This window comes from Ptychodera flava, chromosome 13 (genome assembly GCF_041260155.1).
Source record: "Ptychodera flava strain L36383 chromosome 13, AS_Pfla_20210202, whole genome shotgun sequence".
Lineage (NCBI taxonomy): Eukaryota > Metazoa > Hemichordata > Enteropneusta > Ptychoderidae > Ptychodera > Ptychodera flava.
In genome coordinates this window covers 9,163,361-9,216,967 of record NC_091940.1, presented here as the reverse complement: position 1 = coordinate 9,216,967, position 53,607 = coordinate 9,163,361, and the positions used below count along the sequence as shown (strand labels likewise).

At 36.5% G+C, this 53,607-nt stretch overlaps 1 long non-coding RNA gene across 1 annotated transcript; it reads left to right on the top strand.

Annotated features, from left to right (window-relative positions):
• The first annotated feature begins 25,559 nt into the window (after window positions 1-25,559).
• LOC139147341 (uncharacterized) lies at window positions 25,560-49,599 on the top strand. Its single transcript, XR_011555710.1, has 6 exons — window positions 25,560-25,851; window positions 36,875-36,989; window positions 38,040-38,105; window positions 38,726-38,849; window positions 44,876-45,019; window positions 45,547-49,599. It is a non-coding gene; the product is annotated as an uncharacterized lncRNA (long non-coding RNA).
• Window positions 49,600-53,607: the final 4,008 nt, after the last annotated feature.

Here is a 53,607-nt window from a genome sequence, read left to right as displayed (position 1 = left end):
AAATGGTACTCGAATTCCAGTTAAACACTTTTTTGTTCCGTTTACTAGTCGTAATCACTGAAAGTATACCTGTCATGTGTCCGCCAAAACACATTCACACTGTCATAACAGTATGCTCAGAGCAGGGAAAAGTCATTGCCACGGCTATAAATTATGATCGTTACTTGCATTATTACACATGTCCAAAGACCATGGATCCCAGCTGACACCAAATGTCTTCAAATGATTGATTTCAAGTGCATAAAAGTTTTCAAAAAGTAATATATACTCTCCAATTTCTCGAGAAACTGACATTTCAGATAAATGAGAGCATCGAGGTCACAGGTCACACAGATAATTATGTATTCAAACTTCAACCTTACAAGATCACATGTCGTGAAAAGAGACATCTGATTGGCTAATTTTGCCAACACCAGCATTTGAACTCCAGTACCACTAAGGAAGTCATGCATTGCTTCTGCAGTCAAATTTACAACGTTTTTACCCGCCGTTTTGGGGAGAAATTGTAGATTATTTCTATCATCGGACGATTAAGGGAACAAAGAAGAGATTTGGGAGTACAATTGTTGTTTTAAATTGGAGGACATTGCCTGCATTCGACACCGAGAGTTCATGTAAGTTAAACACATTCAGTAGATCATGGATGTCCGTTATACACTCAAATGGCCTTGGACAATTCCGCGGGATTTCAGTTAAGTTGCAAGCCAGAGTTCGCTGCTTTGACACTTTCCATGCCACAGAGGACTATTTCAAACCAACCACTGTTCTTTGAGAACATCATGATGACAAGAAGTGAGACTGTCCGTATCGATCATTGCATTGGGACTTATGATAGGATCCACTGCATGCATGCTGTGCATTGGACAAATCGGACATGGCAGAGTTACTTTCGTCACAGTTGTCGGTATCTTATGGTGGAAGAAATATGTTTGGACTCGGCGGAACTAATCTATCATCCAAGTGATGTGGAATTTGGTTGTGTTTAGTTGTTTGCTTTTTGAAGTTGGACTGTAAGTGTCTGTTCAAATATCGCTGTTAAGTCAAGGTCATCATATACTCCATGGAAGTTTTTATTTTTTTTGTAGTTATGGACATTGTTTTTCCATGATTTTGCGTTTTGATTTGAACATGTAAATAATACAATATTGATTTAAAACTCATGTTTTCCATGTACATTCCATCGGAAAGGTATTTTGAAATGTTTAAAGTGAATTTTATTCGTCAACAAAAGTATATGTCACAAAAATTACAAAATGTTTTGAACAGGTTTTTCATAGTTAACTATCTATGAGACTTTAACATAATATTTTTTCACTATTCAGTTTCTATTTGGTACACATTGAAAAAAATTGTGATCTGTTCGATCTTCTTTAAAGAGACAGAATTTACCATTTTTCAATGTAAATTCCATTGTCAGGGAATATTTTGAATTATAGTGTACTGTACATATATGCCAAAAAGAATATATTTTACAGCTCATTTTATGTATCAAGTACAAAGATTGTATGTTTATTACAGTAGAGATACTGTATTCTACAGTAATATATTGTGTTTTTTAGTTAACAATTTATTGTCTGAGAGTTTTACAGTGCAGTATAGTTGAATGTGTCATAGGGTGAGTGCGTGTTGGATGTAGTAATATCCTCTCAACTTTTTCATAGATGTTCAAACCTAGCATCTGGATACATGACTTGAAGGTGAATTTTAGAATGTGCTGCTCACAAGGTAAACATATCTAAAGAGTGTACATTTATAAGCCAGTTTAGAAAGAATCATTTGTATACAATACAATGGGGAGTAGCAGCACAATGATGTCATGTACCACATGTTATGTGAGCATTACTTTGAAAAAGACGCTGTCAGGAATTACAATCATCTAAATCCCCTGAAATGTTACCAGGGCAACAGTAGGTCTGCTGTTGCTAAGGCAACAGATACCATGCCCCAGATATTGAATTCCCCCCCCCCCCCCCGCATCTCCAAGCTTGGTGCACACTCAATACAAACAAAAACAAAATGACCTCTACATTCTCTGTACAAACTTGGTGCAATGTTCATCACACTCTCCACACATACTTGCTGCAAACTTAGCCAATGTTTGAATCAAAGTGTATATAACTGACTAGCAAGATTGGTGCTTGTTTGGATGTCAGAATTTGTATCAAGTTTGTAACAAGTAAGGAATGCAAACCTGTGGCAAATTTTGATCTTTCGTAAGGGTGACTACACCATTTGTAACTCAAGTATAATTCAACATCTAACTTTTTCTCGAATTAGAGGTGTTGCCATCGAGTTGGAAGAAAAAAAGATTGTTTCAAAGGCATTCGGCGATTTACACAGTTTCATCATCATATTCAAAGATACATCTTGGGAATATTGCAAGCGGAATGTGTTGAGTCAAGCCAGACTGTACGAAATAACCGAGTCTGCCTATAAGAATGGGAAGAGATACATGATAAGTTCCGATCCACTTTTTTAGAAATTTGTAAAGACTACAGACTTTCATGTTTCGTAATTAGTCAGCCACTTACGTCTACCCTTCTTAAGAATATACTTAATGCAATAATTGATACCGAGACAGTTGGGCTGGTAGATTTTCCACGGGCTTTTGATTTTGGAATTGCATGGAGCGGTGGCAGCCAGGGATTTTTGATAGATGATGTTGAAGAGGAGGAACTTGAAAAAGCTTACTATCCACCTGGTCAAGAACAACTAGAACAACTAGAACAACCTAGCTCAAGAACCTCCACAAACTTCTTCATGCTTGTGAATCTGTGTGTGCTTATAATGCTCCGTTTGACTTACAGGCACTTGATATGATGAAGAGGCAAGACTTTGGAGTTACTTGTCTATGGCTCATGTCAGTTATGTACATTATACTTCAACCAGAACTTATCGATGAAGCTGAACAAGTAAGACTCGAAAGAACGGACCATGGCAACATGAGAAGTCACTTTGAAGATCTTGCAAACTTAATATATACCTCCGGAGGATCCGGAGTACCGCCTCATCCACTTACATCCCGCAAGGATGCAATAAGTGAACAACAACTCAGGACCGTAAAGTGCATAAAATGCCCGCCAATCGTTGTCCTCTGTTACGTCGACGGTTTCATTTTGATACTTCCGTGTACAGTGTTGTTGTAATTCTCGAGAAGTTGCGGTAGAATAGAGAGCCATTCACGTGTCTGTTTATACGTGAAGTATTTCCACATTATGGTCTTCAATATATGATTAAATTGTTCCACAACACTAGCTTTTTTATCACTAAACGTGTGAAACTAGTGAATGCCGGACTCCTCCAACCACTTCTGCATTTTTTGGTTTGTAAATTCCCGCCCCTCATTTGTCTGAAGTTTGTCAGGTTGCCTCCCACTTTTCTTAATTACGTCTTGTAGCGCCTTCAGAGTATCATCTGCCGCCTTTGACTGTAAGGGCCTGGCCCATGCATATTTACTGAGCACATCGATTACTGTCAGCATGTATGGAATGCCCTTATTCTCTTTTGTGAACGAGACGGACATCTCTACAAGATCCGTCTCCCACTGGACGTCTATCGATGATACAAAGACGCGCCTCCCACCCGTAGCACCGCGAGTACGAGGTACCGGTTTATGAAGATTATAAGTTAGCTGAGTTTGCAACCAGTCCTGCACCTCTTTCTTGGTAACTTTCAGTCCGCTGGCGCGTGCTGCCTCATATAATTTTTGTACACCTCCAAGACCAGTTCTCGGGTTGTAATATAGTTCTCTTAGAGTACCTTCGGGCGAAGCCATGATTATACATTATACTAAAATTGTATATCATACGGGTAACGTAATGAAATACTAGTTTACTGAATGGTGTATTTTTCAATCGTTTGACTAGGTCCAACACCTCCCGTTCTGACACCTCCATTCCATATTCTTTTGTAATAGTCTTGTTGTCTGTCTTGCTTGGTGTGTAAAAAAGTACTAACATCTGTATGTTTTCCCTGAATGGTTTACTGATACTGGTATATTGTTGGGTCATAACCCAGACAGATAATCCGTCGAGTCTTGCGCTGAAACCAAGTTTGACTAAAACGTCACTGCGCTTCTTCATATCTTTGGACGAGGCGCAGTCATCGAAGGTTATTAGAGTGTTAGCGCCAGCCCATTCTTTATGTACGAAGGCTAGTGTATCATCCACAGCATTGAGTCCGACTGGAAACACAAATACATTATAGTCCGTGAAAATGAATTTTTTATTATACGTTTTATTGTTCATGAATGTTGGACAAATGAATACTACGTATTCAAATTTTCCTAGGTACGGACCAGTGAGGAGATTCATTACATACTCCGTTTTGCCAGAATTTGTCGGCCCAGTTACAATCATGTTGAATGGTGGGGTCGCGTACATTTCCTTCGGATCTATATACTGTACATAAATGTAATGAATATGGCTAAAGATAACAAACCAATTTTGCTGAATTTGTGTATGGGATCCGCGCCAGTGTCTGCGACAGTAGTGACTGTATCTGCTGCCTTCTGTTCCGATAGGGCCTTCGGGAACCGAACCGTGTCGTAAGGAGGCGGCCCTCTTCGGGACGCTCTGGGATGGTCACCCTTCCACTTCACAGCATCCTCATCCCCATCCATATCATGTTTAGCACTTTCTTTAATTTCCATGTTTACATCTCCATTTACCCCGAAGATCATAGATTCTGTTGCGTATTGCAATTCATTATTATAACCTGTGATTGCCGGGCCTGAAAGAATGACCATTTTAGACGGCAAGAGAAGTAAATTGGGCGAGATGGCCATATCAAGTTTTACACCAGTATTCGTTATTGTGTCTTGGTATAGCCGATAACTGATTACTTTGTCAGTATTACAAACTTCATCTTCGAGGAGAACGCCAAATTCTTTAATGACTTGCTCTGCGCTGCCAGTATGGCCAACTATGGTACTACGAATATTCGCTTGTACGCCAAGTATGCAATATACGTAGGCTTCAAGGTTTTTATTGAGGCGGGCGAGACCGGCCTTTGTTAGTCCCATGTCTCCCTTCAGAGGAATGAAACTATTGTTACAGTATTGCCCCTCCGATCCATCATTTCGGAAGAAATAATAGTGGTCGGTCTTTGTCGGGCAGTACATGTTTTTTCTTTCAAAAAATTGTATGTTTGTAATAAACGCCTCCGTCGGCGGAGAGGAAAAAGTCGTGACCATTTTATACAGCTGCAGGCTGTAGAACGGGCCCACAATTAGTGTAATATTCATAGCCATAGCCTAGACCTGAGTTTTGGCCTTGGCGATATCGAAAGTCGGACTTCGTGGGACTTATATTTCCAAATTCTGTACAGAGAAGTTCATATTTCACCAGATTGTACGGATTGTTGCAGGCTTTGAAGACACCTCTAGTATCGTCTGGAAGTGCAACCTCCATTTCATGAAGAATCCGACGTACTGTAAAATATACATGAAAACGACAGAATGAACGTATTTGTGGCGGAAATTAGTTATCCAAGAGATGGGCGAATGATATACCATAACCAGTAGTGCTGCACCATACGGCAAAATTTAATTGCTGGTCCCAGTATTTCATGTGCGGGCCGCCAAACCAGACATTACCTTCTTTCGCTGATCGATGAGTGATTACGTTATCCCAACGGTTCCGAAGGGACACCGACCGTAGCTGCGTCGGACGCCCGATCCATAATAGAGACGAAGCGTGAAAAATACTCTGTGTCATTGCAGGTGGTCAAAGTTATTTTTTGGCAAGGAGATTTCAGTTGGAGACGTGGAAAGGTGGAATGATGATACGGTAATTAAAGCCTTCAAAATGTATATGAAGCGAAATACGGTTCTCTTATAAGTGATACCATCACTCAAAGTTTCATAGATCTAGGAGCCCGCGCAACAAGTCAGGTAGTTCCGATCGATGACCGAGGAATCTATGCCACTGATCTTAAAAAGGATTCCATTCTAAACAGTGAAATAGAACAATTATCAGGAAGGATAGCCTACACATGGGGGCCCATACTTGCTCTAGTTTCTACCGGTTTAATTACGGGTAAACATGTAGATTTTTTAATAAATCGGGTTTAATATAATACCCGAAATAAATGGATTCAACTTCGCAAGCACGCCAGACGGTTCCAACACCGGCTCAGCAAATCGGAGAAACGACTCCAATGACTACGCCACAGCGCAACATAGAGAAAATTACGTTACCGACAAAGCATCCAGGGAGAGTTGCTGCAGGGAAGAAATTAGCAGAATGGAAAAGCGTCAAGCTATAGTGCAGCGTCAATCGATAGGAGTGACTAATGACAGTATGACTGAGGCAGACTGTGGCAGCTTACCAACTACGACGCCACAACAGTGTGACAGATGGTATAATAAATGTTATCTTGTTTTAGGTGTTATAGGGGTTTCATTGACTGCATTAGGGCTATATTGGGGACGTGCTTGGCATATTTGTCCTCTTACGCGACCGAGTCCCCTTCGGTACACGCCTATGCGTGAGCCGCTTCAGAAAGCGAAGCGTACAGAGCCCGTAGCGGAAAGGAAGTTTTCCCAACCAGGTCCCTCTACATTGTATGAGATGGATTAATAGGACTTTCAGAGCCGTTCCGATAGGGAAATTATTTTATTTTTCTATTTTATATACGTGACAGCAATCATTGATACTAAAAGAGTTGTAAACACAATGTATGATGGTATTGTAATCGCTGGACTTACGATGGGATATCTAATGATCTCCAGCAAATTTCTGAAAATGGATATGGGCGATCCAAGCCGTCCAAATCTCACTCGATGGTCAAAATTAGGTGGAGCGACTGCTGCTGCGGTTACCACAAAATATTTCCTTGAACAGGAAAATATTATTCCTGCAGAACCTTATACTTTGTAATGTATAGAGACAGACAGTCGAAAAATAATAATAATATTCCTACCGAAGATTATACTTAGTAGTATATACAGTTAGCTATGGCTGCAGCAATAAGTTGCGAGATTTTCGTCATTGGCTTACGCCTAAGAATCCATACACCATATTACTCAGTTTACCATTTCATTGCAAGATTAGTCCTAATACTGTAATTATGAAGTCTAGTACACTGCAAATGTGGAACAATTCTGGTGAAATTTTTTGCTCATATTCTGCTAGCGGGGGTTCAGTAAGACTATTTTGAGACACAACTTTGCGGAAACTTGGTCTGAAGAGTGACAGAGATGAGTCAGTTGTATTAACTTTACAGTCCAATCAAAAAAACACATGTCAGACAATATGAAAATACTTCAGCATGGTACAATCCTCATTAGATGTATAACGTTAGCTACAGGAGACGAGTTTGATGATTTAGTTGGATTTTATGCTATGAAAACAGATAACAGAACATCTTGTGATATTATTATAAATATCGATAAAGACCGTAATGATATAAATATCGAGTGTATTGTTGGCGGGAATAGGGTAGAGAATGACTCTGGAACTACATTTGTACGTAAAGATAAAAGTGTGAACACTTTAGATATCAGTGTTATTCATCTGAAACGTCTCATTTTCTTTGAACTTATGGTCTTCCGGCACATTTTAAGTTCAGAGGAAATTTCTAAAATTTTATCTATCTCGTGAGAAAGTTAACTCCCGACTTCAGAAAAAAATTCGTAGAAATTTTTCAGACCTCCGTCATGACATCACAGACTCCGTAGGGGCTGCTAAGCAACACTTGAAGGTATTGCGAAAGCCCTACTGGAACGGTATTGCACAACAGACTCCATAGGGGAATATACTAACGCTAACGACGATTCCGTAGCGTTCCGAGGGGGACTCCGTACGGATAAAAATTCACATCTATATACTTACATCACAGCCAGAAGACGTTCCCTGTCGCCTTCGGAACGGAAGGCCAGAATTTTATACTTACATCGCAGCCAGCCGTAACTCTGTACGAGAAAATGAGGACAAATGGTCCCGATAGAGAACGCTGTAACATTGTAATGTGAAATCTTCGGTGTTGCAATACCTGATAGGGAATTCCCCCACTGAGTTCATAAATAGGTCATCCACATTCCGAAGGGGACTTGCTATGACTCGCCACTGCTCATGCTTGCTTGCGCAATCCATTTTAGTTACAGGGAGGGGGATTTTCCCCCTCTGTAGCTAAAATGGATAAAATGTGTAAAAATTCTTATCTTATCCTGGAAAGGAATAAAATCCTACGACTATAATACGATGCGAAAAGGGTTCGTATATGCTTACATTCAGAAGTATGTTTTTTAATTAGACGTACTTTATGTTATTTCATCAAATATTTTAACTGCAAGTATTGAAATAAATGCATGATCTTTGTCTTCCTATGTATATTATATAGGAAAAATCTGCGGGTTTCAAGTGCTGTCCGGAAGTATTCTTGTACAAAGAAAATGTCTATCATGCAACTGATAACGAAAAATGTCTTTCTTTTCATATATGAAATCGCAAATTCTATTTATTGTATCTGCAATATTTTAATTTGCTTTTGCCCGTTCTTTAATGTTGACAAAGTGTATTCTTCCACAAACATGATATGCTGCATAACCTCATAATCATTGGGTGCTATGGCAATGCTAATGGCGACGGAGTGCAAGTGCGTTGTTTTCGAGGTGTTTGCGCACAGATATAGACGATATCGCTTCGACAAACAAGCATAGTTAATCGTAATTGTCTGTTAAAGTTATCGTCTGTGAAATCTTCGATGCAAAACCTTCTTGCTAAGTCGCATTGCTTACAGACATTAATGTTTGGTTTGCTTAAATTTAAAAGTAGTTCTGGTTAAAACGTGCTCATAAACTTAAAGTTACGGCATCATTTGTCGTTGTTTGCATAGCAATGCAAATATACCATTGATACACGCGAGTGCTTATGTAAGTGAACTTAGGGTTGGGGATGGGCATGGGTAATATTTAAAAAACCATGACATAATCCCATTCATAACAACTCTGTTGAAAACTGTCGTGGCTCATTGCACACATTACTGACCTGCTATGCAGTTCATAAGAGATCTGCTGCCTTCCTACGTGTAGTATTCTACTCGACGATCCATCGAAAATGTCCAGATTGTATCGTTTGCTTTAAACGTGTAGTGGCAGGAAAGATAGAACATTTTGTCGTAGATCGTCTCAGTGCTATTGATGTTATCCAAATCTCTTTTAAAGCTGCAATGAAATACATGCACATTGTATTATTGCGAAAGTGTACATGTATTCCTCTGCTAAATTGCACTATGGTTTATTTAGTTATAAGACTAAAGAATTTGTCTGCATTTATTCTCGACTACTCTTACATCAGTACGTAACATTTGGCGATATGACCCTTTTAAAAAAATAATACTGTAGCACTGAATGAGGTAGCACTGTGGTGGTGACATTTTGTTGTTCTTTTCACTTCTTCCGCATTTTCGAAGGGACATCTCAGAGTGAATGAGTGTGTGTAAGAGAGAGAGAGAGAGAGAGAGAGAGAGAGAGAGAGAGAGAGAGAGAGAGAGAGAGTCCGTCAGAGTTACTCAGTCCGTCCGTCAAGTTTTTGTGTCTGTCTCAACTTAAAAACTGTTTCCCTAAAGGAAGTATAATTTTGTATTTAACATAATCATTGCTAGAGTTACGTCTGATTAGATTTCACTAATGTTATTTTGTATAATTGACGATGATTTGCATAATTAATAAATTTGTGCATTGGGCTTTATCACAAGAATTATTGAACCAAGTTTAATGCAACCGTCAATGCACTCCAACTGTTTTATGGTCTTGCTATATTAAAATATTGGTAATTGTTGATTACAAATTAGAAGCTCAACTGCCCATTTAAGGTATTATGCACCTCGAAAGTGAAAGACTTAAACTTTTGCTCTAACTTTCCTTAATGAATATTTCAACCATTCTCTTTCAAAATCAAGAATAAAAATAAGGGGTCACCGTGCAAATTTTGGTACTAGAGAAACAAATTACCCAAGATTTACCCATATTAGAAATTCAAAATGGCCGCCATCCCTGTGGTAACTCTATGGAGAATAATAAAAAATTTCGAATTTCGAAAAACTAAGCCGGTGAAAAGTTTTCTTTCACCAAGAGCTTTAAAATGAACCCCCATATGTGGTATATCAGAAGAGAATTTTAAAAGTTTGAGAGTCCGAATGTCTGTCCCCAGGTGCGTTCGACCTTAATGAAGTATGGTACGGTAGGCTATTAAATTCAAGGAATGCAAGGAATTTTGTGAGACCTGTAATGTACGTTAGCACTTAAGTGGCTTATATGCTGAGATGTGGATTTATTAATCTTGATATTAAAAGTTTACATTTCATCAGGCTTTTTCATGAACTTATTTACATACACGGTATACCAAATTTCAACAATTTGATGTTTTCTATCTAATAACAATTTTATTTATCTCATTATATTTCATGAAAATCTATTTTTATTGTTATGTTGTACTTTAACATGGGAAGCGAGAAGTAAAAAGACAAATAAATGTATGTTAAAATGATATAAACATAATAAAAGTCATAATTTTCATCAACCATAAAGAGTCAACGACAATCGTCTTTCCTCTTAGGGCAATCATTTGTGCTCGAACTTTTATTAAAGCTCCTATGTATTTTATGTATTGATAGCACTATAGCATTCATAATAATTGTTGCTTTGAATCTCAAAATTGTGATTTTGAACCTATGAAGATTTCGTACGGTTGCCAAGGAAGTATCTTTAAGCTTATCGAGTATCAATGATAAAAAAGTATGCATATTTAAGATCAATAAATATACATCTATGTCGGCGAGTCACAGATAAATTTGGCCTTGTACTACTAACTTGATTTCCATTCTCTTTACATATAATTGCCAAGTTCCCCTGAAGATCACCTATTATCGTTCGAATGGCTTTGTGTGTAAAGTGATGTAAGGCAGTTATGTATAATAGGTAAAGCAATTGACATGAATTAGACCGTTATAAAAGTACAGGCGAAGCCATTTCGGTAAATATTATCTTGCTCACCTCGATTAACAGTTCTCGTCGTAACTGTTTTAATCAATACTTCATTTAAAGTTGCAGCAGACACAAGCATCGATATAGGAGCGCTTGTTGGATACCCCTCAACTAATAATTCCCCAATACAATCAGAGCGTACCGCCGAATTCTGGGAGAAGTGCCCGGGAAACGTGTTCTGGATTAAAATGAACATGAGTGAGCGATACATTTTATTATTTTTGAACACTTCCGGCGACGATGATAAGAAGAGTAACTTTAACTTGTTTGTTATTTGCTTTGACGTATGCACCATTCTCCCTTGACATGTTACGTGTATGGTTCTATTACAAGATACGGGCTCTGAAAAGGGCTGAATGGACACTGAAAAAAGTCAGAATAATGTCAGCGATCTCAGGTGTCATCTTTTGAATCAATAGCCTTATTTTTAGTATATATAAATAGATTTAACTCTAGTATTTTTATTCACAAATATATGATTGTTATAGTCATTATAATTACCTTAATTAGACCCACGTACCTATTTATTATATAGATTTTCTAAATAATATCTCATTAATACTTTTAATATGTAAGAGTTCTACATAGAACGAAACTTACTTTTGGTCATGCAAAGAATATTTTTTCCATAAAATAGACTGAAAATATCGTAAGATCAACATGATAAAAAGGCACTTTTGATGTTGCGAAATCAACTCAAAATGTTACATACCCTTCCGTTGTAAAACTTCATTTTAGGCTTCGGAATTTTTGGTCCGCCTAGTTGGATGAATGTGCAAGGTAAACCGCAAAGGAATGTGAAGGGGTCAAATAAATCCAAGAAGAAGTCAATGCCACCTACACAATGAAAAAGATATGCGAAAAGGCTTATTTGTAAAGAAACATTACAACTTTGGGCAATCGAGGTTGCGGAAGTGATATCATCAAAAGGGAATTTTTGAAGGCTGATTTACAGCGAGATAGCAACTGCAAAAGGTTTACGGAGGAAATGCATTTTCTTACTCTACTGTCTCTGAAATCACAAGCAATGCAATCTCAAATGCGAAAAATTCCATTAATAAACACAGCCACCGGTAAATTTGAATATTTTCATTAACGACATTGTTGGAGAGCAAATTTTATGCTCGGGTAAAAATTTCATGTCCCGCAATACAGAGGCCACTTTTATCAATGATGATTACACCTTAATTTACCCTCTGAATTCAATAGAACAAACGAGACCATTTATGTTTCATGTCCTGTTGGCAATGGTGGCTAGGAACATAGTTCGATTGATATTTTGTTGTCTCAGCAGCATAAAATATTCAAAGAATTAAAAAACGAAATCCCCAAAAGTCTCTAATTTTTATTATTGATGTAAGATTGATGTCAATGATATATGTATTCGAAATTTTATTTAAGAGTAACTTACACCGGCCATTGTCAGTGTCTGCTTCAAGGATAATCGCTGGAAATTTATAATCCGATGCAGCCATTGTGTGATTGCCAATAATTATATCGAATAAGAGATCATTGTGCTGCAAAAATATATTGAAAGCCAAAATAAATTACATTTTTTACCACAGTTCCTCCTGGTTCATGTCATATTTCTTTCGAGTATAAGAATTAATCAACCGTATGTTAAGTATGTTAAAACCTTCTACACGTTTGTCATTTTTGAGTTCAATGTTTATTGACCATAAGAAATAGCTTAAACACAGAGCTTGCATGCACAGCATTTACACTATTTGACACTGCTGAAATTCAATGTACTCTAGGAAACATGGGTAAACTGTGTTTCATGGATGATTGAGTAAATGTATCTTTGTATAATTGGAACGCAGTTTTGTGTAAGAAAGTAATGTAATTCATCTCTTTGGTTACAGACACGTATTTCAAAATATCCACTTACCCTGTAAAAGTATCGGTCCTTGTAAACTGGAGTTTCACACGTTAAGTTGTAAAAGGGTGGCCAATCGTTTTCATCTTGTACAGTCACTGTCAAAATCGCCTCGTATTCCAGTAAACGTTCCTGTTACAGACATTGCCAAAATGATAAGATTAGATGAGGAATTTTTTTATTATACCTTTTGGTACTTGGTGTCCTGTCATTGGGAACGTTACACGTTAATAAATCACGTTGGGGTGAAACATTAAATCAAAGTGCGTGTATAAGGGCCTATATTAGGAGAACAATATGACTCTGCTTAAATAGTTGGTTAAAGTAGCAGCTCAGGTTCATTGGCGCTTGTTTTCAATTAACACTACCACGTATTGATTCTCACATCCAATACGTGTTTCAATTTTCATTCGCTGTGTCATTGAAGAAATCAAACACCCTTTTTGGCTCAAAACGTGCGCATACTTTTGTTCTATTCAAAAATTAGTATTCTTAGTTTTTCACTGAAACGAAAGCGTACAAAATAATGACACATTGCGTAGCTACTTTTCATTCTTATGAATCGTTCTGGCATTTACCACAACTATATGACCAAATACTTTTCCCCTAAAGAAAGACGTTTCAGGGAATCAAAATTTGGAAAAAATGCTAAAATGGAACCATAAACCTGAGTCTTTGCGTTTTATACGTGTGCGTACACTAAAAATATGTGTTCGTGTATCCACTAACCTACGCACTCACACACATATATGCACAGCGAAGTGCATAGACTACTCATACATTGATGGAACGAGCACACACGTGTGCGTCTGGAGCTTGCAAACTGCAAGCGAGGTATTTGGAAGCAAGTGCAAACGTCTATGGGTAAATTTGGATATTTTTCGAGAAATTAATAACGATTGAAGCGAATTTCTTATTTGAAAAACAAATACGCTTATTTTCTCAGAGAGGTTGTGTATAAACCAATGAATATCAAAGCGTAGCGTTCAGTGCAATTATGTGTATGCGTCGAATCTGCGGCGGTTTAGTGTAATTCTGTGCATGCGTCAAATCTGCGGCATATGAATATTCCATGGTACGCTAAGTCATCACTACATTGTAATTGCAATGATGGTGGCAACCAGTAATTTCCTTCGACGAAAGAAGTTACTCCCAAAGAAAATTGTTTTGACATTTAACCTTTGATAGATCATGTTCGCTACCTGTCGTGATGCTTATTTGTCTTGAGCTTGGACTGAAACATGTTTTTTGCAAAATCAGTTTCTGGTTGATTGAAAATGCACATTGGCTAGAAAAATGTTTGAAGCAATATAATTCTAACCCTAGCCTAAGTCAACATGACCACTTAAATCATTGCAAATGGGCATTATTTTCTGCAAATTCTACTTTTTGGCGTCATTGTCATCACTAACTCTTATTTTCATTGACCCGCCCACACGTCATTTCATAGGCATTCAGACTGTCGATGATCTAACACCTGCAAAGAGGATTTGTGCCAATAAATACTTTAAAGCGGGTAAATTCATCATAGATCCTTATCCGACGCACATATCATCGCCATATTGTTATATAAATTATGCCTTAATGTTATAACGTGCCCGGCCAAGACTTTGGTGGCATTTTAGTTCTTTGCATACTAATTTCTGCCGACGTATCGTAGGATAGCATTTTAACTTGATCAAGAAGTATCTATACCTGCCCCGAGATGAAAACACGCAACATTTGGTGAAGCAACCATTATGATTTGAGTCATGGATTACCGTTCTTATGCAAAGTACCCTGCAGTCATGTTAAAGATATGCTGCTCTCAATACAATTATAAAGAAGTGCTATTATATCCAAGTTATAAAAAGGTATACCATAATGGATCATGAAACAATGACATCGAAATTTTAATTCTGATACCCGTTTAAATCTCGGACATTATTTATTAGAACCAGTTAGCGAAAGCGTATACAAGGATCTATATTTATAATTCCTTACCGAACACGATAAAAAGAAACTGCTTGCAGGTACCGGTTCGCAAACGTTTTGAGAGACCACATTTTACAAGAGCAGCTTACTCATTCGTAATCCTATAAGTTAATTTTATGCTTTGATAATCAAAACATTTACAATCAGGGGCAATTTCGTGACTAGTACAAGTATTACGTTGATACTTTACTCTTCTCAATTCTCAAATTTCGCTCATGAGGTTTGCAAATTTATAGCGCATACTTTGTTGATCCAAACAAATGAAATATATCAAAGGGATTGGGCTCGATCTACCGACTGGCATAAAATATTTTACTTCTTCATGGCACAAATTTGCGGGTACAAGTACACCAAGGAGGTTATACAGTGTGATTTGAGAAATAGCGGCGCCAATGGTTTCTGCAAACACTACATGCAAGATAGTCGTTCCATACAAATCAAAGATTGTTCATACCTTCATGCTTATGTGTGTCTCTCCGTAGGTGCAAAAAGTGCATCAGCTAGCATATTATTCAGCTACTTACCGTGAATGAAATGTGCAGCTTGTAATAAGCGTCGATATCATAATCCAAAAAGCCACGCGTGACCAGAATGCCATCGTACGTTATATTGAACCTGTTATCCTAAGAAAAGACATTATCGCACATTAAGGTTGTTAGATTAAAAGATGTTGTACAAAATTTGAATGATTTCTGAAAACCATAGCGCTGATCGCAAAAGGACGGACGTAACTTTGTCTCTCATTAATAAATAAATATTTGTCAGCATTTTCAGCATAAATGACGAAAATAAAATCTGCTAGTGTTACAATGGCTACAAAAAGTCAAACTAATTCGTATTAATTTATGGTTTAGAATTCAAGATGCAACAACAGCCGCGCATACAACAACGAAATTTGTCCAAATTTCAGTCAACTTTGTCGGAAGTCGCACGCGCGTGCATCTATATTTAATAACAAACCTTAAATCGCGATCAACGCTATTGCATTAGAGGGCATACTATTGGGCAATAGTGTTTTAGCCGAGCTGATACTTATAAAACCATAAAGAAGCTTGTCATAAAGCCAACCTGCAGTGGAATGTTCGTAAACCTGTTTTACAAGCATGAATGTTCATCTTTGACAGTTTCGTTACTCTTCATTTCATTCGATAGCCCAAAAGAACGGCAACCCAGCCAATTATACCTTAGGAGACTCAAGCTCCTTCTTCGTTCGTTTGTTTGTGCGTGTTTGTTTATTTGTTACGTGTGATTATTTCCATATAGGATTACAATAAACGACCCAATAAAGAATTGTATTTGTGGTCATATTTGTCAATAAGGAGCGGTGTTTGTTTGCTTGTTTGTTCGTTTGTTTGTTTGTTTGTTTACAAATATAGTCAATAAATGATACTTTAAAAAGGTTACTAATACAATCCCACATGTGAAATAATCTGTATCCCGCCTTTGCCATGAAGAGTAAGTACTCGTGTGTGGCCACTACTCTCTGAATACTGACACTTTCTAAGAATTTCCAAGTATGTTTATGTATATCATTGAAACATTCATATTAATTGCCAACGTTTGTTTTGTTGATTAATCTGTCTGAAATGTACGTTCCTGATACGGCATAATTTTATAATTACTTAACAGAAGCTAGACTCAAATTTCCTCGGTAAAATGTGGTCCTTTAAAACTTTGACTAATTCTAGCGGCCTGCGGCCAACAAAAAACAAAACAAAAAACAAAACAAGAAAAACAATATGTTTTTCCTGGAGCCGTGCAGCTTTTACTGGTCTTCCACACTTCATTTTTTTAAATTTCATACCAAAATTTTGAACTCTTTTAGAGTGCACGACCTAACTTACTTGTGCTTCACTTATTCTTTAAGTCTGTCCACATATACTAAAACATGTTATGTTCCTGATTCCGTACATCTGTCATGAGAACTCTGGTGTCAACATTGGCGACATTCAAAACGTCTTACGCATTGCCCAGAAACTAATTTATTTTCGTATGCTTACCTTGTTCCCTGACAAAATCTGGAACGAATGTACGTTGCTTCCCAAAGTCTCTTGAAAAATGAATACTTCCGCGTCACGCCTTGAGTTCTGTAAGAAAGACGGAGACCGTCTGTAACTCATCGCTCATTCAATTATCTGCCTATTGTGTACAATTTTTATCCTTGCCACTTGATAACTGGTACAAATTTAATTTTAAAAGTTAGCTGTGATGCCAAAATTGCAACAATGACTTCTTCATATTTGAACAATTTACGGTATAGTAATATGAAAATGATCTATACTATAATGTGTATTAGCGTTTGAGAGAAACCGAGTACTATATAACCTTACTGACTTTCGTGTCAAATGAAGGAAGTAATATTTCAAAGGCGATGATTAAATATCACAACAACACTAACTTATACATATATGGTTGTAATATCTTACATCACCTGAAAATCTTCATGTCACACACACATTTATTTGAATGCTAATAGTTATTCCTACTTACACAAAGAGATCAAATTTTGCTTTCAGCTGAACAATGGCTAGAATGATACAAGGGCCTTTAAAATAAGTATATCGAAAACCACACCATACAGCCCTTTGAAAATTAGAGTATTAGATACAGGATGTATAAATTGAAGTTTTTGTCAGTTAATAATGGCAAAGTTTCAATACTGACAATACATTTCCATGTGTCAGTGAAACAAACTGTTATCAGTAGAGGTCACATGTGTAATCAAATTTTAAGTAAATGTTCATGGGTTTCTGAAAGAGATGCTGATTTGTCTGACTCTGTTCAGCTATTTATAGCAAATAATGGCCTTGAAGATGTTATTCCAGTGCCTGATTTTAGTGCAGCGAATTTTATTGATTGACTTGGCAGTGCCTTTATGTACGCTGCTGAACACTGTAACATGGTAAAGAAACTTTCGCTGACCAGGCCAAATCATAGCAAGCAGCCTATTTGGTTTGGCAAACAAAGAGTGTATTTCGTTAAAGAAAAAGAAATATTGTTTTTTGAGAAAATTTAAAAATAGCAGAGGCGAAACAGGGTTGAAATTATACAAAGATGCCAGAAATGAATGTAGAAATGTCTGTCGAAACAAAAGACGTTAATTTTTAAATGAACAAAAGGCAAAATTGTCCGCTCTTGCTTTCACAGATTCGAAACAGTTTTGGACTTCCGTAAGGCGCTCTATGGCTGTGCGTCGAGTTAAAAACGACATCCACCCTGATGAGTTTTATGATATTTCAAAAATTATTTTCAAAGTAATGTATCTGTAAAAGGGACAAAGATACGAGATACTGGTCATGACCATTAATTCATTCTCACGATGGTTTCATTTATCGTGTCTAAAACCGGGGTCGAATATATGCATGGTCAACAATTCATCCAGTATCTTTCAACATATCAAACAATATAAGTAGTGTCTTTGTCCCTTTAACGATGACTTTTCCCTTTCAAAAATTGAAAAATTGCAAATCAGCTGATCCTGATTTGTGGTTGGGAGAATTTTTTAAATCCACAAATCATTCTGACACCAGATTTGAATATCCTTTTCAATAGACCATTTGATGTTGGTATATTCCCAAAAATATAGCCTAAGACAATAATTGTACCTCTTCATAAAGTGGTTCATTTAACTCTACCGACAATTACAGAGGGATTCCTTTATTGAGTGTTTTTAGCAAGATTTTCACCTCGATTTTGAATAATCGTCGTACATTTTGCCCTGATGCACTTGAAAAAATCGACGAAACGCGAATAGGTTTTCGACATTGGTATTTAACAGCAGGTAACATTTTTTTCTGTAGTCAATCATTCAAAACTATTTATCTACAGGAAATATGGTAATTTTTATTGTTCCTTTGTTGATTTTGCAAAAGCATTTGACACTGTTGAACGTCAAAGACTTTGGTTCATACTTATGAAAGGTGGTATCAATGGGGAAATGTTTAAAATTTTGAATTCCATGTATAATGATGTTAAATCTTGAGTGAGAATCAATTTTTATTTTACGGAGTATTTCAACTTCCGTGTCGAAGTTAGACAGGGATGTATGCTCGGCCCATTTCTGTTTTCCTTTTTCAGAAATGAATTGACACATGATGTACAGAATAGTGGTACGCGTGGTTTACAGCTTTCCCCTGCTTTAACTGAAATATTATGCTCATTATTCGCAGACCGCAGTGTCCTTTTTTCTGACGGTGTAATTGGCTGGCAGCACCTTTTGAATTGTTTGCATTTCTGTTGTATAAAATTCAAAATAACGGTAAACTAACAAAGTAGTTGTATTTAAAGCTAGAGGTTATCTTGCAAAAACAGAAAAAAACGTTTTTAACGGAGAAAACGTTGACCTATCGAATTAATAGTATTTGGGTGTTCTGTTTTCCTGTCGGTTGCAGTGGCCAATGTGTACAAAAACTCTTGCACAACAGGAAAGAAAGGACAGGTCGTTTTGCATTTGATACATTTTTCCAAGATTTTGATTTAACGGTGAATACTGATCTACGGCTCACAAGTATGGGGATATACAAAATATGATTATCTTGAAAGAATCCAGTATTTGGCATGTACGGGTTTTCTGGGTTTTTCAAGTAATACCCCAAATGTTGCAGTGTGGGCGAGTGTGGCAGATTTCCAGTTTACTTGCATATAGCCAAAATGTGTAAAATATCGGTGTAAACGTTTTAAAATGCCAGAAAATCGTTATCCAAGGAAGTGTTACGAAATGATCTATGACATTGATAAATCCTGTGTAAGGTCGATACCCACGTCAATACTCCGAGTCAAAAATTTACTGTATATCTGTAATTTGCAAGAAGTATTGGGGCAACAAGAAGTTCCCGATAAGAACAGCTTCATGTGTACTTTTGTAGAGAATTCGAAGAGTTAAAGTGAAATTTCTAGCCTTGATAAACCTTGTTATCGAGAACTTATGTGTTCACATACACCAGAAAAGTATCCTTACGTCGTGAAAATTAATGTACACATGTCTATGTTAGCTCGATTGAGATGTTCTTCTATTGTATTATAATTTCTATAAATTCACACTATTTACGTATTGAGACTGACAGAAAATTGAAAAATGATGCAAATGAAAGAGTATGTTTTCTATGTGATAGAAATGAAGTCGAAAATGAATATTATTTTGTTTTACTTTGTACTTTTTTTGATAATTTGAGGATGAAGTATATTCCTCGTTATTTCACTCCACAAACAGAAAGAAAATTTATTTCTCTGATGACATCTGATGAGTCAAATATAATGCAACGTCTAGCAGCTTTCACTTTTCGCCCTATGAAAATTAGAATGGAGATAAATCATAACCAATTATTCTGAGTGTTTGTAAATACTTTCCTGTCAATTTTGTATATTATTCTGAGTGTCTGTAGTAACATACTGGTGCTGAACGATAATAAGATTGAAGTTATTCATTTTTCATCATGCTTGAAACACGACATGGCAGAACTGAATAGCCTCAGGATTGGTGAACTTAATATCACTCCCTCTCCTTTTGTACGGAGTCTTGGTGTTATTCTCAACAGGGATGGTTTCATGTGTGAACATATCAGTCAGCTTTGTAGGAATGCATATTTCTCTTTATCAAGAATCGGTAAAATTCGTAAATTACTCGACAACCCACTACTGAAAAACTCATCTATACATTGGTTACCTCTAAACTCGACTATTGTAAGGTCTGTTCTATGGCATTTCAAATTATACCACGAATGGCCATGTGACTCTTTGTCCTGGACGTGCATATAATTGAGAAAACCAACTGCAGTCCTTTTGTTCTCATGCAAATCAGTAAACAGCCACACTTTTATTCATATGTAAAATAGTAAACCCAACACTTTTCTGAATAGAAGTGTTGGGTTTACTAATTTACATATGAATAAAAGTGTGGCTGTTTACTAATTTGCATATATATCATCACACACCCAAATAACTCATACAATGCACCAAAAAAGTTGGGCAATTGCACTTTTATATAATGTGACATTCAAGCTATCACATTGTCATGGTCACTGTTTTTGAACCTTTCTGTATTGACAGGGCTCGAAATTAGCGGTAGTCCCGCGTCCACAGACTACCATCTTTTCCCTGGGGCTACCAAAATCCATGAAATGGTAGCCCACACGGACTACCAAAGACAGGGACTTAAAATTCAGTAAGTACTTGGCGTGCAATGTCCAATATCTGAACTGACGTACTTGAATGACAGGCATTGGAAGTGATGGTCAATGAAAACGCATTTTCATTGCATTTTGATCATAATGTATCGGGCAATATTCCGCCTCCCTACAGAAAGTCCATGGCCTATTTTTAGCACTGCTACAGTATGCCAAGTCTCGAGTGCTTCGAAGGTCGTGGTCGTTGTCTGAGGATGAAACAAGTTTCCAATAGATCACTAAACTTTTTAGTATCACTGTTGTCCATTACGCTAAAAAATACCGTTTTTGGTCACCGCGTGCGTCATTTCACAACCTGCGCGTCATGGCATTTTTATTGAGTTACATACTAATAAGTACAGCTATCCTTGATATCCCTGTTTGCATGTCCAAAAATGCTAAACAGAAAACGAAGTATTATGCAGCCAGTGATAAAAGACAATAACTGTTGCATCAATAGTGCCAGACCAGCATTGTTAAGGAAAAAAAGGAAAAAGGAAAACCGCGTCACTTTGCATCATTGTAAAACATTGCGTGCAACGCAGATGGTTTTTCGTCAAACCACTGCTGAATTATATGTAAATAGGTATCGATCATCGTTTACTTCATGGCCGTTCAGTACTAGCATTGATAAGGATCAATTTTATTTCAAATTCGTTATACTTCGTGGTATAAGTCGGAAATACCACTCGTTGTTGTGGGTTTACAATGGAAACCGTACAGTTTCGGTCAGAAGCTTCTGACTGAAACTGTACGGTTTCCATTGTAAACCCACTCCAACTCGTGGTATTTCCTTTACTAACCAACTGACCCGTCTGCAGTCTGTACAGAATGCAGCAGCACGTCTCGTCACTGTACACGCAAATATGACCACATCACTCCTGTTTTCATTGATTTACACTGGTTACCTGTGAAAGCTCGTATACATTTCAAAATTTTATTGACTACTTTTAAACTTGTTGGAGTGATGCAACGCTTTATCTGACCGATTTGATTGATCTGTATATACCGACAAGAAATCTGAGGTCTTCTGAGAATTTGCGTGTAACTCCTTCTCCTTTATAATTCCTACGGTCAGAGAGCATTTTCGGTATGTGCTCCTTTGCTGTTGAATGCACTGCCTTCAGAAATTCGTTGTGCCAGAAATGTAACTTCTTTTAAACGTTATTTGAAGACACACCTTTTTACTAAGTTTTACTCGTAATTGTAGTTTTTTTAGTTTTTTAGCTGTTTTTTTAGATCTTTAAAACACTTGTGTTCAGCGCTCTGAGACGTTTAAGGAGTGCGTTTTTAAGAATTAAATATAATTATTATTATTATTATTATTATTATTTGTAAATATCATTTCCTGTCAATTATTGTATATTTCTGCTTCCTATGTTAAGTAAGTATGCTGGGCCGATGGCCTAGAGCTCAAGAACTACTGAAGAAAAGACATTACATATATATATATATAATACATACATATATATATATATATATATATATATATATATATATATATATATATATATATATATATATATATATATATATGAGAAATCTGCAGTTGCGTTCTTAAAGACATTTCGAAATAATGAACTAGGATTCTATACACAGAAATTGTGCCTGACTTGATCAAAATATTTCTACTATCGCTTCCATCCGACATTGCGCGATCAAATTTCACCAGTTAGGACCATCGATACAAACACATTTATTTCCACGCTACTTCCACAATTTTATGTGGTTGAAGAGACATGAATAGCTCTGTCATTACTTACTTCTGATATGCTGACAGTGAAGTTAAGATTAGCATCGTGTTCCACTGGCATTGACGAGGCTTTCATTGTAAAATACGCACAAATAAAACAATTAACATTACAGAGAGAGAGAGAGAGAGAGAGAGAGAGAGAGAGAGAGAGACAGACAGACAGACAGACAGACAGACAGACAGACAGATATTGGTTATTCCTGTGCCAGTCTATCAAGAATTACAAATTTTGACAACAAAGTGTCAGCACAATGTGTTAAGCAGCTGCGCTGCAAAATTGCAAGTGTGATCGTGTCACAAGGAGGTTTTGAAAGCTTTTCTCTGAACACCACAATATCATACGAGCAAAGCAGAGCCTTGCGCTACTTGACTTTCAGAGAAATCTCTCCTGAATATCATACAGCTATGAGCAAAGATCAGCTTTCGGCTTTACACAAACTTACCTAAACAGAATATTCTGATAAGACTGAGTAAACACAAAAATCGCCTGTCCTTGTAACACTCTTCTTGACTGATGGTCTTCATAGCGGACTTTCAATAAACGTGAATGCTTCAAATGGACTTCTTGCGAATTTTAAATACGGATAGGAACAGCATACCATCCCCTTGTCACCACGTGACACACTGAAAACAATGGCATACTCTATGACCAGTTTCAGTAAAAACTGTTAGATTTGTAGGACTTCCTCCCACTTAAAAATGAAAGCCAAAATAACATGCTATCCGCATTGTATAACACAACACATAAGTGCATATTTATGACCAGGAGCAAACAGAAATAATGAATTCCAGTAATATAAAACCTTTATGCATGATAAATATGCAAGTGTCACTATAATGGCTGAATGTAATTGATATTTTTTCATTCTTTTCAATAGTGCCTCTCACTTAAATATTTGAGAGCGCTTTACGCCGCTAACATAAATATATACCGAAACCGGAAAGACTCGATCAATGAATTTAGTAAAAGGAGCTTTTAAATTCGTATGTATGGTGTTTGTTGGAATATTGTAACATGCGAAATAAAAGTATAATTACCCCGAACATGTTCTCATAAACACAGAATCCAACAACGGGAAGTCATGCCGATTATGATTACTCGGTCATAATTGAGGCAAAATGTGTGTGCACAGCGTATACATTGTGGCACCACTTCTATTTGTGAACAAGTAGTTCCATTTAGAGTAATAATTAACTCAAAATTAGTCTTCTAACCTCTACTTGATATGGACCAAACAGTGCTTACGTCCTTGTCCATTTTACCATGCATTCTTTAATATGTTACCGTACAATATTTTTTGTTGTAACCGACTTATCGTGGCATGTTGTTGTCTTGCAGTGTAATGATTCTATTTTTGAATAAAAGAGGCGTGCGGCGGTGTTCCACACACTTGCTACGCTCATGCCACCTAAGATATCAAATGGCTGCAAACTAATGTGTACCAACACTACTGGAAATATACGTATTTCCATGCGCGTTTGTGCATGTGGTTTTGTTCGTACTGTGTTCTATTCGAATTCAGGGTTTAACCCATTGCATTATATTTATGAAAAAGCAAACTACAATGGAAAACCGCATATCTTTGGGTCATACCTGACAAAGCGGCCAGGAAGCGATTAGGTTATTTGTTGAATATATGGGTGATATTGAATGCTCATTATAATAATAGACGAAGATGGAGGAAATTTTGCCATTTCATCAAAGGCAAGCCAGCAGGGTGATAGAAGGCTCTGCAAAGATGTCGAAAGTGTCCATACCCCATAACCTAAATTCACTAAAATACGCAATGGATGTTTTTCACGTGACATATGGCCTCGACTGATGCACCAAATCGAGTTAGAGTAAGATGTAGCACCGTTCAATTTTCGCAAAGTCAATAAACCAGAATTTCAGCCAAGGTTCCCAACACCCAGTAGAAACTACTGTTGCATATAGGTACCATAGAGATGTCACGGTATAATACCATGCCAAGCTGTGACCAAGTCAAGTGGTGGCCAGCACTGTTGGGAATCAACAAATCCATTGAAAGGTCTCAGGCATCGTTGATGCAAAAATGCTATTCTCGCTTTATAACTTTGTTTTTCGATACCAATGATATAAAAAGCACTGTTCTTGAAGGTAGAGATTATTAGAAAAGATTTAAACACCACCTACAAATAGAATGGCACGTCCCGATCATACATATATAAGAGTGTTGAGCTAGTATTACTTTCATTTCATCTGTCTGATACTTGCAGAATCCATGAAACTTAAGAAACAGATACCATTACTTTGTACTGGAAGTAATTTTGTGTTATTATAAATATATATATATATATATATATATATATATATATATATATATATATATATATATATATATATATACACATATATATACATACACATAAACTACACGTACACACACATAGTGTATACATTCATTCATCTATGTATAACATATATATACGCACATACATCAAACGTACACACGTTCGTACATACATTTGCACATACATGCATAAACACATGCATGCATGCATGCATACATGCATACATACAAACATTCATGCATGCATACATGCATGTATGAATGCATACATACATACATACATACATACATACATACATACATACATACATACATATACATACATACATACATATACATCTAATTCAAGAACGAGGTGGGAAGTTGTATGCAAATGAGAACAAGTGTCGCGAAGTGTAGCGAAACTAAATTAACACTACACTTGAAAGCGTAATGTGTTAGGAGTGTTGGTTTATATTTTATAAAGCATTCTGTAAAATTTGTACATCGAGTTTCTTGATGTATTGTCAAAATAAAGCCAAGAATGGTGTACTTGATTGTTCTTCATGGAAGGATATGCCTGTGTAAAGCGGCCCTATTGTCACAAACGCCCGGTCACCCCCAGGCCTGGGTCACCCCGGTGACCGGAGGCTGTACGAGGAATCCCCAAGTCACTTCAATGCGCGGCCACGCGATCGCGTATATGAGTTGTGTTTGTTACATCGTACTGCAGCCAAGTCTCACCATTGTAGGGGAGCAGCTGATGATCACGTATTTTCGTCGACTGGCGAAGTCCTCTCTTCCACGTAAGTATCAGCATGTATGCTGCCGCTTTAGCTCTGCGTGGCATAGCTGCAGTACAGTAGCTCGAGGTTTTGCCTGGGTATTTGGGTCGGACGGCAAAACCAGATTTTGCCGTCCGACCCAAATACCCAGGCAAAACCTCGAGCTACTGTACTGCAGCTATGCGTGGCACTGCTGGTATGGCAGTAGTGTGTGTAACTGCACAGTGGCTCGAGGTCACGTTTTGCCGTCCGACCCAAATACCTCGAGCGCGAGCTACTGTACTGCAGCTTGTCTGTAACACAGGCGTTCTGTTGAGTGGGTAGTTTGTAAAAGTGTAGTTTATGCTACGTTCGGACGGTCTGTAGCCTTTTCTTCAAATGGTGATAAGGCTACGGAGGAGAACGTCGGAACGTAGCAGAAACTTCACTTTTACAAACTATCCACTCAACAGAACGTCTGTGGTCTGTAAGCCTCAACACGTACAGCATCATTCATAGGGAAAAATTGTGAGAGACTCGAGCGAGAAAATGACGCTTTCTCGCAATTAGTGAGAATCTGTTCTTATTCTCACCGCTGAATCATAAAATAATGTTTTTCTACCATTATTCTTTCTTGTACCAATTATCGAATCCTTGGTATTCTATGCCATCTTCTGCAATCATATATTAGTCCGTGGGCTAGAGGGGGTATACGTGCACACCCCCCCCCCCACAGGATAACAAACCTGTATTTTTTCAGAAGCCTTGGGATCCCTAGAATACGAAATGGAATTTTAACAGAAAAAATATAGGGACGCAATAGCTGTTATGGTCATGTTTTGAGGGTACCGCAAAATCACGATTTTCCAAGCCAAATGCATTTTCGTCAAATCTGTCTTCTTGTAAGTCATGTGCTGAGCTCATTTTTAACATAACCTCACTTGTTTGGTATCATTAGAAAGGGAATTTATTCCTCTTTAAGATGACATATTGCATTATGCAATATCTTCTACAGTTTTTGTCAAATATAACCAAAACTTACCCCTTACCCCAAAATTTAACATTGCAAATTACAGTAAATCTCAAATTCTACCAATTTTTTAGCTAGGCATAATAAAAATGCAATGCTTTGTCTGAAATCTGTTTTATTTGATACAGGGACATGTCAGAAATATGAAATAGACTTTTAACAGAAAAAATATTGGGAATCTACAGCTGTAACAGTCATATTTTGAAGGGTACCGCAAAATAACAGTGTTGCAGATTTGCATGCATTTTTGTTAAAACTGTCTTCCTATAAGTTATCTGCTGAGCTTGTTTTTGAATATAACCTGCTTGTTAGGTATCATTAGAAAGATAATTTACTAATCTTTAGAATGACATATTGTAACATGCAATATCTTCTATAGTTTTCATGATATGTAACCAAAACTTACCCCATACCCCAAAGTTTACATTGAAAATTTCAGTCATAGCTAAAACCAAATTCTACCATTTTTTTAGCTTGACACAAAAAATCTGGCCGTTTTTGCTATGAAATCTATTTTATTTGGTACAGAGACATGTCAGAAATATGAAATAGACTTTTAACAGAAAAAATATTGGGAATCTACAGCTGTAACAGTCATATTTTGAAGGGTACCGCAAAATAACAGTGTTGCAGATTTGCATGCATTTTTGTTAAATTTCTTCCTATAAGTTATCTGCTGAGCTTGTTTTTGATATAACCTGGCTTGTTAGGTATCATTAGAAAGATAATTTACTAATCTTTAGAATGACATATTGTAACATGCAATATCTTCTATAGTTTTCATGATATATAACCAAAACTTACCCCATACCCCAAAGTTTACATTGAAAATTTCAGTCATAGCTAAAACCAAATTCTACCATTTTTTTAGCTTGACACAAAAATCTTGCCCTTTTTGCTATTAAATCTGTTTTATTTGGTACAGGGATATATCAGAAATATGAAATAGACTTTTAACAGAAAAAATATTGGGAATCTACAGCTGTAACAGTCATATTTTGAAGGGTACCGCAAAATCACAGTGTAGCAGATTTGCATGCATTTTTGTTAAATTTGTCTTCTTATAAGTTATCTGCTGAGCTTGTTTTTGGATATAACCTGGCTTGTTAGGTATCATTAGAAAGATAATTTACTAATCTTTAGAATGACATATTGTAACATGCAATATCTTCTATAGTTTTCATGATATATAACCAAAACTTACCCCATACCCCAAAGTTTACATTGAAAATTTCAGTCATAGCTAAAACCAAATTCTACCATTTTTTTAGCTTGACACAAAAAATCTGGCCGTTTTTGCTATTAAATCTGTTTTATTTGGTACAGGACATGTCAGAAATATGAAATAGACTTTTAACAGAAAAAATATTAGGAATCTACAGCTGTAACAGTCATACTTTGAAGGGTACCGCAAAATCACAGTGTTGCAGATTTGCATGCATTTTTGTTAAATTTGTCTTCTTATAAGTTATCTGCTGAGCTTGTTTTTGAATATAACCTGGCTTGTTAGGTATCATTAGAAAGATAATTTACTAATCTTCAGAATGACATATTGTAACATGCAATATCTTGTATAGTTTTCATGATATATAACCAAAACTTACCCTTACCCCAAAGTTTACATTGAAATTTCTGTCATAGCTAAAACCAAATTCTACCATTTTTTAGCTTGACACAAAAAATCTGGCCGTTTTTGCTATTAAATCTATTTTATTTGGTACAGGGACATGTCAGAAATATGAAATAGACTTTTAACAGAAAAAATATTGGGAATCTACAGCTGTAACAGTCATATTTTGAAGGGTCTCGCAAAATCACAGTATTGACAACTCGCTTGCTTTTTTGTTAAATCTGTCTTCTTATAAGTCATCTGCTGAGCTTGATTTTTGACATAACCTGGCTTGTTAGGTATCAATAGAAAGGTAATTTACTAGTCTTTAAAATGACATATTGTAATATGCAATGTCTTGTTTAGGTTTCATGAAATAGGACCAAAGCTTACCCCATACCCCAAGGTTTACACAGCAAATTACTGCAAATCTGAAACTCTACCTTTTTTTACAATTTATTAACTTTATATACCAAAGGCAATGCTTGTATGCAATCTATGAAATCTGTGTTTTTGTTAAAAAGTATGTTACAAATATGAACTTAACTTTTAACAGGAACATAATATGATTTTGTAGCCTTTTGGATCATATTTGGAAGGGTACCCAGGTATCAGGGCAAATTTGCCGAAACACATACATTTGCAATATATGGGTTCCCCCTCCAAAAATGATCCAATGGCTACTAAATTGTATCATCTTCCCGTTAAAAGTTAATTTATACTTGTGACATACTTTTGTAACAAATAAATCAGATTTTAAACAAGATTGCCTTTTGTATTATGTGCAGCAAAAATGGTAGAATTTAAGATAAGCCGTAATTTGCGATTTGAACTTTTTGGGTATGGGGTAAAGTTTGACCATATTCCAGGAAAACTATGAATGACATTGTATATTACAATATGTCATCTTAAAGAAAAATAAATTCCCTACTAATGATACCTCACAAGCCAGGTTGTGTCACAAAATAAGTTCAGCAGATGACTTACAAGAAGAAGAATTTAACAAAAAAGGTGCCAGTTTGCGGTACTGCGACTTTGCATTTCCCTTCAAAATATGGCTGTTACAACTATACAGTCCAAATATTTTTTCTGTTAAAAGTCTATTTCACATTTCTGACATGACCCAGTACCATATACAACAGATTTAATACCGAAACAGAGCTATTTTTATCATGTCTAGCTAAAAATTCACGGAATTTGATCACGCTATCTATGACAGTACTTTCATATAAACCTTGGGGTATGGGGTACTTTTTGGTCATATTCCATGAAAACTATACAAGATATTGCCTGTTACAATATAACATTTTAAATACCATTTAATTACCTTTCCAATGATACTAAACAAACCCGGCTATAATCAATAAAAGCTCAGTAGACTACTTATAAGATGACAGATTTAACAAAAACGCATACGATCAGGAGATTTTGCTGTACCCTTAAAATACAGCTCTTACAGCTATAGAATCCCAATATTTTTTCTGTTAAAAGTTCATTTCATATTTCTGATATGGCCAAGTACAAAATAAAACAGATTTCATACAAAAATTGTCTAATTTTTTATGTCTGCGTAAAAAATTGCTTGAATTTGACATAGCTATGACAGTAGTTTTCGATGTAAATTTTGGGGTATGGGTAAGTTTTGGTCATATTTCATAAAATCTGTACAAGATATTGCATGTTACAATATGTCTTTTAAAGACTAGTAAATAATCTTACTAATGATACCTAACAACTTACATTATATTCTATAAGAAGCTCAGCAGATGACTTACAAGACGATAGATTCAACAAAAATGCACGCAAGTCAGGAATACTGAGATTTTGCTGTACCCTTCAAAATCTGACTGTTACAACTACAGAATTCCAATCTTTTTTCTGTTAAAAGTCTATTTTCATATTTTGACTGACCCATGTACCGACGAAATAAAACAGATTTAATAGCAAAAACGGCCAGAGATTTTGTTTCTAAGCTAAAAAATTGTAGAATTTGGTTTTAGCTATGACTGAAATTTTCAATGTAAACTTTGGGTATGGGGTAAGTTTTGGTTATATATCATGAAAACTATAGAAGATATTGCATGTTACAATATGTCATTCTAAAGATTAGTAATTATCTTTCTAATGATACCTAACAAGCCAGGTTATATTCAAAACAAGCTCAGCAGATAACTTATAAGAAGAACAATTTAACAAAAATGCATGCAAATCTGCAACACTGTGATTTTGCAGTACCCTTCAAAATATGACTGTTACAGCTGTAGATTCCTAATATTTTTCTGTTAAAAGTCTATTTCATATTTCTGACATGTCCCTGTACCAAATAAAACAGATTTTATAGCAAAAACGGCCAGATTTTTGTGTCAAGCTAAAAAAATGGTAGAATTTGGTTTTAGCTATGACTGAAATTTTCAATGTAAACTTTGGGGTAGGGGTAAGTTTGGTTATATATCATGAAAACTATAGAAGATATTGCATGTTACAATATGTCATTCTAAAGATTAGTAAATTATCTTTCTATGATACCTAACAAGCCAGGTATATTCAAAAACAGCCAGCAGATAACTTATAGGAAGACAGTTTTAACAAAAATGCATGCAAATCTGCAACACTGTTATTTTGCAGTAACCTTCAAAATATGACTGTTACAGCTGTAGATTCCCAATATTTTTTCTGTTAAAAGTCTATTTCATATTTCTGACATGTCCCTGTACCAAATAAAATAGATTTATAGCAAAAACGGCCAGATTTTTTGTGTCAAGCTAAAAAAATGGTAGAATTTGGTTTTAGCTATGACTGAAATTTTCAATGTAAACTTTGGGTATGGGGTAAGTTTTGGTTACATATCATGAAAACTATAGAAGATATTGCATGTTACAATATGTCATTCTAAAGATTAGTAATTATCTTCTAATGATACCTAACAAGCCAGGTTATATTCAAAACAAGCTCAGCAGATAACTTATAAGAAGACAAATTTAACAAAAATGCATGCAAATCTGCAACACTGTTATTTTGCGGTACCCTTCAAAATATGACTGTTACAGCTGTAGATTCCTAATATTTTTTCTGTTAAAAGTCTATTTCATATTTCTGACATGTCCCTGTACCAAATAAAACAGATTTAATAGCAAAAACGGCCAGATTTTTGTGTCAAGCTAAAAAAATGGTAAAATTTGGTTTTAGCTATGACTGAAATTTTCAATGTAAACTTTGGGGTATGGGGTAAGTTTTGGTTATATATCATGAAAACTATAGAAGATATTGCATGTTACAATATGTCATTCTAAAGATTAGTAAATTATCTTTCTAATGATACCTAACAAGCCAGGTTATATTCAAAAACAAGCTCAGCAGATAACTTATAAGAAGACAATTTAACAAAAATGCATGCAAATCTGCAACACTGTGATTTTGCGGTACCCTTCAAAATATGACTGTTACAGCTGTAGATTCCCAATATTTTTTCTGTTAAAAGTCTATTTCATATTTCTGACATGTCCCTGTACCAAATAAATAGATTTAATAGCAAAAACGGCCATATTTTTTGTGTCAAGCTAAAAAAATTGTAAAATTTGGTTTTAGCTATGACTGAAATTTTCAATGTAAACTTTGGGGTAAGGGGTAAGTTTTGGTTACATATCATGAAAACTATAGAAGATATTGCATGTTACAATATGTCATTCTAAAGATTAGTAAATTATCTTTCTAATGATACCTAACAAGCCAGGTTATATTAAAAACAAGCTCAGCAGATAACTTATAGGAAGACAGTTTTAACAAAAATGCATGCAAATCTGCAACACTGTTATTTTGCGGTACCCTTCAAAATATGACTGTTACAGCTGTAGATTCCCAATATTTTTTCTGTTAAAAGTCTATTTCATATTTCTGACATGTCCCTGTATCAAATAAAACAGATTTCAGACAAAGCATTGCATTTTTTATTATGCCTAGCTAAAAAATTGGTAGAATTTGAGTTTACTGTAATTTGCAATGTTAAATTTTGGGGTAAGGGTAAGTTTTGGTTATATTTGACAAAAACTGTAGAAGATATTGCATAATGCAATATGTCATCTTAAAGAGGAATAAATTCCCTTTCTAATGATACCAAACAAGTGAGGTTATGTTAAAAAATGAGCTCAGCACATGACTTACAAGAAGACAGATTTGACGAAAATGCATTTGGCTTGGAAAATCGTGATTTTGCGGTACCCTTCAAAACATGACCATAACAGCTATTGCGTCCCTATATTTTTTCTGTTAAAATTCCATTTCGTATTCTAGGGATCCCAAGGGTTCTGAAAAATACAGGTTTGTTATCCTGTGGGGGGGGTGCACGTAGACCCCCTCTAGCCCACGGCCTATATGTATTTCTTACCCAGAATTACTAAAAATTTGCCAGTGAATGAATTATCTTTTGTTATAATTCCTACGATAACATTCTCTGGAAACAATGTTATTGAAAAATTAAAATTTTTCAGCAAGAGCGGAATCAAATACCCGGTTTGGGTATGGTGCCGAGTAGCTGTGGAAACGCAGCTATCTGTTGGCGGGGTAGCGGGGATCGCTATGCGGGTCAAAGGTCAACCCCGCCACGGATAGCTGCGGGCCACCTGCCATCGAAAGTGGGTCTATTACGACGACACAACATGTATCGGAACTTTGAACAGCAAAATAAACCAAAGTGAGCGTAATTCAATAAAATGACCTATGCCTGCCTGAACTCTGATTATTGCTCATTCCCTTACTCCTTTTGTGAACAAAATTTCTAGTTCGTTTACGTAATTCGGCCGATTTTCCAAGGAGTACTCAAGATTTTCACTCCAGCAGCGAACTTTGACTTCTATTGATATGCTACAGCGCTTGTCTTTTTAGTGTGGAGTTTCAGGGTTTAGCACACACGGGTTTCTTGACTGTAACGTACAAGTTGTTGTACTCCGACACATAACATCAAAGGATGCGTCGATTGCCGCACGTTCTCTTATCATGCAGAATGTTACGGAGCTATAACACTGTAGCAGAACTTTTACCTAAGAGTGACAGTAATCCGATACAGGCGTATGATTGGTTCAAACCTTCGCAGTCTCGGTCAAACACACCGGAAGACTATTCCATTTAACATCAAGGGATGTGATTTGCACTAAAGGGCGTGATTTTTACCGGGAATATTAAAATAATGCAAAAATTGCACTATTTGTTATGAAATTGACTAAACATTTATTTGTATTGTACCCTGAAGGGTAACACTCACTCAGTGTAGCCAGGTTTGACTTCCATAACGGAAACCACCTGTGTATTCAGTGTTCATCAAAACTTGCACATGAAAACTTGTTTCCGCCAACTTTGCTCTCTGAGAGCAGCGGCGCAGATAGGCAGGCACAGATTGAACTCATTGCAATAAACAAGCATGAGTCTAGTACCAAGTCCAAGTCCAATACAGGTGAAAACGCAGACAATTTTACACAACCCTTTGGACTCGTACCACGATTCCTAATTAACAGACGTTTGCATGGATGTGGCTAAGAAGTTTGTGCACTGGCATTTCTGCTACACGAATAAAGTGCGCCGCGTACCGGAGTTCAAATCCAAACCGTGCGGGTAAATTTGACATATGTGTTTTGGTTATTTTTTCATCGGGGGGGGGGGGGGGGGGGGGGGGGGGGGGGGGGGGGGGGGGGGGGGGGGGGGGGGGGGGGGGGGGGGGGGGGGGGGTCATCAAATTTTTTCGTCTGACAAAGGGGGGATCATCTTTTTTCACGAAAAATGCAGGGGGTCCATATTTTTTTGAACACCGGCGACAAGATTTTGCCGGCCCCCAAGGCCGTAAAAACTGAACGGTCGCTAACGGAGGGCTTCTCAGATTTGATGGCTTCTATGAACTCAACTTCAACGTCCAGTAACATACTTTGTCGACCACGGCGATAGATTCTAGGGGATTTACTGAACCGGTCTTGCAAAAATGTACCCAAATCTTCTTTTAATAATAATACGGTCGTTGCTGCCAATCGCAATTTCTTCGCTGTTTGTACATATGATCCACGAGGTACAAAACCAGTCGCCTGATCACCACCTATCTCCTCTATTTCGTGAACTACTTATTGCCGGAGATCACTGCTGGTTGCCTTTCCACGGGTGTAGGTTCTTCCCCGTGTATTTTGCATTATTTCAATAGATTACTCCAAGGCGATAGCTATACGAAGATACGACGATCAAACGTGGGTCCTTTTCTGTTCAGACCGACAGTTGTGACCGTTAAAACAAATCGCTTAAATTTGCATGCAACAACACTGCACTGTGCGGCATTCTCAGACGAAGACAGAAATGAAAACGTGTCGTCTGTCTTGGATAAAATGTTGCATTTCCGTCTGGTATTTCTTTGTGTCGAACTGTAAACCTTGGCTGTGCCAAACAAAAAATCCGTGTGTGCCAAACCCTGAAACTCCACACTAAAATGACAAGCGCTGTAATAGATCTGACCGACCATCGCGTCATGCTCTATTCACGTTCGAACGAGCGACATCCTTATTAGCATATCAATGGAAGTCAAAGTTCGCTGCTGGAGTGAAAATCTTGAGTACTCCTTGGAAAATCGGCCGAATTACGTAAACGAACTAGAAATTTTGTTCACAAAAGGAGTTAGGGAATGAGCAATAATCAGAGTTCAGGCAGGCATAGGTCATTTTATTGAATTACGCTCACTTTGGTTTATTTTGCTGTTCAAAGTTCCGATACATGTTGTGTCGTCGTAATAGACCCACTTTCGATGGCAGGTGGCCCGCAGCTATCCGTGGCGGGGTTGACCTTTGACCCGCATAGCGATCCCCCCTACCCCGCCAACAGATAGCTGCGTTTCCACAGCTAGGTGCCGAGCAGAGCTGTGATGGGGGGGGGGGGGGGGCGTACGTGTTTACAAAAATCAGGGAAGGTGATTGCAATTGTGAAATTTACTGATACTTCACAGGACTGGAGATTACCATGATTCATTATGATAATTGTACCGCTGCGATTCCCCAGGGAAGGCAAAAATATCCCCCATGTTTAGAAAGATTCACAGACTGTTTTAAAAATTCTGAAAACATATTTATACTCACTATTCTTCTCTATTCCAACTTTAAATGAGTTGGAAAATTATGCTTGATTAAGATTAAGATTAGTCATGCATATTTATTACCTGATGTCATATGAATTATTTATAGCTATTGAAACCCTGCAAGGTTCACAAGTCTGTAGGGAATGGTATTCACCCCACTATATGAGCACCAGCCAACCACCTAGCCTGCCAGTCTGCGAAGTTCATTGCTTCTATTTATTCATTTTTGATATTTACATGCCAACAGACTTGGAGAAAGTCTAAAGAGTGCAAAAATGTTGTCAGTTTTGTATTGGAAAAAAATTGTTCCTTGTTCCTTTGGCAGCCTTGTGTACATACATGAATAGTGCATTTGCTGAAATTCCAAAATTTAATTTCTTGTACACAAATGGCCTTATCACACTTATCTTAACCCTTAATAAATGAAATTTATATTATAGAAAAAATGGGAGAAGCCCTGACCATTATCATTAATTTATGGCCAAGGGCAAGAGGAAAGTCCAAAATTAACAAGGCTTGGCGAGCATGCTTATTTTGGCTTTCAGTCTTGCCCAAGCCTATAGATAAATGTTAATGGTCAGAGCAGAGTCTGTTATTTCCATGATATTATCAACCTGCTGTGAGGGCACATAAACCCATGTATTCAGGCAACAATATCTTCATGGTTATAAATGCTGTATCATATTTAGTTACATACGTACATATGCAGGACATTTTCAAACAATTTTACCATTATCGACCAGCATCAAAAGGATTTTAACAAAAGTCAAAATAGAAGTGTGCACATGTATATTTTACATCTATTGTTAAGTGTCTACTTAGATATTAAAAACGTTGAAGGGCTTCACTTGCCCGGGTAACCATTAAAACCGGTCAGTACATTATGTTCACCGACCCACTAACTCCCCTGATGTTCCTTTTCAAATCAATTCACTGATTTGCACCCACATCAAGGCATGTAATAAGCATTGATGCACATTCATGCCCACCCTAAAAATTTGACAAATCTGGAGAGTTTGTAAAAAGTGTATAATTTGGCCCACAAGCACTTCATTTTGTTTTTGTAATTGATTATGATCTTTGTACAATTGACTATTTACATTTTTGCTGAAAAGTTTCAAAGTTAGCATTATTATTCATATTCACGGACATAAAAACAAACCATGATTACTGTGTATTTGTGGCATGGTAATACATAATGAATGAGTGTATGATTTTACTAATCTTTTGACACTTATATCCATGATTATAAAGTTGAGTATCCATTGTACAGACAGTGAGAAATAGGACTATCTGCAAGATTCTAATTGTATTCATTGACATTTGTCTACAGCTGTTAGTATAACTCATGTAACCTGGTCGTAAAGCCTCAGAGGTATTTGTATGTGGAACGTAGAAGGACAAGAATCAAAAGATTGACAACTGATCTTTTACAAATCCTTTATCAGGTAAGATTTGTTTTAAATTTGTAGTCATTTTTTATTTTTAATTTCCTGCACATCTTGTTCATTATCAGTTAAGCTTTTCGCATGCTCGGTTATATTTGGCGGAGTTGTAGTTCTTTCTTCAACATCAACTCCCTTGACGCTCTGTACATAACTTATATAATACATGTAAGTATTTTAGAATATGTGTCTGTACTGTAGTGTGGTCTCCTTGGCAAAAAAATCAACAGGACAAAATAGAGCAAGTGCGAATGAAATTCATGAAGTTCCTTTGTTTCAAACATAGCATCCTAACAGCTGAAATAATTATGAAGAATTCTGCAAGCGTTTTAACCTTTAGCCTCTTTATCATCGAAGATTGTTTTTATATACTATATTTTTATATGAATATTTTAATAATATGTATGATTGTCCCCAATCATGTTTCATGTTAATTTTGATGTTCCTCAGTAAACTACAAATACCAGAACTTGCACTGTTTTTTTAGACTCACAGTATAAACCTCAATGTTTTTAGGTACTTGGCTCTTCAAAGATGTATGGCTACTTTGATGTGTGCATTTCCAACCCTGCCATTGACAACACTTTATCTTGTCAAAGTTTCAGATGCCTGGTCAGAATGTCATGCCTAAATTTGTACATATTTTTAATAGTTTTACATAGTTTGTTGTGTGTTGTTTATTGTTTTATTGTACTTCATGCATTCATATTTTTATGTATATTTTATGGAGCCTGTTAATGTGACTAGTTCTTGTTGGTCTTCCCTTGAAATAAATGTATTATTGCTACTTACTTGAATGCATGTCTTGACCTACATTATAGTTTTCTTTAAAAAGGTGCACAATCATCAGTGATTACAATGGGTTTGGTGCAAAGTTATACCAGTGATGAAAGGTTTAATTAAAATTACAGAAGTCATAAACAATCAAGTTTTCTTATCTTAATGAATATAAAAAGCCATGTTTTAGAATGAACTGATGTGTAAAGTAATGTCAGCAATTTGCAGGAGATAATATTTACATTACATCCTTGTTAATGTTTTCTTTTCACCCAGTCAGATTCGAGATCCCTTACTAAGGCAGTGCGTCCCATTGTCATTGGATACTGGTCTGACAACCAGGTGTAAAGCAACATGGTGACAATACCATCCTCCATTGCAAAGCAAATACACAGTGTGTGGCTATGCAAACAGCCAACTCTGAACAGAGATGGTGGTGTTGTCATCAATGCAGTGCAAAAACCCATGGAATTGAGGGAGTTTTTCATCAATATATTTACTTTCCTAAGGCAGTGGGTCCTTGCTCTGGCACAGGTTTGTACTTACATAATTATCCTATTCAGTGTTTCCACTGGCTAAATTTACCACTAAGCCATTCTGGCTAATTGAGACCAACATTGACAAGCTAGAACTATAGCCATCCAAATTACATATAATTTCATCTGTGATTTTGGCCAACTGACAGTTGACTACTCAGGTCCTATCAGTTGCTACAGTAACAATATGACATTAAACTGGTCCCATAATCATTTCCATTCATTTGTGATTTTCAAATTTAAGTAGGACCATCCTGAACCACAGATAATTAGTGGCAATGAAAATAAACAACTTTTTTTTTATGGAACAAACTGCTTCCTTTATATTATTCACAACAAATTTTATTTCCCGTGTGCTTCACACTTATGTGACTTGTACTTTTGTAAATGTATCAAGACGTATCATAAGTATTGCATTATTTACAGGGTAACTTCAAGATGTTTCCTTTCTACCCTTTCCCTTCTGCCTCAGTCATCAAGTGCTTTCAGTTCTCCAATCACAGAGTCTAATTTTTAAACCAACTGTTCACTTTGAGAAGGTGTACTGCAGGTAATTACATTTTGTACACTAGGTGTAAACAGTCGCCTCTTTCTATTGGTAGTCCAAACAATGAATGCTTTAATTTCAAAATCAAACTGGGTGTATAGGAATAAATTGCGAGACTGGAGAGAGAAAGTGACGCTTTCCGGCAATTTGTGAGAATCTCTTGTCAATTCTCACAGCTACCAGTGAGAATTCAAAAGTTCTCACCGATGAGTAGTGAGAAATGTACTCTTTGGTGAGATAATAGATTCTCACCAGTTAGAATGGAAATTCTCACTAAGCACTGTGAGAATGGTCATTTTTAAGGTGAGAATGAACCAGACTCACCATTCATTGGTGAGAACCAGACTTGTTGTTCACTGGTGTGAAACAATCAGGTTAATTCTCACAAGTGAACAATGAATCTGGTTGATTCTCACCAGTGAATGATTAGTCTGGTTGATTCTCAATGTAAAAATTACCATTCTCACAGTGCTTAGTGAGAATTTCCATTCCCATCGGTGAGAATCTATTATCTCATCAAGGAGTGCATTTCTCAGTGCTCAATGGTGAGAATTAAACTATTCTCACCGATAGCAGTGAGAATGGCAATTAAGAGATTCTCACCAATTGTGAGAAAGCGTCACTCTCGTTCCAGTCTCACAATTTTTTGCCTATAATGGTCACTTGATGTCTTACAGAAAAAAAAACTGATTCTTCTCTTATTCAAACACTAGCCATGGAAATTCAACAAACTATTCCTGGTACACTTTCATTTATTTGTAACTAGTCCTACCCTGCAACTCTGCGGACAACCTGTGCAATTATCGTTTTTGCTTACTTGTAATCGTACACAACTTAGCATGTCGCAGTGTGCTGCTTCTTGTTCAGCGTGGTAAACATTCAACAGGACAACATCCTGGGCAATACCTTCATGCAAATATTATGACCTATGCCTATCCACAATACAGTGCAGGGTTTTACATTACGCGCATTTCTGCGTCCTTTACGCATAAAACCGGACGCAGGACCCCTCAAAAACTAACCACGCGTCCCCTTGGGACGCAGCAATATCTGTTGCTGGTGTACACCTTGCGAAGCTGCTGAACACGTAAAACACATCCCAGTAAACCTTACCGACCCCGTACTTTAACCCTTAAAGTGCCGCGTCGGTTTATAAACCGACACGGCATTCTCGCTCTCAGCGCCACGTCGGTATATAAACCGACAGTGATTGCGTTCTATGCTTATGCCTAACTTAGCTATGCATTGCCGAACTCAGCCAGAAGGAGGGTATTCCTGACCCTTTGAACCCAGTTTAGTACCATATAAGGACTAAAATAATGACATCATGCAGCCTAACAATCGAAAATTCCAGTAATTTATGCGAACTTTCTTCAAAAGAGGTCAGCGGTTTTCATGAATATTTAATCAGGTCTGCAGTTTCACCCGTACGCGGATACGGCCACAGTGCATTGAACGAAACATGTACGTACGTTTTGAAAGCTTTACCATGCCGTAGACACGGAAGACAACTATATTATGCCAAGCTACTGCCCTCTGGGTGATAGAAGTGATACATTTTACAGTTTTTTTGAGAATATTTTATGGAAAAATGACGCGATTTGGTGACCAAATCGATCGCGATAGTGAACTTCGAACGTATCGGCGGCCAAGATGGCGGCACTGTGTGATGCCTAACTCTCGACATGGAACCCGAGGTTAAGGTTTTCGAAGTCCAAAACATGCAAGATTGAGAAATTTGTAAGGATTCGGTTAAATTGAAGTGTATTTTGTGAATTTTCAAGCGTTTGACTGCCAAAAAGCCCCTTTAAACTGTTGATATTTGATCTCCGGCCGTCCTGAAGCGAGACGGCCATAACAGTCGACCCGGTTTGTAAATGAAATGTAGTTGTTCTGAACTGTTGACATTGCGAGACATTTCCTACGTGTTACGCATTTTTTTAACTGAAATAAACCGGACATGAAACTTTTTTCTCGATACTTAGTGGTTTCTTTCCATTTTGTGGCGGATTTTGTGGCGTGCTTGTCAAAAAATTGATCAAACTTGGCGAACGGATTGACTAGTATGTATGGCAGTACGAGTCCGTGACTCGATAAGCCACAGATAGTTACACACGCGTACGTGAATTAAACTAATGTAAGTTGGGTCAAACACCAAATTAATCGATAAAAAGGTTAGTGAAATGTGTTTTTGTCTTCAACTCTTCATTATAGTTATACAGGCGGTTCAAACTATACAGAGTCAGTTGAATATGCCCTATAGTTGTGTGCATGTGTTGCACAATAGTTACCCCTCCATGTACAATATGGAACCTTGTTGTCTCTGTGTATGCAAATTATTACTAATTGAACACAGTGAAGACCATGGCATTGATAAACTATAAAACATTTTTGTGAAATAAATTGGGACCCCCATATTTTGATGTAGGACTCCCATTTTCTAACACCAGGAGTCCCAGGGACTCTCAAAAGTTAAAAGTGATGTAAACCCTGTACAGTGTTACTCAGTACGTAACATCATGGCAGAAGGTGACCCTGCATGCCTATCCACAAATACATGCACACGATATGGAATATGTCCCAGGCCTATCCTCAATCCAAATGCAATCACATGGTATGGAAGATGGCACAGACATATCCAAAATACACATAATATATGCAATGGAAGATGACCTAGGCCAATCCACAATACACATACATGTACACTAAGTATGTAAAGGTAAGATGACTCAGGCCTATGTAGAATACATAATGGGAGATGACCAATGTCTATAGTCATCAATACAAACAGTCTGTACCTGTATTGTATTCAGGATAGGCCTGTATCATCTTCAATAATGTGTATCTGTATTTGTATTCAGGATAGGCCTGGGTCATCTTTAACAATTAATGTTTACCTGTATTGTATTGTATTTTATTAGTCCCCACGGACAACGTCCGGGGGACTTATAGGTTTGGTCATGTCCGTGCGTCCGTCCGTGCGTCCGTCCGTCCGTTCACGCAGATATCTCAGAGATGCCTGGAGCGATTTCATTCAAACTTGGTACAAGGATTACTTCATATGTCATACAGATGCACGTTGATTTGTTTTCTGATACGATCCAATATGGCCGCCAGGCGGCCATTTTATTACGATTTTTTCATGTACAGAGCCATAACTCAGACATGTTTCAACCGATTTTATTCAAAGTTGGTACAAGGACATTGACCAATGTCATAGATATGCACGTCAATTTCTTTTGTGATACGATCCAATATGGCCGCCAGGCGGCCATTTTATTACGATTTTTTCATGTACAGAGCCATAACTTAGGCATGTTTCAACCGATTTTATTCAAAGTTGGTACAAGGACATTGATCAATGTCATACATATGCACATTGATTTGTTTTGTGATACGATCCAATATGGCCGCCAGGCGGCCATTTTGTTTCTATTTTTTTCATGTACAGAGCCATAACTAAGGCATTTCTCAACCGATTGTATTCAAAGTTGGTACAAGGACATTGACCAATGTCATAGATATGCAAGTCAATTTGTTTTGTGACATGATCCAGTATGGCCGCCAGGCGGCCATTTTATTACAATTTTTTCATGTACAGAGCCATAACTCAGGCATGTCTCAACCGATTTTATTCAAACTTGGTACAAGGACATTGACCTATGTCATGTATATGCATATTGATATGTTTTGTGATACGGTCCAATATGGCTACCAGGCGGCCATTTTATTACAATTTTTTCATGTACAGCGCCATAACTCAGACATATTTCAACCAAATTTATTCAAAGTTGGTACAAGGACATTGACCAATGTCATAGATATGCACGTCAATTTGTTTTGTGATATGATCCAATATGGATGCTGTGCGGCCATTTTGTTACAAATTTATTGTGTACAGAGCCATAATTCAGGCATATCTCAACCGATTTTATTCAAAGTTGGTATAAGGACATTGACCTATGTTATACATATGCACATTGATTTGTTTTGTGATACGATCCAATATGGCCGCCATGTTGCCATTTTTTTTACAATTTTCCATGTCCTGAACCATAACTCAGACATGTATCAAGCAAATTTATTCAAAGTTGGTACAAGGACATTGACTTATAGTATACATATGTACTTTGATTTGTTTCTTGATATGGTCCGATATGGCCACAGGGTGGCAATTTTGTCATGGTTTTTTCATGTCGAGAGCCATAACTGTGGCAAGTCTCAACTGATTTTATTTAAAGTTTGTACCTGGACATTGACCTAGGTCATACATATACGTATTGATTTTTTGAACAGTAAGATCAAATATCGCTGCGTGGCGGCGATTTTGTTACGATTTTCTCATGTACTGAGCCATAATTCAGACATATTTCCACCAGTATCATTCAAAGTTGGTACAAGGACATTGATCTATTTCATACATGCTCGTCAAGTTGTTTCACATCATGTAAGCTGTATCATGTCAATTATTGACCTTTCATAATTAGGCTGATATGTCAAGAAATACTGCATCAAATTTCATGACACTTTGTACAGATGCTAAGCTCACGTTGCTTTAACAATGAAAAAAGACATTTATCAGTGTCATTTTAATTAATTTGTAATTGCATATGTAATGAACTTTCCTAATTAGACTTAGAGTGATATATCCACAAATACAATGTCAAATTTGATGAAACTTGATCAGATGTTGATCTCATAGTGTTGTAAATACTGCATTAAACTTTATGAAATATGGTATGGTGATAATCTATTAGTGTCAGGATAGTATGAAAAAATGTTTTGCAACATCCTGTCAACTAATTCCCAGTTGACTCATTTAATGACCTTTAGGATAGTGGCCTACATTGGTTTTATGTTTTCATCACCATGGAACTCATTCTTGGCCATTGAGTGCCATCTGTATCAAAGTATTTTTATCACAGACCTAATTAAGAGGACTCTATCCTCTCTGAGGACCTGTAATCAAAGTACCCATTAACAAGTGGGGACTGTGTCATCAACGATGACTTGTTCAGGATAGGCCTGTATCATCTTGAATAATGTGTATCTGTATTTGTATTCAGGATAGGCCTGGGTCATCTTTAACAATTAATGTTTACCTGTATTGTATTGTATTGTGTTCAGGATAGGCCTGTATCATCTTGAATAATGTGTATCTGTATTTGTATTCAGGATAGGCCTGGGTCATCTTTAACAATAAATGTTTACCTGTATTGTATTGTATTGTATTCAGGATAGGCCTGGGTCATCTTCAATAATGTGTATCTGTATTTGTATTCAGGATAGGCCTGGGTCATCTTTAACAATTAATGTTTACCTGTATTGTATTGTATTGTATTGAGGATAGGCCTGGGTCATCTTCAATAATGTGTACCTGTATTTGTATTCAGGATAGACCTGGGTCATCTTCAACAATGTTTACCTGTATTGTATTCAGGATAGGCCTGGGTCATCTTCAATAATGTTTACCTGTATTTGTATTCAGGATAGGCCTGGGTCATCTTCAATAATGTGTACCTGTATTTGTATTCAGGATAGGCCTGGGTCATCTTCAACAATATTTACCTGTATTGTATTGTATTGTATTGTATTGTATTGTATTGTATTGTATTGTATTGTATTGTATTGTATTGTATTGTATTGTATTCAGGATAGGCCTGGGTCATCTTCAATAAAAACACTGTACCTGTATTTGTAATTGTATTCAGGATAGGCCTGGGTCATCTTCAATAATGTGTACCTGTATTTGTATTCTGGATTGCCCGGGATCATCTCCATGGCGTGTACATCTATTTGTTGATGGTTGACCGGGTCACCTGCGATGCTGAGTAATTGTATTATGGATAGACCTGGGTCATCTTATTTAGAATGTTTACATGTGTGTAATGCTTATCATCATTAGGGTTAAGGACATTATGAGTGTTTGCAATTCATTAATATCCCATCATCAAATGTATTTTAATCATTCCGGTTATCATTGTCATTTAAAGAGTTAGTAATCATGAGTCTATGTGTTTACAATTCAGGATCAGCAGTGAATGCTGCGCAATATCAAGGATGAGAAATACCATTGACCTTGACAAAGAGCATTAAAGACAAAGTGGAGGGCTTTGGATTGGACTTTGCCATGACATTTACAATGAAAGATGAATGGAATGATCAAACAACAGGTAAATTTTTTCCTTTTCAGTCCTTACTCCCAAGTATATATACACAAGTGGTTGTTGCAAAGATGTGCTGGAACTGGTATCTTGTAACTTGCACAAAGTGTTTTATATTAGTTGTCTTTATATAGCTAGTTTGTTTACGATTACAAGAATACTAATTAGAAACACAGGTTCACTGATACATTTCTGTATTTTAATTGACATTGCCAGCAGCAAATATGTAGGTGCATCAGCTTAACACTAATCCATCCAGATACTATACACAGCATACATGTTACAGCAATTCTCATTCTTAAACTGCGCAGGACATTGGTTGAGCAAGAAGAAAACGGTGTGGTTGAGATGTCTACGTTAGAGAAATATGCATATCGCGGAGAGAAAAATAAATTTATTTGTATTTTTTTACACAAGAATTCTTTGATATTTAACACACAAATAAACTAACTTTTTGTGAAGAGAAATTATATGTTTTATCTTCCATGATTGGTCCATGATTGTCTTCCATGAGTTTATTATTATTACTATGTTAGGGAACAGGTGTGTATATCCATGCAGAAGAGGAAGCAGGATAAATCCAAAAGCGACTTCAAGGCAGCATTTTACCAAGCAAAGAAAGGAACCAACTACCAGGGACAGTTGTCTCAAGATGAAGACAGTGGGATTGCACCTCCATTTGGTAGAGGATTTGTATTAGTCAGTATGGTGGAGAGACGTGCACCCTTACACTGCTCAGCACACAGATTGTATGTACATGTATGTTAGGGTCAACAACTCCTAAACCACTACACCTACCACAGACAGACAGTGGGCAACTTAACAGATATAACCCGCAATACTAAGCATCATCATATTACAGCTAGTACACAGAACTGTTTAAGGGAGTCCAGCTCAAAGAGAGGAAAAATTCAACTTTCAGAGCACTGAGAAAACACAATTATTATTTCATGCCTACCCTGAGTATCATGGTGATCTCTGTAGTATAATAACAAACCTGTAGGTAATTCACTTGTAATGATTGTTTATAAACATTCCATTATCACTTTGTCTGCTCCAGAGGTGTACATGTCAATCAGGACCCGGATTTACATATACTGATCAATAACATTGCAATGTGCACATGTATGATATATATAGGTACTTTGTTTCCCAGTAAGCTTTCAGAAGAAGAACAAGAAACTAGAGTTGATATTAAAAAATTTGTGAAAAATTCATCAAAAAGATACAGCTACACTGCAGCCCAAATTTCATTGGGAGCTGTCATTATTTACAGCCTAGAGGGTGGGGGTGGAGGGGGGGGGTTTGGATGTTGGAGGAATTTTGTCGGAAACTCTAAAATTTCAAGTACCCGCCCCCCCAAACCATGATGAATTTGAGTAACCCCCCCTCTCTTACATGGAAATTTTGACTGAACCCCACCCCCACACACAAACTCACTTTTGAAAACTTAAATTTCAATACATGTATTTCTATAATTTACATAAATACAGCAATAGTAAAGACCATTCAAATCCTAATGTACCCTGCTAGATAATCATTGGTTATCTCATGACGGTTGAAAAAGGTGAAACCAACAAAATGAAATTCAAAGTCACAACAAAACATAGATGTCAAAGGTCACACTATAACCAGTATACAACCACATACAGTATTGTTTAATATGGATGGGTATCATAACAGGGTCCTCACTGGGATATCTGATAGGATAGACTTTGAAAGTACTGATTGAAGAACATGTGGAAGGCTGATGGGGAAAGTGTCCGACGGGCTTGCTCCTCTCCCTTGCATGGAAAAATTTGAGAAATTGTAGTGTGCATTGGTGCAGTTTGGCGTAATCTCAGAGGTGTTTTCAATGTGTAATTTTACTGAGTAAAAATTTGTAGAAATTGATGTGTGAAGTAGTGCAATCTGAGAGGTACGTGTTTCAATACATTTTGCACCAAAAATTGAGTAACCGCCTTCTTTCTCTCAACATTTTGAGTAACCCCCCCTTATAGCTTTCAATATTTTGAGTGACCCCCTTCAGATTCCTCTGACCCCCCCCTCCCCCCAGGCTGTAAACAATGATGGCTTCCAAGGAGATATATCTTCAAGCTTGTTCGATATGGATTTCAGGCAATGTCAACTTGTGGACAGGGTACAGAGATTTATGTTGCAGATTATTGCAAATTGGACTAACTCGTGAATACAGTACATGAAGTCCCATTCCATTATCAAGAGCAAAAGCTCAAAACTACATCTGAAGCTTGCTTTGGAGATCAAAACTATTGCTTGCAATAAGTAAAAATTCATGTTATCAGAAAATCACAAGCACACCTTTAGCAGTCGGACAAGTTTATGAAAAATAGAAATTTACAAGTATATATGTTATCATTACTTGTTTACTTGTATTCCAAGGAATATAACTTTAAAAAGAACAGACATGGAATCAAATGGTTAAATTCTATTTTAGCTCTGCAGTTAGTGTGAATGAGCTTATCTTTAGCTACTATAGTCTATAGAGGCTATTGGGATGGTATCCGTCCGGCGTCTGTCTGTATGTATGTATGTATGTATGTATGTATGTATGTATGTCTAATTGTGAGACGTCCTTCCTCTCAAATATCTTGAGAACCGCCATACCTACTGATTTGATATTTGTTGTGTAGATGAAAATATGATTTTGAGAAACCAATTTTTTCAATTTTTCGATATTGTTGAAAATATCCAAATTGGTGCCAAAAAAAGGTGTTTTTGGTAAAAAAATCTTCTTCTTCATAACCGCTGGTCAGACAGCTTTATTATTTGGTATACAGATCCCTAGGGATAACCCAACTTAGATTTGTTCAAATTGTGATGACATATGCAAATCTGTATTTTTAAGGAATTTTTTTGTCATTTTTGGTCAAAACTTTATTTCATCAAAACCGCTCATCTGACAGCTTTGATATTTGGTATACAGGTTCCTACAGATAAACTTAATATGATATATTGAATATATGACGAAATCTGCAATTTTGTTTTTGGTGCTATTTTTGCCATTTTGGTCAAAAAATGTGTTTCTCAAAAACTAATTGTCTTATACCTTTGATATTAGGTATACAGGTTCCTAGGGGTTGTCTTAGTGTGATATATTGAAATTTGATGAAATCTTCAATTTTCGTATTTTTTGGTCAATTTTTGCCATTTTTGGTCAAAAAATGAGTTTCTCAAAAACTACTTGTCTGATGCCTTTGATATTAGGTATACAGGTTCCTAGGGGTTGTCTTAGTGTGATATATTGAAATTTGATGAAATCTTCAATTTTCGTATTTTTTGGTCAATTTTTGCCATTTTTGGTCAAAAAATGAGTTTCTCAAAAACTACTTGTCTGATGCCTTTGATATTAGGTATACAGGTTCCTAGGCGTTGTCTTAGTGTGATATATTGAAATTTGATGAAATCTTCAATTTCGTATTTTTTGGTCAATTTTTGCCATTTTTGGTCAAAATATTTGTGTTTCAAAAGTTACTCATCTGATAGCTTTAATATTTGGCAGACATGTTCTTAGGGATGATCTTAATGTGACATTGTGAATTTTTACAGCTGTCCTGAAATGAGCTAGCAAAGATTTCCCACCCTCTTTATCAATAAGTGTCAGAAATAGTCTCTACACTCTACATAACACAGCTGAGCTCTATCCACTGCCATTTCACTTGCTTACAAATGAGAACTTTTAATGCTACAATATGTCACAAACCATTAAAAGAGAGTTTCCATGTTGTTTAGAAATGAATGTATTCATGACATCAATTGTCAATTGGAAAAGCCCTCCACTACATTTCTTCCTCAGTGACTTTGCTGTGCTTCACTCACTCAGTGACCCCCCCCCTATTTTAACCATCATAGATCACAGTGTCCCACCTTTCCAAATCCTTGGAAAAACACCCACTGAAACCGACAGGTACATACCAACACATTTGTCACACATAGTTGTTCTCTGGACTCCACAGCAGGGCTCTGTCAGTCACTAGGTCACTTTACAACCAACTTTACAACATAACAACCAATACTTTGAATAGGTCTAGTGGACCCCAGTTCAGTTGGTTAAAAGCAACATATTTGAGAACAGAAAACTTTGTGAACCTGTTTTATGCAGCTATAGGTATGATGCATCATTTTCCTCAGAATATTTCAGATTATGTACAATGATCAGTCTTAGGCTTTATGTTCTCATTGGTATGCCTGTAAAAATATGCAGCCAAGTATTAAAGCTGTGTATCGTGAAATCCTCTTGTTACACAGTAAAGACTTTTAAGACAATACCGCATGCTGATTTACATGGGATAATGATCTCATCCCCAATTGGCAGGATTGACATTATATCAGCTGTACACTGATGTATACTTGAAACTTCCTCATATATGTAAGATTTAATTGATTCCTACAGTAGTTAAAATTACATTGCATTTGTAACCTTTGTAATCAAGGAAAATATATGTTAGTTTTTTCCAAGGCCTGCATATGTAAGAACACTTGGTTGATTGTGTATCACTCTTTTACAATGTAATACAGATATTTTAATGGTAAATAAAACCTCCTAACAAGCTTTTATACAGCACAACATGTATTTCTGTCTCTGTCATATCGTAGGATGATGTACCGGGTATGAGTGTCTCTGGTGTTTTTTAAAATGTATTGGAATATATTCAAATAGATGTAAGCCATCTTGAATATCACATTCATACACTGTGCCAAATGGCAAGTTGATCAATCTTGAATCCCACCAATTTCAATGTGTCAGAGATATTATGCATATTTTATCATAGAAAGCATTAATGTTTTCAAGAAAAATTTAAGTAAAATTTACATGTCATGAAAATGTATATTCTCCAAAAAAATATCAGTTATCTTTCTATGTACAGTAAAACTATATTTTCAATATGATATTTTTTCAAAGAAATATCACATATTAGAGGTCTTGTTGCATTGTGTACACACATTTAGTCCCCACGGAGATAAGTTCAGTGAGGGACTTATGGTTGCATGAGTCTGTGCATTTGTGCATGCAGGTATCTCAAACATGCCTGAGCCAATTCTTTTCATACTTGGTACAAGGACATAAAACTATGAAATACATATGCAAAACCATTGTTTTTGGCCTTGCGTGAATAATTAGTACTAAATTGCATGATTAGTGAATTTTGAAAAAGCTAGGTTTCTAGAAAGATGGTGATGAAATTTAGTACTGGTGTTGGTCACACAACTCTGATAACAGACAAAGATTTACATCAGTATTTTGTCAATTAATTGCTAATTTGCATATTTAATGAATATTTATGATAAGTGTAATGTAAGGAATCCTGCATCAAATTTGACTAATGTGGAACAGATGTTGATCTCCCAGGACTACCATAGTGTGCAATGGCATTTAGCAGTGTTAAAGGGGAAGTTCACCAAGGATGATTTTTACATATGTGCTAGCTTTGTGGTCACTTACCCCGGAAAAGCTATTTTCGCCATTTATAACTTGCAAGATTTTTTACAAAAAACGATAGAAATACTACAGGAAGTTGCCCATGTAATTTGAATCATGGGAAAAAGCGCCAAGCTTGGAGCTTGCATAATGTGATATGGAAGGGACCATTTTCCCATGGGTATGGCATTGTCCACTCACCCATGCTTAAACCAGGCTGTGCGTATTTACATTATTTTTGTTTATACTGAGTATCCTTGCATAAACAATGAATCACGTGTAATAAACTTTCCACTGTCAGATTTTGTATTGCTGTTTACTACTGTATTACTGTGAGTGGACAATGTGGGGGCCATACCCATCCGAAGATGGTCCCTTCCATATCACATTATGCAAGCTCCAAGTTTGGAGCTTTTTTCCCATGATTCAAATTACATGGGCAACTTCCTGTACTTTTTATCATTTTTTTAAAAAAATCCTGCGAGTTATAAATGGTGAAAATAGTTTTTCCTGGGTAAATGACCACAGAGCTACCACATATGTAAAAATCATCCTTGGTGAACTTCCCCTTTAAGTCAATTAATTGCTAATTTGCATATTTGATGAATTTTCATAATTAAGGTGGTTGGAAAGGCTATTTTTGCACCAATTCTTTTCTCAGAGTTAATGTCAAGTTTCAAGTGTTAGAATCAAGATATTTAGTTTAAATTTTCAGGATAACTCCTTTCGTTAATATTTTCTCCACAGAATATAAAAATTGTATGTTTGCAGCCATGATTTTGAAATATGACACCAGTAAATATTAAAATTTAATTTTTCATATTTTTTTACATATTTGAATTTAATAATAATTGGATAGTATTAATATTACCAAATAAGTTGACACTATTTATTGTAAGATTTGTACGGCAGGATTTGTAAATAAAATTTGTTTTTATGATTTTACATGAGTTTATATATCAAAAAATTATTAAAAATTCTTTCAAATTTCAAAATGTGATTTTTAAAAAAGTACTTCAAATACAGGAAAATTGTGCTGTACAAATCTTATCTGTAACCTTGTTAATAGGCTGTAAAAATTCCATGTCCATATCTCATTTCAAAGTTGGATAAAATTGGTATACAATTATGTAGGAAAACTGTTATTCTGTCAAAAATGTTGAAAACAAGCCATGTTTGCACCCCTCTTTTGAAGTCATAGAGCAGTTTTTTTGGTTAATCTCACTTTTGACACCTCTTTGACACTCAAAGAATCTAAAAATCCATTTACAATAGCAGTCACTCACTCTGAATGCCAGCACTGCCTTGTCAAACTTTCCTGAAAAACAGCAAATAATGACTTTCCCTTTTCAAACATTTTATTAAAAGCTAGAGGACCTCTACCATAGTTAATACACTAAGAACTCCCCAACTTCTTATTTGGTCAGTTTTTCAGAAGTTTCAACAGGCTATAACTCTGCAATGCCTTTGTGCCCAAATGTCTAGTTTTTTTCATTCCACAGAGAATGTTGACTACTTTTTATATTTTCATACTTTTGTTGAAATTTATAACTGACGCTCTAGCCTTTCCAATCACCTTAAGATGATGTGTTTAGAAATTCTGCAAAGTTTACAAAATCTAGTCCTGTAATAGTGTGCAAAGACATTTACCGGTATCATGATAATTAAGGTCTAATTTGCATATTTAATGAAATATACTTATAAGCGTAATAAGTTAAGAAATACTGCATCAAATTTGATAACAAGTCGTAGCATAGTTCCTTAAAAAATGATGTACAGATGTAGATCTTTCAGTGTGGAATTGCACTTGTTGAATTTTTCAATGAAAACAGGCAAATTTATTGCAATTTCTTTAAGATTTTCAGGTTTTTTTTAAATTCAAAAAGTCATGGTTTTCAGGAAACAGAAACATTTTTACCTCACATTTGGTATATGTATAAAATCAATGAGAGGCTATCTCATAAGATGAATCAGTTCATTTGCATATCTGTGTATGTATGTATGTATGTATGTCTGTATGTGTGTTTGTGTGCGTGTGTGTGTGCGTGTGTGTGTGTGTGTATGTATGTCAATTAAGATTAGAAACTCCTAAACCGCAGCACCTACCATCTTAGCATTTCACGTACAGGTGCACCCAGGGGTGTAGTTGAGAATATGTTCAAATGTCAGTGCCAAAAATATGCAAAGTAGGGGAATAAAGGAAAAATGCGGCAGCTTGCTAAAACTCTGTAACCTTAGGTCATATTTGGTTGAAACGTGGTGTACGCAGGTTCCTTTAGGTATACTAAGTAAGTTACAGAGTAAAGAGTGTACAAATTGAGGTGAAATATGTATGTTTGCATTTTTGGGGTTATTAGTCCCCACAGACGAAGTCCGGGGGGACTTATAGATTGGGTCATGTCTGTCCGTCAGTCTGTCAGTGCGTCCGTCCCAGCGTCTGTGCGTCCGTCCGTTAACGCAGATATCTCAGACATGCCCTGGTCAATTTCTTTCAAACTTTGCACAAGGACAGTACCCTACCCCATACAGATGCATGTCGATTTGTTTCACAATGCAATCAAATTTGGCCGTGTTAGAGGACTTTTTAGTTTACAACTCCATACACTCCCATGTATAAGGCAGCTCTCCATAGACTCCCATGTATACAGCAGTTCTACATAGACTCACATGTATAAGGCCAAGAAAAATAAAAATTTAGTTTCTCATCGTATTCATATTGCAAAAAGGATGGAGTGACACAGTTTTTAGTCCCCCCGGATGAAGTCAAGGGGCTTATAGATTGGGTCATGTCAGTCCGTTCGTCCATCTGTTCGTCCATCCGTTCACGCAGATATCTCAGATATTTTGACAAAATGTCACGTGACCTCAGTGACCTTTGACCTGAAATATACATATTTGTCCATAACTTAGTAACCACAAGTGCTACACCCTTCATATATGGTGTGATGGGACACCTTATGACGCCACATATTGTACCTCATTAATTATGCGCATATCTAATTTTGAGCGAGCCAATAGAGCTGGATGTCTGATTTTTGGTATAAAGGGATAACTTAGCAATACAATTTTTTTGACAAAATGTCAGGTGACCTCAATGACCTTTGACCTGAAATATACATATTTGTCCATAACTCAGTAACCACAAGTGGTACACCCTTCA